Source organism: Lolium perenne, chromosome 3 (assembly GCF_019359855.2).
Source record: "Lolium perenne isolate Kyuss_39 chromosome 3, Kyuss_2.0, whole genome shotgun sequence".
Lineage (NCBI taxonomy): Eukaryota > Viridiplantae > Streptophyta > Magnoliopsida > Poales > Poaceae > Lolium > Lolium perenne.
This window is the reverse complement of record NC_067246.2, coordinates 350,679,041-350,731,255: the sequence shown is the minus strand read 5'-3', so window position 1 is coordinate 350,731,255 and position 52,215 is coordinate 350,679,041. Positions and strand designations below refer to the sequence as shown.

General features: G+C 43.7%; 5 protein-coding genes across 5 annotated transcripts; 2 read left to right on the top strand and 3 right to left on the bottom strand.

Moving 5' to 3' along the window:
• Positions 1-24,174: 24,174 nt before the first annotated feature.
• Positions 24,175-26,065, top strand: LOC127346201 (uncharacterized). The gene is made up of 4 exons (XM_051372754.2): positions 24,175-24,413; positions 24,510-24,613; positions 25,264-25,393; positions 25,702-26,065. Exons 1-4 carry the CDS (start codon positions 24,288-24,290, stop codon positions 25,738-25,740), a joined length of 399 nt encoding a protein of 132 aa, XP_051228714.1. The 5' UTR covers positions 24,175-24,287; the 3' UTR covers positions 25,741-26,065.
• Positions 26,066-27,169: 1,104 nt separating this feature from the next.
• Positions 27,170-28,666, bottom strand: LOC127340561 (UPF0481 protein At3g47200-like). Its single transcript, XM_051366300.1, has one exon. The coding sequence runs from the start codon at positions 28,664-28,666 to the stop codon at positions 27,170-27,172; it is 1,497 nt and encodes a 498-aa protein (XP_051222260.1).
• Positions 28,667-33,579: 4,913 nt separating this feature from the next.
• LOC127340560 (UPF0481 protein At3g47200-like) lies at positions 33,580-35,074 on the bottom strand. The gene is made up of 2 exons (XM_071827746.1): positions 34,943-35,074; positions 33,580-34,866 (listed from the first exon to the last, which is right to left on the bottom strand). The coding sequence occupies exons 1-2, from the start codon at positions 35,072-35,074 to the stop codon at positions 33,580-33,582; spliced, it is 1,419 nt and encodes a 472-aa protein (XP_071683847.1).
• Positions 35,075-41,005: 5,931 nt separating this feature from the next.
• Positions 41,006-44,874, top strand: LOC127346199 (uncharacterized). The gene is made up of 3 exons (XM_051372751.2): positions 41,006-42,256; positions 43,478-43,670; positions 44,443-44,874. Exons 1-3 carry the CDS (start codon positions 41,195-41,197, stop codon positions 44,691-44,693), a joined length of 1,506 nt encoding a protein of 501 aa, XP_051228711.1. The 5' UTR covers positions 41,006-41,194; the 3' UTR covers positions 44,694-44,874.
• Positions 44,875-45,186: 312 nt separating this feature from the next.
• Positions 45,187-49,003, bottom strand: LOC127346200 (uncharacterized). The gene is made up of 2 exons (XM_051372752.2): positions 45,831-49,003; positions 45,187-45,650 (listed from the first exon to the last, which is right to left on the bottom strand). The coding sequence occupies exons 1-2, from the start codon at positions 46,249-46,251 to the stop codon at positions 45,526-45,528; spliced, it is 546 nt and encodes a 181-aa protein (XP_051228712.1). The 5' UTR covers positions 46,252-49,003; the 3' UTR covers positions 45,187-45,525.
• Between the last annotated feature and the right edge of the window lie 3,212 nt (positions 49,004-52,215).

Genomic DNA, 52,215 nt, shown 5'->3' with positions numbered 1-52,215 from the left:
TTCTTATGCCCCTTCGCTAAAGCAGCTTGGTTCAGCTTCCCTTGGTTTATTAGGACAGAAATTTATGCTACAGATAATCATTCTATTCCATCAATCGTGCATGCTATCATTTCCTCTGGACATCCACATACAACAGTAGCTAAAGTTTACACTTTCTTGTGGTGCCTTTGGAAATCTAGAAATGATGTCATTTTTGGTAGGAAAGTAAATAAACCATGCGGAGTTTTTGCTGCTGCAAATGCCATTTTACAGGGAGCCTTGATGAAACATCCAGACATGATGATCCACACACTTCCATCACCAAAACTAGATCTTCACAGTCAGCCGGAAAATTGTCTACAACCAGGAGCGTTTATCCACAACCTGTCTATTTTTTCAGGTTCTGTCATTTTCTCAGATGCAGCTTGGAAGCCGGATCCGGGACAACATCTAGCTCCAGCAGGCCTGGGCGTGTGATGCGTGTGGTTGGCACGTCCGTTGGGAACCCCAAGAGGAAGGTGTGATGCGCACAGCGGCAAGTTTCCCTCAGTAAGAAACCAAGGTTTAATCGGACCAGTAGGAGTCAAGAAGCACGTTGAAGGTTGATGGTGGCGGGATGTAGTGCGGCGCAACACCAGGGATTCCGGCGCCAACGTGGAACCTGCACAACACAACCAAAGTACTTTGCCCCAACGAAACAGTGAGGTTGTCAATCTCACCGGCTTGCTGTAACAAAGAGTTAACCGTATTGTGTGGAAGATGATTGTTTGCGTAAAACGTAGAACAAGTATTGCAGTAGATTGTATTTCAGTAAAGAGAATTGGACCGGGGTCCACAGTTCACTAGAGGTGTCTCTCCCATAAGACGAACAGCATGTTGGGTGAACAAATTACAGTTGGGCAATTGACAAATAAAGAGAGCATGACCATGCACATACATATCATGATGAGTATAGTGAGATTTAATTGGGCATTACGACAAAGTACATAGACCGTCATCCAACTGCATCTATGCCTAAAAAGTCCACCTTCAGGTTATCATCCGAACCCCCTCCAGTATTAAGTTGCTAACAACAGACAATTGCATTAAGTATTGCGCGTAATGTAACTAGTGACTACATCCTTGAACATAGCACTAATGTTTTATCCCTAGTGGCAACAGCACATCCATAACCTTAGAGGTTCTTGTCACCCCTCCAGATTCACGGAGACATGAACCCACTATCGAGCATAAATACTCCCTCTTGGAGTTACTAGCATCAACTTGGCCAGAGCATCTACTAATAACGGAGAGCATGCAAGATCATAAACAACACATAGATATAACTTTGATAATCAACATAACAAGTATTCTCTATTCATCGGATCCCAACAAACGCAACATATAGAATTACAGATAGATGATCTTGATCATGTTAGGCAGCTCACAAGATCCGACAATGATAGCACAATGGGGAGAAGACAACCATCTAGCTACTGCTATGGACCCATAGTCCAGGGGTAGACTACTCACACATCACACCGGAGGCGACCATGGCGGCGTAGAGTCCTCCGGGAGATGATTCCCCTCTCCGGCAGGGTGCCGGAGGCGATCTCCTGGATCCCCCGAGATGGGATCGGCGGCGGCGGCATCTCTGGAAGGTTTTCCGTATCGTGGCTCTCGGTACTGGGGGTTTCGTCACGGAGACTTGGTATAGGCGGAAGGGCAAGTCAAGAGGCGGCACGGGGGCCCCACACCACGGGGCCGCGCGGCCAAGGGGGGCCGCGCCGCCTAGGGTGTGGCCCCTCCGTGGCCCCTCTTCGTCTCTCCTTCGGACTTCTGGAAGCTTCGTGAGAAAATAGGCCCCTGGGCTTTGATTTCGTCCAATTCCGAGAATATTTCCTTACTAGGATTTCTGAAACCAAAAACAGCAGAAAACAAAGAATCGGCACTTCGGCATCTTGTTAATAGGTTAGTTCCAGAAAATGCACGAATATGACATAAAGTGTGCATAAAACATGTAGATAACATCAATAATGTGGCATGGAACATAAGAAATTATCGATACGTCGGAGACGTATCAGCATCCCCAAGCTTAGTTCTGCTCGTCCCGAGCAGGTAGAACGATAACACAGATAATTTCTGGAGTGACATGCCATCATAATCTTGATCATACTATTTGTAAAGCATATGTAGTGAATGCAGCGATCAAAACAATGTATATGACATGAGTAAACAAGTGAATCATATAGCAAAGACTTTTCATGAATAGCACTTAAAGACAAGCATCAATAAGTCTTGCATAAGAGTTAACTCATAAAGCAACAATTCAAAGTAAAGATATTGAAACAACACAAAAGAAGATTAAGTTTCAGCGGTTGCTTTCAACTTGTAACATGTATATCTCATGGATATTGTCAACATAGAGTAATATAATAAGTGCAATAAGCAAATATGTAGGAATCAATGCACAGTTCACACAAGTGTTTGCTTCTTGAGGTGGAGAGAAATAGGTGAACTGACTCAACATTGAAAGTAAAAGAATAGTCCTCCATAGAGGAAAAGCATCGATTGCTATATTTGTGCTAGAGCTTTGATTTTGAAAACATGAAACAATTTTGTCAACGGTAGTAATAAAGCATATGCATCATGTAAATTATATCTTATAAGTTGCAAGCCTCATGCATAGTGTACTAATAGTGCCCGCACCTTGTCCTAATTAGCTTGGACTACCGGATCATCACAATGCATTGTTTTTACCAAGTGTCACAAAGGGGTACCTCTATGCCGCATGTACAAAGGTCTAAGGAGAAAGCTCGCATTGGATTTCTCGCTATTGATTATTCTTCAACTTAGACATCCATACCGGGACAACATAGACAACAGATAATGGACTCCTCTTTTATGCATAAGCATATACCAACAATTAATAATTTTCTCATTTGAGATTTGAGGATTGTTGTCCAAAACTGAAACTTCCACCATGGAGCATGGCTTTAGTTAGCGGCCCAATGTTCTTCTCTAACATATGCATGCTTAACCATATGGTGGTAGATCTCTCTTACTTCAGACAAGACGGACATGCATAGCAACTCACATGAAATTCAACAATGAAAAGTTGATGGCGTCCCCAGTGAACATGGTTATCGCACAACAAGCAACTTAATAAGAGATAAAGTGCATAATTACATATTCAATACCACAATAGTTTTTAAGCTATTTGTCCCATGAGCTATATATTGCAAAGGTGAATGATGGAATTTTAAAGGTAGCACTCAAGCAATTTACTTTGGAATGGCGGAAAAATACCATGTAGTAGGTAGGTATGGTGGACACAAATGGCATAGTGGTTGGCTCAAGTATTTTGGATGCATGAGAAGTATTCCCTCTCGATACAAGGTTTAGGCTAGCAAGGCTTATTTGAAACAAACACAAGGATGAACCGGTGCAGCAAAACTCACATAAAAGACATATTGAAAACATTATAAGACTCTACACCGTCTTCCTTGTTGTTCAACCTCAATACTAGAAATTATCTAGACCTTAGAGAAACCAAATATGCAAACCAAATTTTAGCATGCTCTATGTATTTCTTCATTAATGGGTGCAAAGCATATGATGCAAGAGCTTAATCATGAGCACAACAATTGCCAAGTATCACATTACCCAAGACATTAATAGCAATTACTACATGTATCATTTTCCAATTCCAACCATATAACAATTTAACGAAGGAGAAACTTCGCCATTAATACTATGAGTAGAAACCAAGGACATACTTGTCCATATGCTACAGCGGAGCGTGTCTCTCTCCCATAAAGTGAATGCTAGGATCCATTTTATTCAAACAAAACAAAAACAAAAACAAACCGACGCTCCAAGAAAAAGCACATAAGATGTGATGGAATAAAAATATAGTTTCGTGGGAGGAACCTGATAATGTTGTCGATGAAGAAGGGGATGCCTTGGGCATCCCCAAGCTTAGACGCTTGAGTCTTCTTGATATATGCAGGGGTGAACCACCGGGTGCATCCCCAAGCTTAGAGCTTTCACTCTCCTTGATCATGTTGCATCATACTCCTCTCTTGATCCTTGAAAACTTCCTCCACACCAAACTCGAAACAACTCATTAGAGGGTTAGTGCACAATATAAATTGACATATTCAGAGGTGACACAATCATTCTTAACACTTCTGGACATTGCATAATGCTACTGGACATTAATGGATCAAAGAAATTCATCCAACATAGCGAAAGAGGCAATGCGAAATAAAAGGCAGAATCTGTCAAAACAGAACAGTTCGTATTGACGAATTTTAAAATGGCACCAGACTTGCTCAAATGAAAATGCTCAAATTGAATGAAAGTTGCGTACATATCTGAGGATCATGCACGTAAATTGGCTTAATTTTCTGAGCTACCTACAGGGAGGTGGACTCAGATTCGTGACAGCAAAGAAATCTGGAACTGTGCAGTAATCCAAATCTAGTACTTACTTTTCTATCAACGGCTTAACTTGGCACAACAAAACACAAAACTAAGATAAGGAGAGGTTGCTACAGTAGTAAACAACTTCCAAGACACAAAATAAAAACAAAGTACTGTAGGTAAAAACATGGGTTGTCTCCCATAAGCGCTTTTCTTTAACGCCTTTCAGCTAGGCGCAGAAAGTGTATATCAAGTATTATCAAGAGACGAAGTGTCAACATCATAATTTGTTCTCATAATAGAGTCAAAAGGTACCTTCATTCTCTTTCTAGGGAAGTGTTCCATACCTTTCTTGAGAGGAAATTGATATTTTATATTACCTTCCTTCATATCAATAACAGCACCAACAGTTCGAAGAAAAGGTCTTCCCAATATAATGGGACAAGATGCATTGCATTCAATATCCAAGACAACAAAATCAACGGGAACAAGGTTATTGTTAACGGTAATGTGAACATTATCAACTTTACCCAAAGGTTTCTTTGTAGAATGATCAGCAAGATTAACATCCAAATAACAATTTTTCAGCGGTGGCAAGTCAAGCATATTATAAATTTTCTTAGGCATAACAGAAATACTTGCACCAAGATCACATAAAGCATTACAATCAAAATCTTTAACCTTCATCTTAATGATGGGCTCCCAACCATCCTCTAGCTTTTTAGGAATAGAGGCTTCGCGCTCTAGTTTCTCTTCTCTAGCTTTTATAAGAGCATTTGTAATATGATGTGTAAAAGCCAAATTTATAGCACTAGCATTAGGACTTTTAGCAAGTTTTTTCAAGAACTTTATAACTTCTGAGATGTGGCAATCATCAAAATTCAAACCATTATAATCTAAAGCAATGGGATCATCATCCCCAATGTTGGAAAAAATTTCAGCAGCTTTATCACAGTAGCTTTAAAGCAGCTTTAGCGATTTCGAGCAGTTTTTCGCGCTTTGCATTAGAAGTGGAAACATTGCTAACACCAATTCTTTTATTAGTATGAGTAGGAGGTGCAGCAACATGTGTAGCATTAGCATTACTAGTGGTGGTAATAGTCCAAACTTTAGCTATATTCTTTTCTTTAGCTAGTTTTTCATTTTCTTCTCTATCCCACCTAGCACGCAGTTCAGCCATTAATCTTATATTCTCATTAATTCTAACTTGAATGGCATTTGCTCTAGTAACAATTTTATTATGATGATTCTCATTAGGCAAAACTTTTGATTTTAAAAGATCAACATCAGCAGCAAGACTATCGATTTTAGAAGCAAGTATATCAATTTTCCCAAGCTTTTCTTCAACAGATTTGTTAAAAGCAGTTTGTGTACTAATAAATTCTTTAAGCATGGCTTCAAGTCCTGGGGGTGAACTCCTATTATTGTTGTAAGAATTCCCATAAGAATTACCATAGCCGTTGCCATTATTATAAGGATATGGTCTATAGTTGTTACTAGAATTGTTCCGGTAAGCGTTGTTGTTGAAATTATTATTTTTAATGAAGTTTACATCAACATGTTCTTCTTGTGCAACCAATGAAGCTAACGGAACATTATTAGGATCAATATTAGTCCTATCATTCACAAGCATAGACATAATAGCATTAATCTTATCACTCAAGGAAGAGGTTTCTTCGACAGAATTTACCTTCTTACCTTGTGGAGCTCTTTCCGTGTGCCATTCAGAGTAATTGATCATCATATTATCAAGAAGCTTTGTTGCTTCACCAAGAGTGATGGACATAAAGGTACCTCCAGCAGCTGAATCCAATAAATTCCGTGAAGAAAAATTTAGTCCTGCATAGAAGGTTTGGATGATCATCCAAGTAGTCAGTCCATGGGTTGGGCAATTTTTAACCAGAGATTTCATTCTTTCCCAAGCTTGAGCAACATGTTCAGTATCTAATTGTTTAAAATTCATTATGCTACTCCTCAAAGATATAATTTTAGCAGGGGGATAATATCTACCAATAAAAGCATCCTTGCATTTAGTCCATGAATCAATACTATTCTTAGGCAGAGATAGCAACCAATCTTTAGCTCTTCCTCTTAATGAGAAAGGGAATAATTTTAGTTTAATAATATCACCATCTACATCTTTATATTTTTGCATTTCACATAATTCAACAAAATTATTAAGATGGGCAGCAGCATCATCGAACTAACACGAGAAAATTGCTCTCGCATAACAAGATTCAAGAAAGCAGGTATAATTTCAAAGAATTCTGCTGTAGTAGCAGGTGGAGCAATAGGTGTGCATAAGAAATCATTATTATTTGTGGTTGTGAAGTCACACAACTTAGTGTTTTCAGCGTTGGCCATTTTAGCAACAGTAAATAAAACAAACTAGATAAAGTAAATGCAAGTAAACTAATTTTTTTTGTGTTTTAGATATAGCAAACAAGATAGCAAATAAAGTAAAACTAGCAACTAATTTTTTTGTATTTTGATTTAGTGCAGCAAACAAAGTAGTAAATAAAACTAAGCAAGACAAAAACAAAGTAAAGAGATTGAGAAGTGGAGACTCCCTTGCAGCGTGTCTTGATCTCACCGGCAACGGCGCCGAGAAATTTGCTTGATGCGTGTGGTTGGCACGTCCGTTGGGAACCCCAAGAGGAAGGTGTGATGCGCACAGCGGCAAGTTTCCCTCAGTAAGAAACCAAGGTTTAATCGGACCAGTAGGAGTCAAGAAGCACGTTGAAGGTTGATGGCGGCGGGATGTAGTGCGGCGCAACACCAGGGATTCCGGCGCCAACGTGGAACTGCACAACACAACCAAAGTACTTTGCCCCAACGAAACAAAGGAGGTTGTCAATCTCACCGGCTTGCTGTAACAAAGAGTTAACCGTATTGTGTGGAAGATGATTGTTTGCAGAAAACAGTAGAACAAGTATTGCAAGAGATTGTATTTCAAGAAAGAGAATTGGACCGGGTCCACAAGTTCACTAGAGGTGTCTCTCCCATAAGACGAACAGCATGTTGGGTGAACAAATTACAGTTGGGCAATTGACAAATAAAGAGAGCATGACCATGCACATACATATCATGATGAGTATAGTGAGATTTAATTGGGCATTACGACAAAGTACATAGACCGTCATCCAACTGCATCTATGCCTAAAAAGTCCACCTTCGTGTTATCATCCGAACCCCTCCGGTATTAAGTTGCTAACAATGACAATTGCATTAAGTATTGCGCGTAATGTAACTAGTGACTACATCCTTGAACATAGCACTAATGTTTTATCCCTAGTGGCAACAGCACATCCATAACCTTAGAGGTTCTTGTCACCCCTCCAGATTCACGGAGACATGAACCCACTATCGAGCATAAATACTCCCTCTTGGAGTTACTAGCATCAACTTGGCCAGAGCATCTACTAATAACGGAGAGCATGCAAGATCATAAACAACACATAGATATAACTTTGATAATCAACATAACAAGTATTCTCTATTCATCGGATCCCAACAAACGCAACATATAGAATTACAGATAGATGATCTTGATCATGTTAGGCAGCTCACAAGATCCGACAATGATAGCACAATGGGGAGAAGACAACCATCTAGCTACTGCTATGGACCCATAGTCCAGGGGTAGACTACTCACACATCACACCGGAGGCGACCATGGCGGCGTAGAGTCCTTCGGGAGATGATTCCCCTCTCCGGCAGGGTGCCGGAGGCGATCTCCTGGATCCCCCGAGATGGGATCGGCGGCGGCGGCGTCTCTGGAAGGTTTTCCGTATCGTGGCTCTCGGTACTGGGGGTTTCGTCACGGAGACTTTTTATAGGCGGAAGGGCAAGTCAAGAGGCGGCACGGGGGCCCCACACCACAGGGCCGCGCGGCCAAGGGGGGGGGGGCGCGCCGCCCTAGGGTGTGGCCCCTCTTCGTCTCTCCTTCGGACTTCTGGAAGCTTCGTGAGAAAATAGGCCCCTGGGCTTTGATTTCGTCCAATTCCGAGAATATTTCCTTACTAGGATTTCTGAAACCAAAAACAGCAGAAAACAAAGAATCGGCACTTCGGCATCTTGTTAATAGGTTAGTTCCAGAAAATGCACGAATATGACATAAAGTGTGCATAAAACATGTAGATAACATCAATAATGTGGCATGGAACATAAGAAATTATCGATACGTCGGAGACGTATCAGCGTGTTCATAAAAAATGTTGGAAGTTTGCATTGCAGGGAATTACACATTGCCGCTATTTCCCCACCAGTTTCTTCAGCACTTCAAGCTGAAGCTTTTGCCTTACTGCTAGGAGTTAAAGTTTCAGAGCATCTAAATATTCAGATAACAGGCATGTTCACAGATAATAAGGTTCTTTCCAGAGCAGCAGCAGCCAACAATGTCATCGATGATCCTGGGCACTGGGAGATTGCCCCACTTCTGACGTCCATTTTCAGCAACCGGGCCTTTGATCATCACAACATTTTCCATGTTGCTAGGCACTTCAATTTTAAAGCAGATTTTCTTTCTAAGCTAGCTCTCAGGCTTCTTAACAGGAGTTGCACTTTTAGGTGCCTTTGTATTTCGTCAACTTCTAGCATATGTCCAGTAAGGGATGCTCTCTCAGATCAGGCGCTCTTGCCGATCAGACTTGTATCTGTAAAATGTTGTTGATCAATAAATTTCCCAGTTCAAAAAAAAAAAAAAGGAGGCGGCTGGGGCGTCGACACTATAGGGGGGCGCGGCCCCCCCTGGCCGCGCCGGCCTAGGGTTTGGTGGGCCTGTGCCCCCTCTCTGGCGGTTCTCGCGTGTTCTGGATGCTTCCGGGCAAAATAGGAACCTGGGCGTTGATTTCGTCCAATTCCGAGAATATTTCTTTACTAGGATTTCTGAAACCAAAAACAGCAGAAAACAGCAACTGGCACTTCGGCATCTTGTTAATAGGTTAGTTCCAGAAAATGCACGAATATGACATAAAGTGTGCATAAAACATGTAGATATCATCAATAATGTGGCATGGAACACAAGAAATTATCGATACGTCGGAGACGTATCAGCATCCCCAAGCTTAGTTCTGCTCGTCCCGAGCAGGTAAAACGATAACAAAGATAATTTTTGGAGTGACATGCCATCATAACCTTGATCATACTATTTGTAAAGCATATGTAGTGAATGCAGCGATCAAAACAATGTATATGACATGAGTAAACAAGTGAATCATATAGCAAAGACTTTTCATGAATAGTACTTTCAAGACAAGCATCAATAAGTCTTGCATAAGAGTTAACTCATAAAGCAATAATTCAAAGTAAAGGTATTGAAGCAACACAAAGGAAGATGAAGTTTCAGTGGTTGCTTTCAACTTGTAACATGTATATCTCATGGATATTGTCAACATAGAGTAATATAACAAGTGCAATATGCAAGTATGTAGGAATCAATGCACAGTTCACACAAGTGTTTGCTTCTTGAGGTGGAGAGAAATAGGTGAACTGACTCAACATTAAAAAGTAAAAGAATGGTCCTTCAAAGAGGAAAGCATCGATTGCTATATTTGTGCTAGAGCTTTTATTTTGAAAACAAGAAACAATTTTGTCAACGGTAGTAATAAAGCATATGTATCATGTAAATTATATCTTGCAAGTTGCAAGCCTCATGCATAGTATACTAATAGTGCCTGCACCTTGTCCTAATTAGCTTGGACTACCGGGATCATCGCAATGCACATGTTTTAACCAAGTGTCACAAAGGGGTACCTCTATGCCGCCTGTACAAAGGTCTAAGGAGAAAGCTCGTATTGGATTTCTCGCTATTGATTATTCTCAACTTAGACATCCATACCGGGACAACATAGACAACAGATAATGGACTCCTCTTTTATGCATAAGCATGTAGCAACAATTAATTTTCTCATATGAGATTGAGGATATTGTCCAAAACTGAAACTTCCACCATGGATCATGGCTTTAGTTAGCGGCCCAATGTTCTTCTCTAACAATATGCATGCTCTAACCATAAGGTGGTAGATCGCTCTTACTTCAGACAAGACGAACATGCATAGCAACTCACATGAAATTCAACAAAGAGTAGTTGATGGCGTCCCCAGTGAACATTGTTATCGCACAACGAGCAACTTAATAAGAGATAAAGTGCATAAGTACATATTCAATACCACAATAGTTTTTAAGCTATTTGTCCCATGAGCTATATATTGTAAAGGTGGAGGATAGAAATTTAAAGGTAGCACTCAAGCAATTTACTTTGGAATGGCGGAGAAATACCATGTAGTAGGTAGGTATGGTGGACACAAATGGCATAGTGGTTGGCTCAAGTATTTGGATGCATGAGAAGTATTCCCTCTCGATACAAGGTTTAGGCTAGCAAGGCTATTTGAAACAAACACAAGGATGAACCGGTGCAGCAAAACTCACATAAAAGACATATTGTAAACATTATAAGACTCTACACCGTCTTCCTTGTTGTTCAAACTCAATACTAGAAATTATCTAGACTCTAGAGAAACCACTCATGCAAACCAAATTTTAACCAGCTCTATGTATTTCTTCACTAATAGGTGCAAAGTATATGATGCAAGAGATTAAACATGAGCACAACAATTGCCAAGTATCACATTACCCAAGACACTATAGCAATTACTACATGTATCATTTTCCAATTCCAACCATATAACAATTTAACGAAGAAGAAACTTCGCCATGAATACTAAAAGCTAAGAACACATGTGTTCATACGAACCAGCGGAGCGTGTCTCTCTCCCACACAAGCATTTATTCAAACAAAAACAAAAAAAAAACAAGAAATATACAGACGCCTCCAAGTAAAGTACATAAGATGTGACTGAATAAAAATATAGTTTCAAGAGAAGGAACCTGATAATTTGTCGATGAAGAAGGGGATGCCTTGGGCATCCCCAAGCTTAGATGCTTGAGTCTTCTTGAAATATGCAGGGGTGAACCACCGGGGCATCCCCAAGCTTAGAGCTTTCACTCTTCTTGATCACATTGTATCATCCTCCTCTCTTGACCCTTGAAAACTTCCTTCACACCAAACTCGAAACAAACTCATTAGAGGGTTAGTGCATAATCAAAAACTCATATGTTCAGAGGTGACACAATCATTCTTAACACTTCTGGACATTGCCTAAAGCTACTGGAAGTCAATGGAACAAAGAAATCCATCCCACATAGCAAAAGAGGCAATGCGAAATAAAAGGCAGAATCTGTCAAAACAGAACAGTCCGTAAAGACGAATTTTATTGAGGCACCAGACTTGCTCAAATGAAAATGCTCAAATTGAATGAAAGTTGCGTACATATCTGAGGATCACTCACGTAAATTGGCATAATTTTCTGAGTTACCTACAGAGAATTTTGCCCAGATTCGTGACAGCAAAGAAATCTGTTTCTGCACAGTAATCCAAATCTAGTATGAACCTTACTACCAAGGACTTTACTTGGCACAACAAAACACAAAACTAAGATAAGGAGAGGTTGCTACAGTAGTAAACAACTTCCAAGACACAAATATAAAACAAAGTACTGTAGCAAAATAACACATGGGTTATCTCCCAAGAAGTTCTTTCTTTATAGCCATTAAGATGGGCTCAGCAGTTTTAATGATCCACTCGCAGGAAATAGTATTCGAAGCAAAAGAGAGTTTCAAGAGGCAAATTCAAAACAAATTTAAGTCTAACATGCTTCCTATGAAGAGGAATCTTGTACACAAATGAATTCATGAAGAACAAAGTGACAAGCATAAGAGGATAAAACACGAGTAACTTCAAGATTCTCGACATAAAGAGGGGAAACTTAATATTATTAAGATGCATACAACCATATTTCCCTCTCTCATAATAACTTTCAGTAGAATCATTGATGAAATCCACAATATACCCATCACTTAAAACATTCTTATCATGGTTCATATGCATATAAGTATCATTAAATTTGGCATAAGAAGAGTTATTCTCATTAATAGTAATTGGAGCAAGATTATTATCAAGAATTTGAACATGGTAAACAAGTTGCATATTAAAAGAATTGTTTTTGGTAATCCAATCATGACTATGATAAGTTTCATAAGGGTAGTTATAACATATATCATAGCATTCTTTATAATAATCATCAAAGATCGGAGGCACAGTGTCATCATAAGAAATAGAATAGTTATCTTTCACAGTCGGTTTATCTGTGTCCACACCATCATTGTTATTAGAAGGAGATGTATCATGAACATAATGATCAGTAGCAAAAGGATTTTCAAACACCTCTTCCCCAAGCTTGGAGCTTTCTATATCATTATGGGAGGAAGCATGGATAGCACTGACACTATGGCAATTATTATCATCTTCAGAATTAGTTTCCCAGAGATTTGTAATATCAAAAGTAGTGTGCTCATTCAAATCATGATCGCTAATGTATGTAAAGGGCATAGGAAGATCATCGTATTCAGATTCATTATCACAATAATCATTAGGAGCAACATACTTACGGTTACCTAGCGTTATCTCATTCACGCGGGGATACGCCGTTACCTCTTTCTTTTTATTTTCCTTCTTCTTCTTCTTCTTCTTCTTCTTCGTTCCCTTCTTCTTCTTCTTCTTCTTCTTCTTCTTCTCTTCCTTCTCCTCGTTCCCTTCTTTAGGAGGAAGAGGCTTGAAGGGTGGCTTGTCCGCATAACCTGATTTACTTTTAGAAACAATAGAAGAAACTTGGGAGGATTCCTCCTTTCCATTAATTAGTTCAAAACACATAGCGGTCCTATCATATTTTGGCAAGGTGTCATCTTCTAAAATATTTTGTATGTAAGTATTTGTATGGCTATTATCAATGCAATAAGAAAAACACCCATGCAAGACATCATCAATACCAAGATCACCCATATGTAACAAAGAGATTTTTCTCGACAGTTCTTCACACCCCAAAAATAAAGTAAGTTCATCATGCTGATTAGGAGTAATTTCATCATCACAATACAAATTTGCAGCACTCATTGGGTTCAAATTATCATTGGAGGAGCATTGAAAATTAAAATGACCCACTTCATCGCAAACTTCACAAATAAAAGGATAGAGGGCACAAACTTTTTTACCAAGATCATCTAGAGCCCTAAGCCACTTTCTAGTTTTTTCATTAGCATGATGGATACAATATTCATCTTTGATTTGATTAATTCCACAAGGTCTATGTATTCCACAAAAATTAACACGCTTATAGGAAATAGCATTCTTAGGAGTTTGAGCATGCTTATTGCAATAATTAACAACAATTTCATTCTTCATGCAAGCCTCTTTAAAAGGTTCATGATACTTATCAAAATTCTTTTTAGGCAATTCAAAATGAGAAGCAAAGGCTTTATAAAGATTTGCAGCAACTTGAGAGTCAAGACCATAAGTAGCACTCATATTTCGAAATTTATCGGTATCCATAAAAGCTTCAATGCATTCATAATCATAATTTATACCTGACTCTTTACCTTTGTCGTTCTCCCATCCTTCAGCGTTGTCCTCAATCCGATCAAGAAGATCCCACCTAGCTTCAGCCTCTTTGCTTGTGAAAGATCCTTCCGAACAGGCATCCAGATAGTCCTTGTGTTGTCCTGAAAGCCTCGCATAAAAATTGTTAACAATAACATTACGGGGGAGCTCATGAATGGGACATTTGAGCATTAGTGACTTCAATCTCCCCCACGCTTGAGAAATACTCTCTCCATCACGAGGATAAAAAGTTATAAATATAATTCCTATCAATATGCACTTCATGAGGAGGATAAAATTTAGAATAAAAGAGAGATGCAATTTCCTCCCAACCAAGAGAATGTCTATTCTCCAACAATTTATACCAATGCGCCGCTTTACCAGACAGCGAAACAGAGAATAGCTTCTTCCTCACTTCATCCATAGAGATACCTGCACACTTGAATAACCCGCATAATTCGTGCAAAAACAGTAAATGATCTCTAGGATGGACAGTTCCATCCCCTTTATAGTGGTTGTCCATAACACGTTGTTATCACCAGAATTTGACCGAGTCAGAGGTGGGCCGCGACCAAGGTGGACTTGAAGATTTTATATTGAAGAATATACGTGAATCGGCCTTGTTTAGCAAGTTTGGGCTAGTTTGCCCTTGTATCTGTAACATAGTAGGATACGTTTCGGTTAGTTAGAATTGGGCCCGTGCCCGGTTGGGACTATTCCCACGATTAGAGAGTCTACGGACTATAAATATGTATCTAGGGTTTATGGAATAAACAACAACTCACGTTCAACCCAAAACAAACCAATCTCGGCGCATCGCCAACTCCTTCATCTCGAGGGTTTCAATCAGGTAAGCGACATGCTGCCTAGATCGCATCTTGCGATCTAGGCAGCACAAGCTCCACGTTGTTCATGCGTTGCTCGTACTGAAGCGTCTTTGATGGCGAGCAACGTAGTTATCATAGATGTGTTAGGGTTAGCATAGTTCTTCGTATAACATGCTTACGTAGTGCAACCCTTGCATGTCTAGCCGCCCTCACGCCTATCTCGGGTGTGGGGGCGGCACCCTGCTTGTTCATCATCTAGTAGATCTGATTCGTTACGATTGCTCCTTGTTCTGCAAGGATTAGTTTAATATCTGCAATAGTTAGGCCTTACAAAGGGGTGGAGGATCCAGCGGCACGTAGGGTGGCGTTCGCAAGTCCTAAACAGGATGTTCCGAGGATCAACGTCATGTTGGTTTTTAGGCCTTGTTTAGGATCGGCTTATGAGCACCGTGCGTGGCCGCGAGGCCCAACCTGGAGTAGGATGATCCGATTATGCGGTGAAAACCCTAAATCGTCGTAGATCTCATTAGCTATATCTTGATCAAGCAGGATCACCAGGTATTCGTGCACCCCGTACGAATCATGGGTGGATCGGCTCTTTGAGCCGATTCACAGGATAACCTGAGAGCCGATCGAGGCTCGTATTTAATGTTTACGTGTATGCCATGCAGGAACTAAGCGAGGCATCCCCATCACCTTCCTGACCAGGTATAGGTCAGGTGGCACGCCCTTGCACTTCGCATCGCCGCGTGTGACCAGAAGAGCATTGCGGGCCGTCGCTCGGAGGGGTCTCAGCCAGCCGCAGCTCTAGGCTCTTCCCGGCTCTACTGTGTTGACAGGCCGCTGCCCGCCGGTGGGTTTTGGCAGGCAACACATTCTGGCACGCCCGGTGGGACAATCGTCTACATCAACCACATCGCCATCTACATCTGAGATGGCGGCGGACGGCACGCCAGTCACCTACGAGGAGCTGCCTGACGAGCTCAAGAAGAGATACGACGAGATCAAGGTCACCCTCGAAGCCGACCTCATCGGCTCATATCACAGAACCCGTGCGTATGGCATCAGGCGGAAGGGGTTCTCACCGGAAGGCGCACTCGATGAAGTGGATCTAGCTGTCCCGTCAGAGGAACGTACCAGGGCCGTGCGCCAGGAGATCAGTGGCATGGTGGCTCGCTCGTTGCATCTCCATTCCGAGAGCCTGGTGAATACTTTGGAGCATGTCGCCGTTCGGATGGTCAAGGAGGTCATGAAGAATCGGCACTCTCTATTAGAGCCAGCTCTCAGGACCTACCGAGGAAAGGTGCCACGCCAGCCCCGTCTGCCGTTGTCGTGCACATCGGCGGCACCAGGAGTGCCTCATTCACCGTCGCGCACCGTTGGCAGGATCAACGGTACCTACCCTGGGAGGTGCCAACCAGGACACTCGTTCAACGTCAACATGATAGAACTGGGACACCCCCTAGATGGAGATAAAGGCGAGGGCAACTGCTCTCGTGGCAAAGATGAGGAAGAGGCTGCTCCATGCGATCGGCCCCAACACCGCCAAAACATCTTGGTGATGATCAAGGTAGAAGCCGATGCTAGTAATCGGCCCGTAGTATCCGTAGCACCTGCTCTCCCAGTATGTGGCGTCGACCTCACAGGTGACGGAAAGCTAGGGTACGGGTTTACATCAGCTGATGAGCTAGAAGAAGTCGACATCGGTCCTGGGGATAAACCTCGACCTACTTTCATCAGCACGAAGTTAGATCCACAGCTCAGGGGACAGATGATAGCCCTGTTGAAGGAATACCCAGATTGCTTTGCATGGGATTACACGGAGATGCCTGGTTTGGACAGAGCATCATTGAGCATCGGCTCCCCCTTAAGAAGGGATTTCGGCCGTTCCAACAGCGAGCACGTCAGATGAGGGCCGAAATCCTGGAAGAAGTCAAGAAGGAGATCGAGAAAATGTTGGCCGCTGGCTTCATCAGGCCATGCAGGTATGCGGAGTGGATCTCCAGTATCGTTCCGGTGGAGAAGAAGGACGGCCGATGGCGCGTGGCCATCGATTTCCGAGATCTTAACAGAGCCACCCCAAAGGACGAATATCCAATGCCCGTGGCAGAAACATTGATAAACGCTGCTGCTGGCCACAAGGTGTTGAGCTTCATGGATGGCAACGCCGGTTATAATCAGATTTTCATGGCTCCGGAAGATATACACAAGACCGCATTCAGGGTACCAGGGGCAGTAGGCTTGTTCGAATACGTGGTCATGACCTTTGGGTTGAAGAATGCTGGTGCAACGTACCAACGAGCCATGAATTATATATTTCATGATTTGATCGGCAAGTTGGTGGAGATCTACATCGATGACGTGGTGGTCAAATCGGTCTCCATGGAGGGACATTTGGGCGATCTACGGCGCGTCCTAGACCGAACTCGGAAATTCGGGCTGAGAATGAATCCGAAGAAGTGTGCCTTTGGCGTGACGGCTGGTCAATTCCTAGGTTTTTTGGTTCATGAACGGGGAATTGAGATCGGCCTGAAAAGTCAGGAGGCGGTGCGTACCATGCAGCCGCCAACCACGAAGAAGGAGCTCCAACGCCTCATCGGCAAGATCAATTTCGTCCGGCGGTTCATCTCTAATTTGTCAGGACGAATCGAGTCGTTCATGGCGCTGGTGAAGACTAAATCTGACGACGAGTTTCACTGGGGCAGAACAAAGAACGAGCGTTTGATGAGATTAAGCGATATCCGACGGCGCCGCATGCTAGTTCCGCCCCGACAAGACAGGCCATTCTACATCTACTGTCGATGAATCGACACGTCCATTGCTTCGGTGGTGGTGCAACTCTACGAGGGCGTGGAGAGAGTCGTTTTCTACCTCAGCAGAAGGATGCTGGACGTGGAGACAAGATATCCTGAGGTCGAGAAACTTTGCCTCTGCCTGTTCTTTACCTGCACCAAGCTTCATCACATCCTTCTGACGGCAGAGATCATCGTCATCTGTAAATCAGACGTTGTCAAGCACATGTTGTCGGCCCCTGTTTTGAAAGGCCGACTCGGTAAGTGGATGTTGGCACCGTCGAATTTGATCTCCGGTACCAGCCGGCGAAGGCAGTCAAGGGCCAAGCGTTGGCCGATCTCATCGCTGAACGGATCAGTACCAATATAGCAGCACTATCTATACGTGCATGGGCTATGTTCTTCGATGGATCGGTTTGTGACGGGGGTTGTGGCATCGGCATTCTGCTTGTGTCGCCTCGGGGGGCGGAGTACTCCTTCTCCATCAGATTATCTACCCCTTGCACCAACAACGTAGCAGAATACGAGGCAATACGCAAGGGAATGGAATTGCTACTAGAAGCTGGAGCGGAAGCTGTGGAGCTCTTTGGAGACTCAAAGTTGGTGATTAACCAGCTCACGGATGAATATAATCTGAAAGTGAATCACTTTTCCCATATTGGGTGGAATGCCGTGAGTTGATGACACGGTTTCGGTACATCAACTTTAATTGGATCCCAAGATCCCGTAATACCGATGCCAACAATCTCAAGCACAAATGGCGTCGAGGCTACATAGATATAGCCGACGGATCGGAAGTTCGAGATACAATTCCTGGAACAGATGATTGGAGAGCCGAGATCTTCGATTATTTAAAAGATTCGGCTCAGGGGCACCTAAACGGGTAAGATACAAAGCCATGAAGTATGTCCTTATAGGAGACGACATGTTCTACAGGACATTGGAAGGGTTGCTACTCAAGTGCCTAGGACCGACTGAGTCTAATCGGCTCTTACATGAGGTGCATGAAGGTGCCTGTGGAACGCATCAGTCGGCTCATAAGATGAAGTGGTTGATCAGGCGATCAGGGTTTTATTGGCCCACTATGCTTGAAGATTGCTTCAATTATTACAAGGGGTGCCAAGCGTGTCGGATGTTTGGAAAGATTCAAATGGTGCCAAGATCGGCAATGAACCCCATCATCAAGCCTTGGCCGTTTCGGGGTGGGGCATGGATATGATCGGCAAAATCCATCCGGCGTCAGGTAAAAAACATGAATGGATTTTGGTTATCACAGATTACTTCACTAAGTGGGTGGAAGCCGTCCCTATGAAAAAGGTGAAGTCAGAAGATGTGATCAAGTTTGTGAAAGAACACGTCATTCATAGGTTTGGGATCCCCCAAACTATCACGACCGATGGAGGTTCGGTCTTCATTTCTAAAGAATTCAGGAAGTTCTATGATGACTTAGGGATCAAACTGATCCGATCATCCCCATACTATGCTCAAGCTAACGGGCAGGCTGAGGCGTCCAATCAGAGTTTGATCAAGCTAATCAAGAGAAAAATTGACGAGAACCCTCGGGATTGGCATGAGAAGTTATCAGAAGCATTATGGGCCTACCGCATGTCGTGCCATGGAGCCATAAAGACTTCACCATACCAGCTTGTCTATGGACAGGAAGCCGTATTGCCTTGGGAAATTACGGCTGGATCAAGACGTGTCACGTTTCGTAATGATCGGCAGTGAAGAATATGCAGCTTTGATGAGCGACACTATTGAGGACGCAATGTAACTCAGGCTTTGGTCGTTGGAGAAGATTAAGGAGAACAAAGCCAAGGTGGCTCGTGCTTACAACAAAAAGGTTAGGCCAAAGGAGTTCCAAGTTGGTGATCTTGTGTGGGAAGCTGTGTTGCCATTGGGAACCAGGGATAAGGCATATGGCAAATGGTCTCCTAATTGGCACGGTCCGTACAAAGTTGTCCAGGCCTTGAAGGGTAATGCATACATGCTGGAGGAGTTGAGCGGCGAAAAGTTCCCAGTGGCTGTAAATGGTCAACACCTCAAGAAATATTTCCCAAGCATGTGGGATGATGGACAGTAAGATATGGGGGCCGATTTCAGAATCGGCCAGTAAAAAATCACAGCCGATGCACAGACATCGACTTGAGAAAATGTGTGGAGATTGACAGTATGCAAGAACAGCCGATGCACGGGCATCGACTTCAGAAAACAAAGCCGATATGCTGATATCGACTTTAGCGAAATAAGTTTATACAACAGCTTCCTAACCACGGCGTGAGATCTCCTAGTAATTGCTGAGGGATTCAGTCTCATGGTTTGGACGCGATTTAGGCCTGTTTATACAACAGCTTGGCCTCGTACAGAATATGAGCCGATGCTCTGCTATCGGCTCCCTGTACGACAACTCCCTTCGACAATCGGCAAGGGAGCGAGATTAATTAAGGGATTTTCTTCATTAGTAAGGGGATTTCTTACAAAAAAAGAGTCGATTTCTTAGGAAGGAAGAACAAAAGAAGGGTCTATTGACCAATCTACTACTGCTAGGCCTACACTAGTAGATCCTAATCTACGGGCCATCGCTTTCTTCATCGTCATCCTCGGAACTCTCATCGGCACTGCTGCCGATGGGTTCCTCATCACTGCTCCCATAACCCTCTACAGGCGCTTCATCTTCGTCTTCATCGTCGCTGCTGTCGTCGTCCCACCACATGCGGAGGCGCTTCGCTGGCGGGTAGCCCTCGAGGGAGTCGTCGTCATCATCGTCGTCTTCTTCTTCCTCTTCTTCAGAGGTGGGGCAGCCGTCCCAGGGGAACTGATCGTCCTCGCTCTCCGACTCCAGTTCCCCGACGGCAAGGAACTGAAGATCTTCGTCCCCGCTGGTCAGGGACTGGTCGTCTTCGGACCAGACCGAGGAAGCGTGGTCTTCCAGGTCCCATGCTTCTGGGGCACGGATGTCCGGCGGCGTCTCACGGGAGGAGGAAGACCCGTAGGAAAGCTCGGAGGAGGAGTCGTGGAAGACCGACGACGAAGAGGAAGAAGAGGAAGACATGACTGTGGGAGATTGGGGTTTTTTGGGGCCGATGGCCAGAATAGAGCAGGATGGTGAAGTGACGAACTGCTCAGAAGCGGTTAAATAACAGGGGGGCTATGGTGAAGGAATTCAATGCCACAGCAGTTTTCGAGGAGGCGGTGCCCAAATGCAACTGCCAGATCACGCGGAGAAGTTGAGAAGGCAGGACATCATGATGAAGGATACTGCAACGGTTCTGCTACGACATGACCCGAAGAAGGAGTGATTTTGGAATTACCAATTCCAAAACCAGGGGGGCATGTGTTATCACCAGAATTTGACCGAGTCAGAGGTGGGCCGCGACCAAGGTGGACTTGAAGATTTTATGTTGAAGAATATACGTGAATCGGCCTTGTTTAGCAAGTTTGGGCTAGTTTGCCCTTGTATCTGTAACATAGTAGGATACGTTTCGGTTAGTTAGAATTGGGCCCGTGCCCGGTTGGGACTATTCCCACGATTAGAGAGTCTACGGACTATAAATATGTATCTAGGGTTTATGGAATAAACAACAACTCACGTTCAACCCAAAACAAACCAATCTCGGCGCATCGCCAACTCCTTCATCTCGAGGGTTTCAATCAGGTAAGCGACATGCTGCCTAGATCGCATCTTGCGATCTAGGCAGCACAAGCTCCACGTTGTTCATGCGTTGCTCGTACTGAAGCGTCTTTGATGGCGAGCAACGTAGTTATCATAGATGTGTTAGGGTTAGCATAGTTCTTCGTATAACATGCTTACGTAGTGCAACCCTTGCATGTCTAGCCGCCCTCACGCCTATCTCGGGTGTGGGGGCGGCACCCTGCTTGTTCATCATCTAGTAGATCTGATTCGTTACGATTGCTCCTTGTTCTGCAAGGATTAGTTTAATATCTGCAATAGTTAGGCCTTACAAAGGGGTGGAGGATCCAGCGGCACGTAGGGTGGCGTTCGCAAGTCCTAAACAGGATGTTCCGAGGATCAACGTCATGTTGGTTTTTAGGCCTTGTTTAGGATCGGCTTATGAGCACCGTGCGTGGCCGCGAGGCCCAACCTGGAGTAGGATGATCCGATTATGCGGTGAAAACCCTAAATCGTCGTAGATCTCATTAGCTATATCTTGATCAAGCAGGATCACCAGGTATTCGTGCACCCCGTACGAATCATGGGTGGATCGGCTCTTTGAGCCGATTCACAGGATAACCTGAGAGCCGATCGAGGCTCGTATTTAATGTTTACGTGTATGCCATGCAGGAACTAAGCGAGGCATCCCCATCACCTTCCTGACCAGGTATAGGTCAGGTGGCACGCCCTTGCACTTCGCATCGCCGCGTGTGACCAGAAGAGCATTGCGGGCCGTCGCTCGGAGGGGTCTCAGCCAGCCGCAGCTCTAGGCTCTTCCCGGCTCTACTGTGTTGACAGGCCGCTGCCCGCCGGTGGGTTTTGGCAGGCAACACACGTTCAATAATTTTCATAGGTATTTTATACGGAATACTTTCAGCAGGTGGATTTAAAATATCAGAAGCATCATTAGAGTTCTCGCATATGGGAGATAAAGCATTATCAGAGCAAAATATTTCTTCCAAAGCTGAGGAGCAAAAAAGATTATTTTTATATAAACTAGCTTCCCCAAGTTTAGACTTATCCATAGTATTAGCAGTAATTGCATTCATACTAATAACATCGCTACTAGCATGCAAATAAGGTTCCATAGGTTTTTTAATTTTCGCATCAAACAATTCTAAATCAGGAAAAAGATTAAAAAGCTCACCAATTTTTTTGTTGTTTTCCATTATGCCTAACTAGTGAAAATAAAAACAAGAAACAAAAAGATGCAATTGCAGAATCTAAAGGAAATAGCTTCGAGTACTTACAACGGCGCCGGAAAATAGCTTAGTAGCCGAGATCCGGAGTGTGAGTACCTTTTACCTTTCCTCCCCGGCAACGGCGCCAGAAAATAGCTTGATGTCTACGCCCCCCTCCTTTTCCTGTAGACAGTGTTGGGCCTCCAAGAGCAGAGGTTTGTAGAACAGCAGCAAGTTTTCCCTTAAGTGGATCACCCAAGGTTTATCGATCTCAGGGAGGAAGAGGTCAAAGATATCCCTCTCATTCAACCCTGCAACCACAAAGCAAGAAGTCTCTTGTGTCCCCAACACACCTAATAGGTGCACTAGTTCGGCGAAGAGATAGTGAAATACAAGTGGTATGAATATATATGAGCAGTGGCAACAAAGACCAGAAAGTGCTTTGCCCGGGACGGTAAACAAGCGATAGTAACGCAGAGTAGTAACGCAAAGAAAACGAGAAACAAGCAGCGATAGCAGTATTTAGGAACTAGGCCTAGGGATCATACTTTCACTAGTGGACTCTCTCAACATTGATCACATAACAGAATAGATAAATGCATACTCTACACTCTCTTGTTGGATGATGAACACATTGCGTAGGATTACACGAACCCTCAATGCCGGAGTTAACAAGCTCCACAATTCAATGTTCATATTTAAATAACCTTAGAGTGCATGAAAGATCAACACGACTAAACCAAGTACTAACATAGCATGCACACTGTCACCTTCACACTATGTAGGAGGAATAGATCACATCAATACCATCATAGCAATAGTTAACTTCATAATCTACAAGAGATCATAATCATAGCATACGCCAAGTACTAACACGGATGCACACACTGTCACCATTACACCGTGCAGGAGGAATAAAACTACTTTAATAACATCACTAGAGTAGCACATAGATGAATAGTGATACAAAACTCATATGAATCTCAATCATGTAAAGCAGCTCATGAGATTACTGTATTGAGGTACATGAGAGAGAGATGAACCACATAGCTACAGCGGAGCCCTCAAATTTCTGGGTGGATTACTCCCTCCTCATCATGGAGGCAGCGATGGCGGTGAAGATGGCGGTGGAGACGGCGGTGGAGATGGCTCAGGGGCAATTCCCCGTCCGGCGAGGTGCCTAACAGCGACTTCTGTCCCCCGAATTGGACTTTCGCGATGGCGGCGGCTCTGGATGGTTTTCTCTGTTTCCGTCGAACTTGTCGATGTTTTTAGGTCAGGGACGAATATATAGGCGGAGAGGCGGCGCAAGGAGGCGGCTGGGGCGCCGACACTATGGGGGGGCGCGGCCCCCCCCCTGGCCGCGCCGGCCTAGGGTTTGGTGGGCCTGTGCCCCCTCTCTGGCGGTTCTCGTGTGTTCTGGATGCTTCCGGGCAAAATAGGAACCTGGGCGTTGATTTCGTCCAATTCCGAGAATATTTCTTTACTAGGATTTCTGAAACCAAAAACAGCAGAAAACAACAACTGGCACTTCGGCATCTTGTTAATAGGTTAGTTCCAGAAAATGCACGAATATGACATAAAGTGTGCATAAAACATGTAGATATCATCAATAATGTGGCATGGAACACAAGAAATTATCGATACGTCGGAGACGTATCATGAGGATACAAGGAAATCCAAGAAAACAAAGAGCTGTGTAAGAAAATGAGATGATCTCATCAGATGGAAAGTATAAGACGGAGGCTCGGGAATACGCCAACGGCCTACTAAGGCAGAAACAAAATTTACCAGGATGAATACGTTGGCGCCGTGGGGCCTGCTAGTAATCTCTTTCTCTGTCTCGCGAGTCCACCCTCAGCGATCCAATCTCTCCGTCCGTCCGCCGTCTGCACAACCGCCGCCGGGCCGCGCCGCGCCGCGCCGGAGCTAGAGATGAAGAAGTCCAAGGCGGCGGCGTCTGCGTCGGCGGCAAGGCAGCCGAGCCACGCGGCGCAGAACGGCCACGTCCTGCCCTCCAAGCTCGCCAGGTACCTCGACCCCGAAGCATCCTGGGACAAGGTACGCTACCGCCGCTGCTGCTTCTCGTAGCTCATGGGACACCAACCACCATGACTCTATCCAATTCTGATTCGCCGAGGCGTGTTCGATTTGCAGGATCAGCTGCTGGACGCGGTGCACTGGATCCGGCAGGCCGTGGGGCTCGCGTGCGGCCTGCTCTGGGGCGCCGTCCCCCTCGTCGGCGCCTTCTGGATCGCGCTGTCAGTCCCCCCCCTCCTCAAACCTAAAATCTTGCTCTCTGTTTCACGCATATGTCAGCCGCGAGATCCGTTCAATTAGATTGTGGTGATCTTCCCTAAGCTTGTTCTGACAACGGTTCTTTTTCGTCTGACAAAAAAAATAGTTTCTAGGTTGTCGATAGTTAAGGGCTGATGTATGATTACCAGGTTCTGTTTGTCTTGATAGTGTTCCTTGGAAAGATTAGCATTGTCAAACCAAATGCAAACCTTGACATCCAAATCTGAAGTGTCGTTTCTTCATTCCATGAGATTATATGTATTTGCCTTTCACCAAGGGAAAATTTCTGCTGCAAAATTGTGTTGTGAGTGGTGACTCTGCCTGATTGCTAATCTTTGTTGAATACCCGAACATTTTCTATATTCAGACAGTTCAAATCATGACCCCATGTTTGTCATGTCAATTAGTTTTCCTGCTTGCTTATAGTGCGTGGCATATTGGAATATGATTGTATTTTCGTATCAGTAAGATTACCGTGATGGTTTATTGCAAGTTAGCTGCAGAACTTAGTGACATTGTGCCTATTTTCCAATTTGTTTGCTGTTTTAGGATCACTGTAGCACTTTCTGGATAAATGCAGTACCCAGTATGACCTTCTTTTGTTATGTTGCAGATTCTTTACTATTTCCACCGTGATAGTTCATTTGTACTATGCGTATTTGCTGAAGATTGACGAGGAAGACTTCGGAGGCCACGGCGCCTTACTTCAGGAAGGGCTCTTTGCCTCTTTCACCCTTTTCCTGGTAAAGATCTGAGCCATCGTCCTTCATTATTTTTTGTTCCATCGTTGCTTCCTAGTTGCACCAACGCAAACTCATTTCATCACATGAGAAACCTGTCTTCGTAGTGATTGTTTCCATGCGTCTTTTGTCAATTGGTGTCCTGAATAGCGCTATCATTCGATACTACTGTTTTAGGAGGAGGCATTGAACAAACAAGACATAAAGCTTTTAACATCACATCAACCTATACTGCAATTGTTTCTTTGTGTTTGCACATTCACTTAATTTGGATGCTTTTGAGTACTAACAGATTCTTCTCTCGGTTGCAGCTTTCATGGACTTTGGTATACAGTTTGGTTCACTTCTGAGAAAGCCCATCTGCAGAAATACGCCCCGCCATGGGATTTTCGTTGGTCATGTCATTGTAGATTGGCTATCAGGGATGACGTAGACTGTGTAAGGTTACAGTACTATAGAACAGCACCATCGAGCTATTCCTGTATCAATTACTGTAACACGGTTAGATTGCACGCACTCAGTGTAATCCTAGATTTTCCTGATACATCCGAGTAAGTTGTAGAGTTTTACATGCGAGGTGGTTTACTCCTTGCATGGCTGTCTCCATCTCCCTCCATCTCCGACCTCATGTGGATTCTTGTTGGCTCATTCAAGTTTTACCTCTGTATTTGTTCATAGGAGATATTGGTGGCCTTATTATGCGTTCAGCTCATCAAGGATTTTCCTTTTTTCTAGTATCACCTTAATAGTAAAGATGGTAGATTCTCATTTTTTTTCTTTCTAAAGTTTTGGTGATTGGCACATCATTAGTGATTTGGGGCACCGGGGCACCATGACCATGTTAAGAGATACTGGCTGACGCGAACAAGTAATCATGCATTTTATCTTTCCAAAAAACACAGTGAAGTAGTTCTATGCCTTAGAACAAAAATTGAATTAATGTATTTGAAAGCAGAGTACACAACGAGAAAGCACGATCCAGGAGCTAGCAGAGCGAGTCAGCTGAATCCGCTGGGAGAAGTTCGCCCCCGCGCACAACTTGGAAGTCGGTTGCTTGGTGAACTTCAAGTGGGAAGGCGACGACGAGCTCAGGTTGAAGGTGTTTTATGAGACGTCCTGTCGCATGCACTACCACATCAACAACAGCGATGAGTAGAAGCCCTTATCTAGGTCTGTGGATGTTCTTTCAGAAGCATCTAGTTTATGTTTCTAGATGTTCTTCTTTTGCATCGACGAATGTAACCCTCTAGTTTGAGTGACTGAGTGTTCTTTCCTCGCAACAAAGAAGGTGAGAGCTAGCAAAAGCCTCTAGTTTAGGTTTCATTGATATTTCCCTTTTTGCAACTATGTAATGAAGCCTATGTAATATTTCGATCTCACCTAAAATTGATTTAGTATATTACATTTGCTTGTTTAAAGTTTTTTTTAGGATTTCTTATTAGAATAGACGGTGTGTGAAACCTCTCCCAAATTACCAAATTAGGAAGCAGGTGGAGATGCTCTTATGCGTGTGAGCTCATCAAAGACTGTCATTAACTAAAAAACCATGGTACTGACTGATACATGAGTAGTGATTGGCCTTTTGTCGGGGCACCATGACCATGCCAAGAGGTGACGCTAACAAACGCATTTTTATTTTTCCGAAAAAACGCAGTGAAGTAGCTCTCTGTCTTAGAACAAGATTTAAATTACTGTATTTGAAAGGAGAATTGACAATCCATTATCCTGCGGCGGCTAGCAGAGCAGAATGAGGTGAATCCAGTCTGCTCCTGTCGGTGTCTAGTGCTTGACTGGATGATAGAACCTATACACGGAGTAGACGGTGTTGACGAGGGTGGCAATGGAGATGAGGGCCCCCAGGATGACGAAGAAGGTGACGGTTTGCCTGGGGAAGCACTGCAGCACGACCCATTTGACGGCCCTGGAGGCTGCGCTCCGATGATGCGCCGCCACGTCCTCGCAGAGGCCAAGCAGGTCGCTGGAGTAGAAGGTGTCGCGGTACTCGTCGGCGAGCCCCCTGAAGAGGTCGACGACCTCCTTGTCGGTCTCGCGCGTGTGCGCCAGGATCCCGCACATCCTCAGCAGCTTGGCGTCGGCCTCGCCCTGCAGCAGCCTCGCCATGCAGATGCAGTAGGCGGTGACGCCGAGGCCGCACCGGAGGTGCCTCTGCTCGAAGGCGACGAGGTTGCGGAAGAGGAGCTCGCTGTAGCCGTGGATGTGCAGCGCAGGGACGCGCAGCACCCCTCGCACGCCCAACATCCTCTTCTGGAAGACGATGTCCAGTGTTCCTGGACCGGCTGCGTGCTTGCTGAAGCTGGTGAGGGAGTCCTCGAACCAGGTGGCGCAGGGAAGGTTCGACTCCGGCTCATGGAGCAGGATGGTGGAGGTGTCCACGGCGTGCTTGCCTGGGGGCACCCTGGACCAGTGGAAAAGATGCAGGAGGTGATGAACTTGGAATCTGGGCGGGGGCACCGCACTGCCGCTGCCACTGCGGCCAGGGCGGATGTCGTCGAAGCAGGAGAGAGCCAGCTTCTGTATGCTGTGATTGATTCCGCTGAACAAGGTCTGGGCCAACAGACTGTGGAGCTTGGCGAGCACGAAGAAGGGGATCTGGTTGCCTAGCAGCAGCAGGTCAACCCTAGTCTGCTTCATGTGGAGGGATATGTCTGCGGACAGGTAGAGGAACTCCGCCCCAAGCTCGGTGTCACGACCCAGCTCCGCGGGCCGCCGGTCCTCCCGCACGCTCGACCGGAGCAGGAAGACGGCGAAGAGCACAAGGCAGCCGTCCAGCAGAAGCACCTCGGCGAGCTTCTCAGGGCTCATTGTGAACGAGTCGCGCTCGTAGCATAGGCGAACACGGGCGTTGTTCGTAAGCGCCCACCGGAGGAAGGCGACGGTGTCGAGCCCGAACTCTCGCCGAGAAAGGAACTTGACGATGGCACACTTCTTGGCGTACGTGATGAGAAGCGGCGCCGACTCCGATGACGTTGACGACTCCGATTGGTGGTGGTTGTACGGCCCGACGGTGGCGACGATGACGTTGCCGCCGGTCGAACCACTGCTGCTGCTGGTGTGATCCAAGGGTTGCTGGGAAGGCGCCTGTGCAGCGGTCATGGGCATGGGAGCTGCTGCAGCGACAGGTACCTGGCGGCGAGGCCACATGAAGATGGAGGGGCACTCTTCGTTATTGATTCTGTCGAACCTTCGGAAGTAGGGAGGGATGCTCAAGGAAACGCCATCGGCTTCCTGGTTGATTTTCAGCTTCACCTTCTCCATCCAGCTTTCTTGCCGCCCTAGTCCTTGCATATCGCTTAATCCCCACGACCGGCTGCGATTTGCAACTCTTCTCTCTTGGATGGAGGAAGAAGATAGATTAATCGGGAACTGCTGGGAACAATAGTGTTATACTTGGGGCGTATAGTTTCTCATGAATATATGGTACGGTGTACCGAACTACTGACAGCAAAGAAGGAATCAACGTACCTAGGATATACAATAAAAAACCTGCTACACGCTAGTCAACATTCCATGCCAAATCGCCAATCATAGCCTAGAGGATGTCGTAAGCTATCTTGCCTGTATCCCTTAAAGCTAAAATAAATCACCAAACCTAGAGCAAAGTATAATAAAAGTCAGCTGTCTATAAAAGGTAAAATATTATTTTTTGGTTTAGTTGGAGGAGTAAGAATAACAGAGAGGAGGTAAGTGGGCTCTCATGCAAAAACATGCTCTAGCACGTGCTCTTAGACACTTTGTGAGCGTGAAAGATGAGCCATATTTTAATATAAGTAGTACATTTTTAGAGTCAACTATTGTACTCCCTCTATATCAAGGCTTAGGGCGCAAATCTTTTGGCTCGTCAATTAAGGTGAGTTTCAGGGAGTTAAATATTCCTAACGTGCCCCTATTTAATGGCAAGATTTGTTCCTATTTTTACTCGGCTGTAGTAACTTGTCTCCTCGTTTCTCTCCATTGCTGCATGCGAGCTTCTCCACTTTCCTAGCATGCGACGTGCACAGCCAACTGCAGCTCCACAATTACTGCTGCCCTCCTTATATTTGGCCTCTCTCCATGCATGGCCAATGACATCGCCACAATTAACTCCCTCTCTCACGAATTTAGTGGACGCATTAAACGGCAGGGAGGGGCAATTTTGGAAGAAACGTTGTAAACCACACCATACGCCTTAAGCTGTGACAAAATTTTGAAAAAATATTTACGCCCTAAGGCTTGAGATGGATGGAGTATATGATAACTATAAGTTGAATATAGATGACATGGCAAATGATTATAGCTAGCTATTGGCTACACTATTGTTCTTACTCTCAGAAGATTTAAGCTCCACCTTAGTGGCAAATAAATAGTATGATTTTGCTAATTAATCAACAACTGCAATTGGGCCTATCTCAATCGGTTAGGAAAGTGGATGTACAATCTAGGCAGGGAGCCAAGTCCTGATGAACACAGATTTAGATTTAAGATCGTTGCAAGGCTTCTCCTACCGTATTACTTTAAAAAAAACAAAATTAATCAACAACAGGTTTGTTTTTGTCTTCACTAAAAAACAAAAAAATGTTTGCAAGGTTTTTGTTTCTTTAAGTACCATGAATTGTTCCGATAAAAGCCACTAAATTGTAATGCTAATTATGTTGTTGTTTTACTAGTAGTGCCAGAAGTATGCATGTGGATAGGCAAATCTATTTATTCCAGTGTATAAATCTTGTTCCACTAGTAGAGTTTAGAAGCTTGGTTATTACCAAATCTAAAACAACCGCTCCAACACTGCCAACGACTACTATTTTTCTGATGACAACAACATCCGTCCGTCCTGTGTTGCTTCTTTCTTTTTCATATATAATGACAACTACCATTATGGCTTTCCGCGTTGCTTCTTACTAGTTTTCTTTCAGATCCAATAAAGAACTTGGTGTCTGAACCCGAACTAGAGACGTTGCTTCCTCCACTCCTCCATCTAATTATTGTATAATAATTACTCCATTTTCTCATGGAACACTATAGCAGCTCATAGTTTGATGACAAACTATATATTGAACTCTACAGATATCCATTGCTCCTGATGACCATGGGACCGATGGAACAAGTCAATCATTGTGAAGGCATAGTGTGCATTTGCTGAGATGTGGTGTGTTGTGTTGTACTTAACTTATAATATGCTCCGAAAATAATCCATAAATTGCCAAAAACAGGTTAGACAAACAATGAAATAGGTAGAAGCTGGTTGAGCAAATGGGATTATGACAACACACCACAATTTCAAACACAACCTTAATGTCGTGAAGTGATCGGTGTACAGCTCCATCCACCAGTGTTCAAATATTGATACACAAAATTATGTTGTATAGACCATTCTATCAAAAGGGAGTGTTAATATACAGTTATTTATCGGAGTGGTGTTTTGGCACATGGGAGCATATGCTCCCTTTATTTTGAAATGTATGTTACACATGTTTTAAAATTTCAAAAAAGTTGAAACGAAAAATTGGTACTTACATCTTCACATGTTACACACTCACAAAGTCGTTTCATGAAAAATCGACATGTCGTGTGACTTGTGTAAAAAAGAAAAAAAAATCAATGTTTAAAATAAGGCTTTTCAGAAGACAAATTTTCTTTTTATTTTGTCAGTAACAAGGTTTCGTAACAGATTTCTCACCGGCTAGATTTTGTAACAAACAAGATTTAGATACTCTATCGTTATCAATGCTATAAAGCATATTTTGTAAAGAAAATCGAGCATTTCTTTATGGAGAATGAACATTTTCTGTCCGAAGGAGATTTTCTTTAAAAAGGGAATAATATTAAAGGAAAAGGACGCTTATAAATGAAAAAAAACATTTTTCAAAAGGAAACAATTATGCGATTAAATAACACTTTTTTATGAAGTGGAACCTTTCTGCTGAAGGAAACAATTTTTTATTTTGGAACAACGAGATCTATCACAGGTTGTCACATAGCAATCTGTATCCAAAATATAAGAGTGGTCTTCACAAAGTAGGAAAAAAACGGGCATTTAACCTCAACTTCAAGCCCAACAAATATTTAAGACAAAAATTTGTGAAGGATGACTTGTTCATTTGGCTTGAAAGAGTCATGAATGTTCGTACTAGATGGTCCATTTGGTTGCGGATTGTTTTAAATTTCCATTTTGCAATTATGATATTTTCCTCGCAACTAGTGACATAAAAGGACTCAAAGAAGGATCACATTTCTTGAAATTTCCTTCATTTTCTTTCTTATTTTGAAAAACTGGGTCGGAGGCATGGCTATTCATAAAAAAGGTGTGAATATTTGAAAATTTTCATTATTTTCAACATAATGACTAGTAGTGTACCGAAAAATGATTTTTTGAGCAAGTTATAACATAGTTGCAGTTCAAATTTGAATTACTTTTGGTAAATCGACACATTCTATCAAATATAGAAATTCTCTTAAATGTGTCAAAGTAACTGTAAGGCTTGAAAAATAATTCCGGTTAGGAATTCCAATAAATATGGTCTACTTGTGTAAAAAGTTGGGCGTGGGGCCATTTTACGCCGCATTTTTGTGCTTGATTAGCAAAAAAACACCATTTCAACACTTAGAAAATGTGAATGCTCTATTTGGAAACATTATTTGGAATGGCATGATGCACTCGGTACTATTTTTTGGTACATTATTATAATCTATACAAAAAGTTATGGCCATGACTAAGTCATTTGGCTTCAAAGGCATGCATGTTTGTACATGAGAATGTGAAGGATTTGTTTTCTAAATTACCATATGAAGAAAGTCCATTTCTCGTCCTTGAACTTTTGAGGAAGTTCACATATCGTCCTAAAATTTATCTTTAGTTTAGAATTGACCTTAAACTCTCGGAATAGTTCACTTTTCATCCCTTTTTGGTTTCATTGAGAAAATCGCTGACATGGAAAGAAGAAACAATCAACCAACCGAATTATTTTTGAACTAGACCAAACCCAAGCTAGTTGAGATGTCGAAACCAACATCTTAATGAAAAAATAGAAACCCTTGTGTCCCCGAACCAGTCTCTCGCTCGATATATCTCTCTCTCTGTCTCTCTCTCTCCCAATTCACTTGAAGGCATGCTTGCCTTACCTATCAACATCGTCCTGCCTCTGTGCTCATGCAGCGTCGCCTTGAGTCTTCTGCCACCGGTGGCAGATAATTGCCTAGCTCAACCGGGGTAAGGACTAAAAGTGAACCATTCTTAAAGTTTAAGGGCCGTTTTGAACCAAACAAAAGTTCTAGGACCAAAAGTGAACTTCCACTAGAATTCAAGGACCAAAAGTAGACTTTTTTCCATATGCCTTAGAACAAAAATTGAATTAATGTATTTGAAAGCAGAGTACACAACGAGAAAGCACGATCCAGGAGCTAGCAGAGCGAGTCAGCTGAATCCGCTGGGAGAAGTTCGCCCCCGCGCACAACTTGGAAGTCGGTTGCTTGGTGAACTTCAAGTGGGAAGGCGACGACGAGCTCAGGTTGAAGGTGTTTTATGAGACGTCCTGTCGCATGCACTACCACATCAACAACAGCGATGAGTAGAAGCCCTTATCTAGGTCTGTGGATGTTCTTTCAGAAGCATCTAGTTTATGTTTCTAGATGTTCTTCTTTTGCATCGACGAATGTAACCCTCTAGTTTGAGTGACTGAGTGTTCTTTCCTCGCAACAAAGAAGGTGAGAGCTAGCAAAAGCCTCTAGTTTAGGTTTCATTGATATTTCCCTTTTTGCAACTATGTAATGAAGCCTATGTAATATTTCGATCTCACCTAAAATTGATTTAGTATATTACATTTGCTTGTTTAAAGTTTTTTTTAGGATTTCTTATTAGAATAGACGGTGTGTGAAACCTCTCCCAAATTACCAAATTAGGAAGCAGGTGGAGATGCTCTTATGCGTGTGAGCTCATCAAAGACTGTCATTAACTAAAAAACCATGGTACTGACTGATACATGAGTAGTGATTGGCCTTTTGTCGGGGCACCATGACCATGCCAAGAGGTGACGCTAACAAACGCATTTTTATTTTTCCGAAAAAACGCAGTGAAGTAGCTCTCTGTCTTAGAACAAGATTTAAATTACTGTATTTGAAAGGAGAATTGACAATCCATTATCCTGCGGCGGCTAGCAGAGCAGAATGAGGTGAATCCAGTCTGCTCCTGTCGGTGTCTAGTGCTTGACTGGATGATAGAACCTATACACGGAGTAGACGGTGTTGACGAGGGTGGCAATGGAGATGAGGGCCCCCAGGATGACGAAGAAGGTGACGGTTTGCCTGGGGAAGCACTGCAGCACGACCCATTTGACGGCCCTGGAGGCTGCGCTCCGATGATGCGCCGCCACGTCCTCGCAGAGGCCAAGCAGGTCGCTGGAGTAGAAGGTGTCGCGGTACTCGTCGGCGAGCCCCCTGAAGAGGTCGACGACCTCCTTGTCGGTCTCGCGCGTGTGCGCCAGGATCCCGCACATCCTCAGCAGCTTGGCGTCGGCCTCGCCCTGCAGCAGCCTCGCCATGCAGATGCAGTAGGCGGTGACGCCGAGGCCGCACCGGAGGTGCCTCTGCTCGAAGGCGACGAGGTTGCGGAAGAGGAGCTCGCTGTAGCCGTGGATGTGCAGCGCAGGGACGCGCAGCACCCCTCGCACGCCCAACATCCTCTTCTGGAAGACGATGTCCAGTGTTCCTGGACCGGCTGCGTGCTTGCTGAAGCTGGTGAGGGAGTCCTCGAACCAGGTGGCGCAGGGAAGGTTCGACTCCGGCTCATGGAGCAGGATGGTGGAGGTGTCCACGGCGTGCTTGCCTGGGGGCACCCTGGACCAGTGGAAAAGATGCAGGAGGTGATGAACTTGGAATCTGGGCGGGGGCACCGCACTGCCGCTGCCACTGCGGCCAGGGCGGATGTCGTCGAAGCAGGAGAGAGCCAGCTTCTGTATGCTGTGATTGATTCCGCTGAACAAGGTCTGGGCCAACAGACTGTGGAGCTTGGCGAGCACGAAGAAGGGGATCTGGTTGCCTAGCAGCAGCAGGTCAACCCTAGTCTGCTTCATGTGGAGGGATATGTCTGCGGACAGGTAGAGGAACTCCGCCCCAAGCTCGGTGTCACGACCCAGCTCCGCGGGCCGCCGGTCCTCCCGCACGCTCGACCGGAGCAGGAAGACGGCGAAGAGCACAAGGCAGCCGTCCAGCAGAAGCACCTCGGCGAGCTTCTCAGGGCTCATTGTGAACGAGTCGCGCTCGTAGCATAGGCGAACACGGGCGTTGTTCGTAAGCGCCCACCGGAGGAAGGCGACGGTGTCGAGCCCGAACTCTCGCCGAGAAAGGAACTTGACGATGGCACACTTCTTGGCGTACGTGATGAGAAGCGGCGCCGACTCCGATGACGTTGACGACTCCGATTGGTGGTGGTTGTACGGCCCGACGGTGGCGACGATGGCGTTGCCGCGGTCGAACCACTGCTGCTGCTGGTGTGATCCAAGGGTTGCTGGGAAGGCGCCGTGCAGCGGTCATGGGCATGGGAGCTGCTGCAGCGACAGGTACCTGGCGGCGAGGCCACATGAAGATGGAGGGGCACTCTTCGTTATTGATTCTGTCGAACCTTCGGAAGTAGGGAGGGATGCTCAAGGAAACGCCATCGGCTTCCTGGTTGATTTTCAGCTTCACCTTCTCCATCCAGCTTTCTTGCCGCCCTAGTCCTTGCATATCGCTTAATCCCCACGACCGGCTGCGATTTGCAACTCTTCTCTCTTGGATGGAGGAAGAAGATAGATTAATCGGGAACTGCTGGGAACAATAGTGTTATACTTGGGGCGTATAGTTTCTCATGAATATATGGTACGGTGTACCGAACTACTGACAGCAAAGAAGGAATCAACGTACCTAGGATATACAATAAAAAACCTGCTACACGCTAGTCAACATTCCATGCCAAATCGCCAATCATAGCCTAGAGGATGTCGTAAGCTATCTTGCCTGTATCCCTTAAAGCTAAAATAAATCACCAAACCTAGAGCAAAGTATAATAAAAGTCAGCTGTCTATAAAAGGTAAAATATTATTTTTTGGTTTAGTTGGAGGAGTAAGAATAACAGAGAGGAGGTAAGTGGGCTCTCATGCAAAAACATGCTCTAGCACGTGCTCTTAGACACTTTGTGAGCGTGAAAGATGAGCCATATTTTAATATAAGTAGTACATTTTTAGAGTCAACTATTGTACTCCCTCTATATCAAGGCTTAGGGCGCAAATCTTTTGGCTCGTCAATTAAGGTGAGTTTCAGGGAGTTAAATATTCCTAACGTGCCCCTATTTAATGGCAAGATTTGTTCCTATTTTTACTCGGCTGTAGTAACTTGTCTCCTCGTTTCTCTCCATTGCTGCATGCGAGCTTCTCCACTTTCCTAGCATGCGACGTGCACAGCCAACTGCAGCTCCACAATTACTGCTGCCCTCCTTATATTTGGCCTCTCTCCATGCATGGCCAATGACATCGCCACAATTAACTCCCTCTCTCACGAATTTAGTGGACGCATTAAACGGCAGGGAGGGGCAATTTTGGAAGAAACGTTGTAAACCACACCATACGCCTTAAGCTGTGACAAAATTTTGAAAAAATATTTACGCCCTAAGGCTTGAGATGGATGGAGTATATGATAACTATAAGTTGAATATAGATGACATGGCAAATGATTATAGCTAGCTATTGGCTACACTATTGTTCTTACTCTCAGAAGATTTAAGCTCCACCTTAGTGGCAAATAAATAGTATGATTTTGCTAATTAATCAACAACTGCAATTGGGCCTATCTCAATCGGTTAGGAAAGTGGATGTACAATCTAGGCAGGGAGCCAAGTCCTGATGAACACAGATTTAGATTTAAGATCGTTGCAAGGCTTCTCCTACCGTATTACTTTAAAAAAAACAAAATTAATCAACAACAGGTTTGTTTTTGTCTTCACTAAAAAACAAAAAAATGTTTGCAAGGTTTTTGTTTCTTTAAGTACCATGAATTGTTCCGATAAAAGCCACTAAATTGTAATGCTAATTATGTTGTTGTTTTACTAGTAGTGCCAGAAGTATGCATGTGGATAGGCAAATCTATTTATTCCAGTGTATAAATCTTGTTCCACTAGTAGAGTTTAGAAGCTTGGTTATTACCAAATCTAAAACAACCGCTCCAACACTGCCAACGACTACTATTTTTCTGATGACAACAACATCCGTCCGTCCTGTGTTGCTTCTTTCTTTTTCATATATAATGACAACTACCATTATGGCTTTCCGCGTTGCTTCTTACTAGTTTTCTTTCAGATCCAATAAAGAACTTGGTGTCTGAACCCGAACTAGAGACGTTGCTTCCTCCACTCCTCCATCTAATTATTGTATAATAATTACTCCATTTTCTCATGGAACACTATAGCAGCTCATAGTTTGATGACAAACTATATATTGAACTCTACAGATATCCATTGCTCCTGATGACCATGGGACCGATGGAACAAGTCAATCATTGTGAAGGCATAGTGTGCATTTGCTGAGATGTGGTGTGTTGTGTTGTACTTAACTTATAATATGCTCCGAAAATAATCCATAAATTGCCAAAAACAGGTTAGACAAACAATGAAATAGGTAGAAGCTGGTTGAGCAAATGGGATTATGACAACACACCACAATTTCAAACACAACCTTAATGTCGTGAAGTGATCGGTGTACAGCTCCATCCACCAGTGTTCAAATATTGATACACAAAATTATGTTGTATAGACCATTCTATCAAAAGGGAGTGTTAATATACAGTTATTTATCGGAGTGGTGTTTTGGCACATGGGAGCATATGCTCCCTTTATTTTGAAATGTATGTTACACATGTTTTAAAATTTCAAAAAAGTTGAAACGAAAAATTGGTACTTACATCTTCACATGTTACACACTCACAAAGTCGTTTCATGAAAAATCGACATGTCGTGTGACTTGTGTAAAAAAGAAAAAAAATCAATGTTTAAAATAAGGCTTTTCGTAAGACAAATTTTCTTTTTATTTTGTCAGTAACAAGGTTTCGTAACAGATTTCTCACCGGCTAGATTTTGTAACAAACAAGATTTAGATACTCTATCGTTATCAATGCTATAAAGCATATTTTGTAAAGAAAATCGAGCATTTCTTTATGGAGAATGAACATTTTCTGTCCGAAGGAGATTTTCTTTAAAAAGGGAATAATATTAAAGGAAAAGGACGCTTATAAATGAAAAAAAACATTTTTCAAAAGGAAACAATTATGCGATTAAATAACACTTTTTTATGAAGTGGAACCTTTCTGCTGAAGGAAACAATTTTTTATTTTGGAACAACGAGATCTATCACAGGTTGTCACATAGCAATCTGTATCCAAAATATAAGAGTGGTCTTCACAAAGTAGGAAAAAAACGGGCATTTAACCTCAACTTCAAGCCCAACAAATATTTAAGACAAAAATTTGTGAAGGATGACTTGTTCATTTGGCTTGAAAGAGTCATGAATGTTCGTACTAGATGGTCCATTTGGTTGCGGATTGTTTTAAATTTCCATTTTGCAATTATGATATTTTCCTCGCAACTAGTGACATAAAAGGACTCAAAGAAGGATCACATTTCTTGAAATTTCCTTCATTTTCTTTCTTATTTTGAAAAACTGGGTCGGAGGCATGGCTATTCATAAAAAAGGTGTGAATATTTGAAAATTTTCATTATTTTCAACATAATGACTAGTAGTGTACCGAAAAATGATTTTTTGAGCAAGTTATAACATAGTTGCAGTTCAAATTTGAATTACTTTTGGTAAATCGACACATTCTATCAAATATAGAAATTCTCTTAAATGTGTCAAAGTAACTGTAAGGCTTGAAAAATAATTCCGGTTAGGAATTCCAATAAATATGGTCTACTTGTGTAAAAAGTTGGGCGTGGGGCCATTTTACGCCGCATTTTTGTGCTTGATTAGCAAAAAAACACCATTTCAACACTTAGAAAATGTGAATGCTCTATTTGGAAACATTATTTGGAATGGCATGATGCACTCGGTACTATTTTTTGGTACATTATTATAATCTATACAAAAAGTTATGGCCATGACTAAGTCATTTGGCTTCAAAGGCATGCATGTTTGTACATGAGAATGTGAAGGATTTGTTTTCTAAATTACCATATGAAGAAAGTCCATTTCTCGTCCTTGAACTTTTGAGGAAGTTCACATATCGTCCTAAAATTTATCTTTAGTTTAGAATTGACCTTAAACTCTCGGAATAGTTCACTTTTCATCCCTTTTTGGTTTCATTGAGAAAATCGCTGACATGGAAAGAAGAAACAATCAACCAACCGAATTATTTTTGAACTAGACCAAACCCAAGCTAGTTGAGATGTCGAAACCAACATCTTAATGAAAAAATAGAAACCCTTGTGTCCCCGAACCAGTCTCTCGCTCGATATATCTCTCTCTCTGTCTCTCTCTCTCCCAATTCACTTGAAGGCATGCTTGCCTTACCTATCAACATCGTCCTGCCTCTGTGCTCATGCAGCGTCGCCTTGAGTCTTCTGCCACCGGTGGCAGATAATTGCCTAGCTCAACCGGGGTAAGGACTAAAAGTGAACCATTCTTAAAGTTTAAGGGCCGTTTTGAACCAAACAAAAGTTCTAGGACCAAAAGTGAACTTCCACTAGAATTCAAGGACCAAAAGTAGACTTTTTTCTTACCATATTGAAATTTTAGTATTTTTCATCGCAAATAGTACACATAAAAGTACTCCATTCATAATGATTGCAATTTTCCTTTTTTTCTTCATTTTCTTATATTTTTTTAAATGGTTTAAAAAATAATAGATATGGTTACTCATAGAGAGTTTGAATCTTTGAAAATTCTCAGTATTTATTCGATATAAGTACTAGTTGTGTACTTATAATATAATTTTGTGATTTTTAGTATCAAGTTGTGACATACGATCTTCTCAAATTTGAACTACTTTTGCTAAATGAACATAAAAGTGCGGCAGAAGTTAGCAATCTTAAAAATTCATGAAAGTAGGGAATGTTCCATCAAATATGGTCCACAAAGTGCGAAATTTTTGAGCGGTGCCATCTTGCCCCGTATATTTTTTAGATGATAAATAAACCTTAGAAAAGGGAAAATGATTTTTTTTCAAAAATTTAGAAAGACTATTGGCAACATTGTTTGGAATGACATGATGCATATTTTGATAATTTTGGGCACATTATAATAAACTATGATGAAATATTTCTATACTATGTACACAAAAAAATACAAAAAATATATTGAGTATATCTATTAGGGGACACTCGATGGTTAGGGTGGGACAAGGACGCACATGAAAAAGTGGTAGGAGAAATACACAAAAGTTTGGAAAACTCAAAAAACATGGGTTGTAGGAGTGTCAAACGTGGTTAGAATGGACATGTAGCACGTACTTTGCCAAGTAGGACAAGTTTGTCTGTGTATTTTTTCTTAGTTGGTGAGTATGTGCAGTAGAAAATGAAATAGACATTTTGCTTTGTAAAGAGCTTGTGTACTCTTGAAGATGTCCTTACTACCTGAACTTCTATTTCTTTTGCCTTGTAAGAGCATCTTCACTGGCGTGTTCCAAATGGTCATCAGCACCAATGGCAATGCAATGGTATTGGGGTGTCAACACAATGCCCCCTTGGTAGAGGGACGGCCATCCCACACCGGCAAACCCAATACCCCCACCCCCAATATGGATTTTTTTTTGATTAAAACACAATATGTTGCATAGTTTTAAACAAACAATTCCAACAATATTACATTGTTCAAACACTTAAATCGTTACACACAATAATCTAAACATATGAATTAAATTATTAATATAAGGATTCAAATAAACTGCAATTCAACTTGTTCAAGAATCATGTGTCGTTTCCAGTTCTCTCCCACAAATGCACAACTAGATAATTCTGCAGTTGAATAGGAACTTGTGCAACTCAGATTTCTTGATGCATTGCTAGGAAAACAACATACTAGATCGGTACTTGATCAAAGTTCGTCAGTGATCAAATGGATATGGTCATCATCCACTAGTTCTTCCAGCTCACCCTCCATGATCATTTTCTGCATGACCATGTTGTGATGGCGACAGTGGCGGAGGCAGGATAAACAAATAAGGGGGACCAAAGCAGAGAAAATGGCTATTGGGGGGGGCCAAAGCACAAAAATACACAGCTAATTTGCATCCTGTAGCACTAAATAACAGGGACCTAGGCATAAATACTGAATCTTAGGGGGGGGGGGGGGGGGGGGGGGGCAGGGCCCCTGCTGGTCCCCCCCTGTCTCCGCCACTGGATGGCGATCCAGAGGAGTATGAGGTGGACCGCCAGGTGGTGCGGAATGAATACATGGACTGAAGTGCCGGCCCTCCCAACTCGATCGACCCTGTTTGAAAGACGTCAGTAGAAGCCTGTTTTGTTACTGTGGTCGCTATTAGGATTGCTGATAAAAATAGTATTCTCCCGTTCCGCCAAAACAATCGACGGTTTACAGATCTCCACACCTGAAAGTGAAACTCCCATTTTCCTTCTCCAACTCCAGGCAACCAAACACGGTGTTAGAAAATGTCAACCATTGCCAGCAACTAAACTACCTAGTCTACGGGTGTGAGCGAGACTCTGACGAGGAGACTGACTTCTTGTTCCTAACTCATACAAAGCAAGCAGGGTTTCGACGCTGCTAATTAGGCATAGAGCAGCATACTCTCGGCCGGGCCGGGGCATCTCTCCCCTTGGACACCACACCGGCCATGGAGAAGCAGAGCAGGCCCATTGCCCTATCAAGGAGCGTGGTACTGACGGAGAAGAGCAGCATACCCAGTTTGCTGCTGTTAGGCAAGCTCGTCTCGGACGGCTTCCCGGCGTCCTCGCCCTCGGCCTCGGTGCTTCCTGACAAGCTTCGCGAAATCTGGGATCCCTCGGGCACCGTCAACTTCTGGCCCGTCACGGACGGCACCTTCCTGGTCCAGTTCTACGAGGCGGAGGACCTGACCAAGGCGCACGACGGCGCGCCCTGGTCCTGCGGCAACGGCGACGGCGACGGAGACGGAGACGAAGGCCTCTTCCTGATGCAGCACGTGAAGCCCGGCATGCACATGGTGGACCAAATCGCCGCGTTCACCAAGGCGGAGCTGTGGGTGCGGTTCCACGACGTCCCCGTGGACCACTTCTCCGCCACCTCCGTGTACGCGCTCGCCGCGGGCATCGGCGAGCCGGTGAACTGCGAGCTCAGTCACACGTCCTCCGCCGACTTCCTCCGGGCGCGGATCCGGGTGGACATCACGCGGCCTCTGCAGCGCTCCGTCGTCGTCGAGCTGGAGAACGGCGACCAGGAGTCGGTGTCCGTGGAGTACGAGGGCGTCCCGAGCTTGTGCCCGTCCTGCAGAATCCTGGGCCACCCGCCGGACCGCTGCCCTCGCAGCCGAAGCCGCAGCCGCAGTCGCAGGACAAACCAGCCTGCAGCTGCCGCGTCTCGTCCGGCCGTTTACACGCCAACGCCAAGCCACCTGGGGCCCGGACGCTCCACCTCATCATCTCTCCGGGGGAAGAGTTCTCGACGCCAAGCCACCTGGGGCCCGGATGCACCACCATCTCCACCACCTCCTCCAGCACCAAGAGGACCAGGGCAGGAGCCACTCTCCCCTGTAAACACCACTTGTTTCAACTTCTTCAACCTCAAATCCTGGAGAAAGGGGGTGGGAAAGAACGAATCATTCGGCACGGGGGATGATTCACAACACGAAATTGAACCAGCTAGTAACCTGCAGGAAACCCAGGTGCTAGAGACAAACTCTGCAAAGGAGAGTGTTCAGGTACCAACTCATGTCGATTAGTTGTAGGGTAATTTCTCATATTGTACACTGCTAGTTACTTGATTTTTTTTTACGAATGTTACTCCTTTTTGGGTACTTAGTTCTTCGTATATGTAGGGCTCGTGCTCCATTATCGGCCTTAGTTTCCTAGTAGTTGAGGTTCCTTAAGCATACTGTATGCTTTTTACCCTATAGCTAGCTTCCTCCAAGAATTAATGCATACTCTAGGGTCATCTCGGTTGTTGAATACAACCTCTGTTCTTTATAAAAAGGAACCGATTACCCTGCCAGTACACATGTTATATTAGAGAACAGAGGAAGTAGGATAAGTTGGCCATATAAAAAATACCATGCATGTTGTTTGTTGAATATCTTGTAGGTTAGCTTGCAGGTTTCATGTCTTGGACTTGCATGATGCAACCAACAACGTTTCTCCGTCTCTCTTTTTGACTCCTCTCTTCCACATCATCACATATCTCCAGCTTGTCATATCTTACCAACCATAATGCTAGTTCTATTGAAGATGCTTTTACTAGAGACATACAGTTCTCTACCACAGCAGAGTTTTATCTTAATGGCTTACTACTAATATAGCCTCTCATTTGATTTATAAAAAGATAAAGCCACATTAATTATATGATGCTTCAGTAAACTTGCACTCTGAATGTTGCAATAAAACAAAGCCGTGTGTATCACTTCGATGCATAGGCTAGAGCGATGCTCCCATTTCCAAAGACAAAAAAATTGATTTAGAAAAGGAAGGCATGGAATGGAGAGAAAGCAACCATTTTCTTCTTTGTTTGGAAGAAGTAACAAACTATATAAATATAAGGTTGATTTTTTAATTATGTTTGTCACTTAATATAAGAAAACTAATCTATCAACTGTATTTGTCTATAGATAGGAAAAATTACACTAATCACTTTGCACCTCAAACTAACCGTGTTACAAGGAATATCTGAAGACTCGCTTATATGAAAAAACAACGAGCATGCATGTACAGTAGGAATCAACAATTAATGGTGGATCAAATTCTTCGCCAATCAATAGTCTAACCCGTGCATCTTTATGGTTTGCTGACCAGTCACCATAAAATTTTAATGTATACATGACCATAAAAATATAAAATTTGTACTACGAAAAGTGTTATTCTTGGCAATCTGATGACAATATTTTCATATGCTTAAGTTAGATAAACCATCAATTTTGATGCTTGTGCAGGAGCCTTCCATCATGGAATCACACCAGACTCAACTAGACACCACCCCGATCACGCACTCATATTTCATTGTAAAAGCCCAAGGGTCAAGCTCCAGGAATCATGCGAGGATAGAAATAATGGTGGAAACACACTGCTCACCGCAGTTCATAATGGGAGCAATGCAATGGCTATCCAAAAAAGACGTAATTACAGGTCAGTATGAAAAAGGTTAATTACAATTGGATTTTGTAAGGAGGATCAAAATGCAAACAGATTAGCCTAGACAGTCCCAGATATTGCTCTATATGTTTCACTTTGCTGAGAATCTTTACGGTGCTGGCTACAAAGTTTTACATCTGAGTGTTCATGGAATTGCGGACTGGCTCTTGCGGCTTGCCATCAGGGACGCTTAGCTTCTCCCCCACCCTCCTCCTTGCTGTATTTCGCCTGGATACGTCGCCTTGTAAAACTCATGCACGCCGTTTGGGCCTTCTGATATATAAAAGATTCAGGTGGGGATTAATTCCCCCCCGTTGAAAATTCAAAAAAAGTGTTCATGGAATTTCCAAAGTTAAAATATGTTTATTTCTATGTGGTACCTCTATTGATATATTCCCCGCATTCAACTGTCATAATGATTACAGAAAAAGAAACATTTATGAGGAAACTATTAGCATGATCTAGGGTATGCACAGAAGTTTTTTTGCTTTCAAAATGGAGACTCTCGTCCCAGCTTCTGCATCTATTGATGCATGCTGCTTTTATTTTACTATTGAAGTTTGAGTTCTACAAACATAAGTAACTCATCGAAAACATTACAAACATGCTCCGCACCAGGCCTAAAGTTTTTCAGGAAACATAAGCATCACGCTATTTATTACAGAATAAGATTGTGTAGGATACAAGAGCATATCTTTCAAATACTTTCAGGAAATTCTCTTAACTTGACTCTTAATTAGGTTGTCACTTGATTTGCATATGACAGGTTTGGATGCAGCATATGATGGCAAGAGAGGTGTCGTCAGTATCTACGGCTTGCAAATTGATCAAAACACAGATCCAGTTGATCTGGTAGCGTATCTACTTCCCAAGATAAGAACGAAAAGCGGACTTGGAGAGACCCAGACCCGAACAAAACCTGACAGCCCAGCAAGATTTGAAGACACGATGATGCGTTTCCATGATGCCTACTGTTGCAAGGGTACCTCCAAGGAATCAAGAAAGAATGGGGTATAGTTATGAGACGGTGTGATGCTAGTTGTTAACATGATCTAGCAAAACTCGGCTACCCAGAATGCATGACTATCTAGTCATCATCTGTTACACCCCCTCCCCCCGCACACACACACACACATTATAAGAAGATTAATGCTTCAATTGTCCGAATACAATAATATATAATCGTTTCATATCCACACTACAACACCAAGTCCAAACATAACTCTACTCGTACATAATATTTAATACAACCACAAAAGAATGCATGATCTATTTTGAGTTCCTGGCAAAGAGACTAAGCGCATGTCTAACAGGCCCCTTATAACCCGCCCACCCCGTAAAATTCCGGCGGGATACGGGGTGAGCGCGGTTCGGGCCGTCTAGCAGGCCTCGTATTCGGGCTGGCCCGTTTCGGCCGAATACAGGGCCCAGGAAATCCGCACCGCCGCCCCTACTTATACCGGGAGAAGCTGCGAGTGAGGGGTAACCCCTCACTCGCAACCCTACCTCCGCCGTGCGCCGCCGCCTCCTCCATCCTGCTCCGGCGAGCAATCCCCCACCTCTCGCGTCCGCATTTAAGCCGCCGCGCGCCATGTCCGTTCGCCGAAGCCGCTGCGCGTGTACGGCTGATACGTCCATTTTGCATCACTATTTTGTATCATAATTTACTGTTATTCATTGATATATTTCATATTTAGAGATGATACTTATGTTATTTCACCTATTTTGCATGTTTCATGATTATTGGAGAATCACTCACCGGAGTCAGGATTCTGCTGGAAAAAGCACCGTCAGGATACAGTATTTCTGAAGATCAACAATTGACGGAAATTATACCGAAAAAATTATGTTACAGCAATACTCCCAGCACATCAATCTTGCCATAAGTTACAGCTAACATTATCGGAGTATTCCCAGCCATGTCGGCTTGCCCAGCCAGCCAATAACGTTTTTCCATAATTTTTTTAGCAATAACTGAAAAACATATAAAACACAAATGATGGTTAATTGACAATTGATGTTGATAAATCTTTGGGATGTAAAAGGACGACATACCAAGTCAGGGATTAGTGATGACATATACAGTGCAATATTAAATCATGAAGTAATCTAGCACTATGTCACTTCGTAATTTGAACTCCACAAGTGTCTCACCTGAATTCCCATTTCTAGCTGCAGCATGTAGAGCATTGCGGCCATACTTTCCCCTATCAAAAGAATCATGAACGTCCAGTAGTTTACTGGAAACCTTAGTAAAATGTCTCATCACGGCAACAAACATGGGTGACTCACCATAGTTGGATAGTGCTTGTGATAGCAACGGCTCTTTTTCTATCAGCTTCAATGCAAGATCCTCATGGCGGTTGCGAATGGCATGGTGAAGTGCATTAAATCCATCTTTGTCCTGTTGCAAGATTGCCTGCCTCAATCTCATGCAATGGCAGCGTTCGAGTAAATCAGAAGCCAAGAAAACATGACCAAGTGCAACGGCGATAGCGAGCGGTGTTTCCCACTCATGGTTGAACTTTGAGAGGAGAGAATCAAAATTGGTATTTGGGAAGAGAGAGTCCTCCATTTGTGTGGACAGAGGTGAGGGCCTAACCTGAGGTAGAAGGAGGCTGCAGGAAGGAACTCTCTCAGCTTAGGGTTACAGAGATAGAAGCAACTTATATAGGTCACGGACTGGGCTGGGCCAGATGGGTGGGCCAGATGGGCCACAACAGAGAACAAGAAGATAGCCCAACAGATACTCCAACACTCCCCCTCAAGATGGGTGATAAATGTCAATCATCCCCATCTTGTCACAGGCAAGATTACACTCCTTTGATCCTAGTCCTTTTGTTAAACAGTCTGCCACTTGTTGTCTTGATCTCACATAAGCCAATGAGATAATCCCTGCATCAATCTTTTCTTTAATGAAAAATCTGTCTATCTCCACATGTTTGGTGCGCTCATGCTGGACAGGGTTGTTTGCTATGTTTATGGCAGACATATTATCACACCACACTTTCAAGCTTCCTTGCCTTAAAATTTTCAGCTCTCTTAGAAGGTTTCGTACCCACAACATTTCACTCAGGCCTTGTGACATAGCTCTGTACTCTGCTTCGGCTGTTGATTTCGAGACAACAGATTGTTTCTTACTTCTCCATGATACCAAATTTCCTCCAACAAAAACACAATACCCTGAGGTGGATCTTCGATCATCTAGGCAGCTAGCCCAATCCGCATCACAATATCCATCTACATTTAGGTGTCCATTACTTTTAAACCACAATCCTTTTCCCGGAGTGCCTTTCAAGTATCTCAAGATTCTTTGAGCTGCTTCCAAGTGTCCATCCCTCGGATCATGCATATAGCGACTCACTACACTCACTGCAAATGATATATCTGGTCTTGTGTGGCATAAGTATATTAGTCTTCCAACAAGTCTTTGATATTTCTCCTTGTCTATGGGTTCTCCAGACTCTGCTGTGATTTTATTATTTTGGTCAATAGGGGTTGAAGCCACTCGGCACCCTAGCATGCCCATATCATCTAAGAGATCCAATGTATACTTTCTTTGAGATAGTACTATCCCATTTGACGATCTTGCAACTTCTACTCCAAGGAAGTATTTAAGTTTTCCCAAATCTTTCACCTCAAAGGCTTGACTCAAGCATCCTTTCAGTTTTGCGATTTCAACATCATCATCTCCCGTAATAATAATATCATCAACATACACAGCAAGGATAGTGATTTTCTGCTCAGAATGTCTGTAAAATAAGGTATGGTCTCCATTGCATTGACCATATCCCATGCCACACACCACTTGTCTAAACCTATCAAACCAGGCCCGTGGAGATTGTTTGAGACCATATAGAGATTTCTTCAGTCTACATACCTTCCCTTTAGTTTCAGGTCTGACAAATCCTGGTGGCATCTCCATATACACCTCCTCTTGAAGATCACCATGCAGAAATGCATTTTTGACATCAAGTTGATGCAAGGGCCATCCGAAATTTGCTGCACAAGAGATCAATATTCTGACAGTGCTCATTTTTGCCACTGGTGCAAACGTCTCATCATAGTCAATGCCATAAGTCTGACTATATCCTCTTGCCACAAGTCTTGCCTTATATCTCTCCACTTTTCCTTCTGCATTTTGTTTTACAGAATAGATCCACTTACAACCTACTGTATTCTTTCCTTTAGGGAGATCTGTCAACTCCCATGTTTTATTTTTCTTCAAGGCCTCCAATTCTTCCATCATATATAGCATTGCACCATCTCGGGTCCAACCTGGCTGCCTTCCAATCCTTAGGAACAGATACAGTTTGAAGTGAAGCAACAAAAGCCCGAAAAGAGGGTGACAATGCCTCGTAAGAAATATAATTTCCTACGTCATAGTCATCATAACTCAGTCGCTTTGGGGGCCCAACTTTCCTTACCCCTTTTCTTATTGCAATTGGCAAGTCTAGGCTATTATTGGACTCAGTCTGAGATTGATTCTCCTCAGCAGAATCTACACTTGTGCTTTCTTGATTGTCAGGTCCAATAGGTTGCTCCCCCTGCCCCTGGTCTTGTTGCTCCTCCACAGCATCTACTTGCTCCCTTTGTACTTGTCTTCTAGAGTACACAAGTGGATTCTGCAGCCATCTTTGTGGTGGTACGGGTCTAGGTGGTGTAGGTGTACCAGGAATTGCAGGAATCTCCGCTACAATAGGAATTTGTTGATGTTGCTGTTGGTCACCATCTTGCTGCTCTTGGTCACCACCTTGTTGTTGCTCCCCCTCTTGAGCATCACCAAGATGGTCAAGCCCCTGGAACAAGCCACTAAGATCACTCTCACCGTCATAAAATGATTCTGACTCGCGAAACGTAACATCCATGCTTACAAATGTCCTCCTGTCAGTGGGACTCCAACACTTGTAACCCTTCTGTCTGGAGGAATAGCCAATAAAGATACATTTGATAGCCCGATGATCTAGCTTGCCAACAGACGGTCTGTGATCCCTTACAAAACATGTACAGCCAAAGAGTTTGGGTGGTACAACAAAATCATTGTTATTTAGAAGGAGTTGGCAAGGAGACTGCATACCTAGAATCTTTGAGGGCATTCTGTTGATCAAATACGTAGCAGTCATAACTGCCTCACTCCATAAGAATTTGGGAACATTCATGGTAAACATAAGAGATCGAGCCACTTCAAGAATGTGCCTATTTTTCCGCTCAACAACTCCATTCTGGGGAGGAGTGTCAGGACATGAAGTCTGGTGCAGTATACCTTGCGAAGATAAGAAATCAGCAAAAGGTTTGTTGATATATTCAGTACCATTATCACTTCTGATCACTTGCACCTGAACATTAAATTGGTTCTTCACATAGGCACAAAAACTCTGAAAGCAAGTGAACACTTCATCTTTGTGACGCATAAGATAAATCCAAGTCATTCTAGAATAGCAGTCAATAAAAGTCACAAAGTACTTCATGCCACTTACTGACACAACAGGACACGTCCATACATCAGAGTGCACTAACACAAATGGGGATACACTTCTGATCCCTCTACTAACATAAGAGGTTCTCGTATGCTTAGCATATTCGCAGGCATCACAACATAATTTGGTTTTGTCCACTCCATTCATTACATCAGGAAAAACTCGAAACATTTTATCAAATGCCATGTGGCCCATTCGACAATGATGAACTAGGGACATACTCTCCTTTCCTCCAACAATCGCAGCAGACACAGAACTAGCATCATGCCCCATCTTGTCACGATCTATGTGCCAAAGACCCCTATGCCTGGTTGCAGTCCCAATCTTCCTGCTGCTCTCCCTTTCCTGAATTAAACACATATATCTGTCAACTATTATACGGTAGTCCTGCTGATCAATCAGGGCACTTAGAGATAGCAGATTTACTGGAAAAGCAGGAACATGTAGAACTGATGACAATTTTATGTTGGGTGTACATTGCACCGACCCTCCCCTTTTATAGATTGTCTTTGTGCCATCTGCTGTTTGGATAGTGCCTCTATGTGTGAGAGGATACTTAGTATAAGAGTCAAACTCGGTAATATTCCCGATAACATGTTTGGATGCTCCTAATCAAGAATCCAATCTGAATTAGCATTATGAGTGGCTATAGAAACTCGATCAATATTACCTTCATCTTTGTAGACATAGTGAGCAAAGTTCCCAAAGGTTGCTTCATTCTGTCCTTCTTCCTTTGATTGTCCCCAGAGGTCTTGGTAGTTAGCTCTGAAGCTGCTGCCATATGTGCCTTGGGTGATATAGCGTGCTGCTGTCCACCACCCCTGCCATATTGTTGTCCATATGGTTGTCCACCACCTCTGCCATACTGATGTCCATATGGCTGTCCACCACCTCTGCCATACTGCTGTCCACCACCTCTTCCATACTGCTGTCCATATGGCTGTCCACCACCTCTGCCATCACCTCTTCCTCTGTAGCTTCCTCTGCCATGTGTGTATCCTCCTCTCCCCCTACTGGGTGTAGCAAAGGAGGTACATTGATGCTTCAAGTGTCCCTTTTGTCCACAAGTATAGCAGTCTCTCATCTCTTGTCTCTCGGTAGTGTAGAAGGTCGGATGCGGGACAGAATCGCTTCCCTTTGTCATATTCAGACGCACTTCCTCTCTAGACATAGCTGCAATGGCTTCTTTGAGAGAAGGGGTAGTGGTTTGATGCAGTAAAGCAGCCCTTCTCCCCTCAAAATCTTGATTGAGACCTTTCAAGAACTTCATGACTCGCCGACGTTCAATCCAGCTTGCAGCAGCACTCACACACTCCCCATGGGCAAGTTCCAGAGGATCAACATGATCTAAATCTCCCCAAAGATGTTGCAACTCAGCCACATATGCCATCACAGATTTGTTTCCTTGTTGCAAGTCATGCACTTTATCCTCAATCTCAGCAATCAACATAATGTTCCCCTTTCCAGAATATAGATTTGATAAGGTGTCCCATACCTCTGAAGCTTTTGTGAGTGCCTCTACAGAAGCAGCAATGTTAGGAACCAAAGAGTTAAGCAACCATGCCACAATCAGAGAATTTGTGGCATTCCACTGTTTCCATTCCGGACTGGCCTTGTCCGCTGGTTCTGTAGCTTCACCACTCACACATTCATCCAGCCCTTTTGAGTTCAAAATCAACAGTGCCCTCCTTGACCACCGGAGATAGTTGGCCACTCCTTCCAACTTGATTTCATTCGCCGGCAGCTCAAGTTTCTGACCGATGTTGGTATGAGGAACGATTGCTCCCCCTCCAGCAGATCCTCCTCCTCCATCTCCTTTGGTAGTGATAAGTTCTGCCAGCTTCTCCAGAGCCTTGGCCAAATCCCTGTTGTCCCCCATGCTTGACACCAAACTAACCTCTCAGAAACACCAAAGGGCTTACCCGCAGGATGCCCTCTTCGCCTTCTTACTCGTCACTGCCTTCCCCTCCTTGCCGCTGCAGCAGCCTGCTCCCTTCCTCTTCCTCCTAGCCGCCGCAGCAGCCTACTTTCTTTCTCTTCCTCTTCCTCCTAGCTGCCACAGCAGACTAGGCTTCCAGATCGGCAATCCTTCCCGTCGTTGCCCTCACTGCCCTTTGCTCTAATACCATGTGGACAGAGGTGAGGGCCTAACCTGAGGTAGAAGGAGGCTGCAGGGAGGAACTCTCTCAGCTTAGGGTTACAGAGATAGAAGCAACTTATATAGGTCACGGACTGGGCTGGGCCAGATGGGTGGGCCAGATGGGCCACAACAGAGAACAAGAAGATAGCCCAACAGATACTCCAACAATTTGTAACGCATCCCTGCAGAATCCCAAGTGGCCATGAACAGAGGCTATGTGGATGCAGTTGTTCCCTTGTGGATTTGTTCCAAGAAGAATGCTTGGATTGCGTATAGCCAACGCCTTCATTAACGGGGAATTACCACTTGAGGCTGCTTCTAGGAGCTGTATGTCCATGTGTGGCCATCCTCCTGATGAATTATTTGTTGGTGCATTGGCTGCCATCTATCAGTTGGGTTTACTGCAAATTAAAAAGGTGGTCGTTACATGTTCTCGATAGGATCTACTTTGCCTATGTTCTATGAAAAAAAGGCTGGCCTTGCAAATACAAACAGTTTTTTTTTACGGAAGTTGCAGCTTGGCTGCCTTTCATTGCGCTTAGAGGAGAAAGTCAAGTACAGCTGGACATGAGACTGTCCAGGGGTACAAGGAAAACATGGACAAAAGGAAAATAAAGAACAAAAAGGCGAATTAATCTGGCTCACGGGGTCTTTTGATCAGGGCCGAGACGCAGAGTCGTCCAGCATCGACCCAAAGCCTTGCTTCTGCTTGAGTACTCATGAACAGCTCTGAGAAAATCTCCCATTACGCTCCTTCCATAGGCTCCACCAAACAAGAGGGATGACAGAACGCCAAAGCTTGGAGGAGCCTTTGTTGGCACGGCAAACAGAGATTGCAAGCCAGTCAGTCAAGGATGCAGAATCAAGCGGCGGCATGATGGAAAGAGGTAGCCGAGCATGATTGATGACAAGACTCCAGACA

What these genes read in the sequence shown, in the direction of transcription:
- LOC127346201 (XM_051372754.2), top strand. Translation starts at nt 24,288, where the DNA reads ATGAAGAAGTCCAAGGCGGCGGCGTCTGCGTCGGCGGCAAGGCAGCCG. An exon ending in GGCGCCTTCTGGATCGCGCT is followed by an intron (nt 24,614 to 25,263) that starts GTCAGTCCCCCC and finishes GTTATGTTGCAG; the next exon opens with ATTCTTTACTATTTCCACCG. An exon ending in CCTCTTTCACCCTTTTCCTG is followed by an intron (nt 25,394 to 25,701) that starts GTAAAGATCTGA and finishes TCTCGGTTGCAG; the next exon opens with CTTTCATGGACTTTGGTATA.
- LOC127340561 (XM_051366300.1), bottom strand. Translation starts at nt 28,666, where the DNA reads ATGGAGAAGGTGAAGCTGAAAATCAACCAGGAAGCCGATGGCGTTTCC.
- LOC127340560 (XM_071827746.1), bottom strand. Translation starts at nt 35,074, where the DNA reads ATGGAGAAGGTGAAGCTGAAAATCAACCAGGAAGCCGATGGCGTTTCC. An exon ending in TCATGTGGCCTCGCCGCCAG is followed by an intron (nt 34,867 to 34,942) that starts GTACCTGTCGCT and finishes GGATCACACCAG; the next exon opens with CAGCAGCAGTGGTTCGACCG.
- LOC127346199 (XM_051372751.2), top strand. Translation starts at nt 41,195, where the DNA reads ATGGAGAAGCAGAGCAGGCCCATTGCCCTATCAAGGAGCGTGGTACTG. An exon ending in CTGCAAAGGAGAGTGTTCAG is followed by an intron (nt 42,257 to 43,477) that starts GTACCAACTCAT and finishes ATGCTTGTGCAG; the next exon opens with GAGCCTTCCATCATGGAATC. An exon ending in CAAAAAAGACGTAATTACAG is followed by an intron (nt 43,671 to 44,442) that starts GTCAGTATGAAA and finishes TGCATATGACAG; the next exon opens with GTTTGGATGCAGCATATGAT.
- LOC127346200 (XM_051372752.2), bottom strand. Translation starts at nt 46,251, where the DNA reads ATGGAGGACTCTCTCTTCCCAAATACCAATTTTGATTCTCTCCTCTCA. An exon ending in AGCTAGAAATGGGAATTCAG is followed by an intron (nt 45,651 to 45,830) that starts GTGAGACACTTG and finishes TATGTTTTTCAG; the next exon opens with TTATTGCTAAAAAAATTATG.